We start from the raw sequence: 72,089 nt of genomic DNA, 5'->3' as shown, positions 1-72,089 counted from the left end.
TTTTTTGCAAGTACATTTCCTTTTCTTGCATTGTTATGCTCTGGCCTTTCATCTGATAGCCTACACTATTATATTGCCTGCATGTGTGTGCCCTCAAGTCCATTGTTGATTCATGGAGACCTCATCGCTTTTATATGCTTTTCTTATGTAAGGAGTACATAAGATACATGCTTTTCTAGTTCCTTCCTATGAAGTACATAACACCTGATGTTCAGGGTGATCTCCCATTCAAGTACTAACCAGGACTAACCCTCATTAGTTTACAAAATCAGATGGGCATTTAGTCCCTACTACTATATTATTGACCCTAAATCAATTATGTGTGTTCTATGTACAGATAATAATGGTAGAATTCATTGAACTTCTAGGTATATATTGCATTGTTTCACACTAAAAAGTATAGCACTATGATTCATCTTTAACTGTCATGGTTCTATCCTATAGAATATTGGCAGGTTTGGGAAAAGCTTCATCAAACTACAAACCCCAAGATTCCCAGTTAAAGTGGGATTATAGGCCTATAATTGTATATGCAGTATCACATCAATACCCATGGTGAATATTTTACAGACTTCCATAATAGTGAACAAGTGAATGTGACTTCAATATCAGAGGAAAAGGTTAAAAGAAATTATACAGAAGTTTGTCTGTAATTATATTGTCACGCCCGTGGCAACGGAGCACCAAGAACCGGACACGGAGGCCAATAACTATCCAATATCTTTATTAAGGAAATATGTAAGAATAATAAAAAACAAGTAGAGAATATAGTCCAACAACAGACCTTTCAGGAAAGGCCAAATTTAGTCCAGGAATGTAAAGTCCAATATATTATATTAGAGTTCAAAGTTGAATCCAAGGAACCGAAACACACACTATTGCCAAGCAATAGTGTGGGGAAACGTCCAGGGTCTTTCAAGGTCCAAGGTAAATCCACAACAAGGCTGGAAGCAAAACTTGATTCTAGGAACAAGGTCCGTGACTAGGAACAAGGCAAGGCAATTCTTGAATACTTGGATAGGCAAAGCGAGGAGACTGGGATTGCAGACTTTGCGAAGTCCACACAAGGCTAGAAACACGAAATCACTCCTCAAGCTGCTCTGTTGACTCCGCACGGAACCAACCGTGCCAGGCACATTTAACTGGGTCTCGTTTCCCTGCCAAGCAGGTGTCCAGCGTTCTCTTTCCCTAGAGAACAGGAAACGAAACCCAGCTTTCTCCAGATGTGAGACTCCCTAGATTTTCCCAGGGGAAACATGGCTAATCAGTATCTTGTTTAGCTGCAATTCTCAAACTCCTGCGAACCTGCTCCTTCACTCCCCTGTCCGCAGCATAGGACTGTCTCCTAGCGAAAGGAGGTGAGAGCTGCTCAAGGTCTGTTTTAATGGGTTCTTGGGCAAAAACATCAACATCAGGCATCTGGAGAGATTCTGGCTCTTACTGAGCCGGCGAAAACCCCATGTTTTCGTCTTCATCGGCCACGGTGGCACTGGGAGCAGGACTACAAGGTCCATGAGGCGTTACATATATTGATGATAATGCAGTGATCCGTAAGATCAGTAAGAACCAGATCAAACTCCAGAAGCGACTCAAGTTGCTCCTGACACGAAAAAAAAGTAAGAACCAGCATGAATTTTTCAAGAAACAATTCTGCCAAATATTACCGGAATATATATTTTCAATGAGGTCACTGGATTAATAGATGGTTGGAATGCTGTAGGTGTAATTTAACTGGACTTCAACAAAGCAGATGATCAGGTTCCTCATAATATTTTGAATAGCAAACTGATTAAATATAGAATAGACAGAAATATCATCAGGTAGACCTATAATTGTTTACAAAAAGATGCTCTAAGTATGTTTATCAATGACCGCACTCAGAATGGAAAGTGCTTTAAGGTTCTGTCCTAGAGCAAGTATTCTTTACTGTTGACATTAATAGCATGCATAGAAATCCTTATCAAGTTTGTAGAAGATACAAAACTTGGGGTGGGGGGGAGTGGAGTAGCTAACGCATTGGAAAGATCTAGGTAAACTATAAAATTGAGTATTAACAAAATGACATTCAACAATGATAAAATGCAAAAATTGACAATTAGGTCTCACAAGTGCACAGGTATAGGATATGGGAATACCTGGCTCAGTATTACTGATAATTGTTGTTGTTGTTTATTCATTCAGTCTCTTCCGACTCTTCATGACCTCATGGACCAGCCTACGCCAGAACTCCCTGTGAGTCGTAGCCACCCCCAGCTCCTTCAAGGTCAAGCCAGTCACTTCAAGGATACCATCCATCTATCTTGCCCTTGGTCAACCCCTCTTCCTTTTTCCTTCCATTTTCCCCCGCTGAAGTACTGATAATAACTTAAGATTATTGTTGATAATGATTTGAATATCAGTCAGCAGCTTGATGCTGCAAGAAAGAAGGCAAATGCTGTTATATATGAAGTTCAAGTTTTTATTGTAGAATCCACAGAAAATGCTTGATGGAAAAGGGAAGGGGCTAGGTTATTCAGAAATTCTTTGCCTAAGAACACAAAACACTTGGCACAGATAAAACGTGGAAGGCTTGCATGGGACATTATAAAGAACAGTGTCTTAATTTCACTGTGGGTTTTTTTTCCAGGATCAGATCATGTAAATCCCACATGACTCACTAAATAATTGATAATACTTGCTAGGGAGATGCTGAAAATATAGTTTTATTTGATAAACAACATATTTGCAAAATTGTGATTTATTATTTCATTACTGGTTTATTAGGAAGGATGATTAGTCAGAGAATCTACATGCCATTTCTTGAGATTATTTGATTAGATCCATTAACTGTGTTTAGTGCCATGTGCAATACCTTGCTATATGTGATTTCTCAGAACTCTCTGAGTAAGAGATGTGCCATAAGCTTCACGACTTGGAAAGAATGTATAGGACTGCAACTTTGGAATGAGTCTCACTGTTGATAAACTCATTACTTTGTACTCTGGTTTTTAATTATCCACATAGGCCAAGAAGTAAATTAAATCATTGCACAATATCAAATGGAATAGAGTGATGGTCTTGCCTGTTTGAAATACAGCAATGGGTTGGATGGATCATGCATTCCCACCTGCAACCACAACCTGCTTCAATAGCCTTGCCTGGTAATTTATGATATTTCCCTTCAGATAGCATTTGATAAATAGATGTATCACTATTTTGCATCTACTTTAAAAGCAAGTTACATAATCACAAGCAAATATATAACCATAGGTAATAACCACCATCAAATCAAATCTGTCTCTTTTGGTAAAACTTTGCACACAAATATTTAGCATATGTAGGTGCTGCAGAACTTACCAACTAAAAGGTTGGCGGTCTGAATCCACGGAGTGGGGTGAGCTCCCGTCATAAGCCCCAGCTTCTGCCAACCAAGCAGTTCGAAAACATGCAAATGTGAGTAGATCAATAGTGGGAAGGTAACGGTGCTCCATGCAGTCATGCTGGCCACATGACCTAGGAGGCATCTATGGACAACACCAGCTCTTCGGCTTAGAAATAGAGAAGAGCACCACCACCACCACCACCACCCCCCGGAGTTGAACTCGACTAATGTCAAGGATAAACCTTTTACCTATTTAGAATATATGAATGAAAATCCACATATTTTCCTGCTTACTCAAAAATGATTGTGGTTCAGAAGAAAAGAACAAGTATTTCCCTTCAAAACTTCCAGTAATGATAGCCTATAAAATTGGCCCTCCTGCTCTCCTACATTGCAAAACAATAGATTTTTATGATAAGCAACAATGCTAAACATTGCTCTGCTACCCCTTCTCAAACTAAGATGGAAGTTATGAACAGTCTTCAAATAGGCAGATGTCTGCATAGACTGAACCAAAGGAGAAAAAATGTCTACACTATGCTTGCTGGAAGTGGATGCCCTTTGGGATCCTTCCTGCTGTAAGCCTTGCCCATATCACACCTGCCATGTTTGAGTTGTGAGCAAATAAGGATTGATCCCTTCTCCTCTTTGAGGGGCCTCCAACAACCTCCAGCAGCACTTCTGCATTGATGAATGGTAATTCATTAACATGAATGACTTTATATATTCCTACATGAAAATAAATCCAATTGAGTTTGATGGGACTAAGTCCCAGGCAAAAGGGCAAGAGATTACAATCTTATTGTGAAATACATTTTCTTTTTACAGCAGGAAATATACTCAATGAAACATAGGGAGGATAGGACTGTAATTTTTTTCTGGATTGGGGCCAATAGGTTTACAAATTAGCTATTCCATTCTGTAAGACAGAGCTTTCCAAACTGTTTTGGCTGCAGTGTGTAGGTGTGTCATATGAGAAAACTGAGTCTATGAAATAAGATATAGATAGATAGATAGATAGATAGATAGATAGATAGATAGATAGATAGATAGAGAGAGAGAAGAGGGAGGGAGAGGTTTTCCTGAGGTATATTGTGTCCCCATATATTTCAATATTATGTATGTGTTTATATCTCTTATAAAAGGTTTGTTTAACCTCTGGTTTTGCTAATAAAATAGAGTTACTGTGTTGCAAAATGATGCAATTCTAAGAAGCGGGTCACCAACATGAAATGTTTGTAAAGCTCTGTTGCAGGATATTTCATTTTTGAAAGAAAAATCCTATTAATTATGAGGAAAGATCATGAGCAGAACTTTAAATGCCATGGCTCAAACTGAATGAGGAGATGGTTAAGTCTCAGAACAGATGTGCACACACACACACACACACATTTATTCATACATACACTTGGGATGGAGAGGTCATGGGCTGCAATTTTTTTAAAAAAGGACAGAGGCAAAAGTGTTCAGCAAGGGAGCCATATGCAATCCAACCAGTAGGCATGCAGGTGGACAGTAAAGATGTCACGAAAATGAGAAAGGCCTATAGATATATTTCAGATGCATGCCAGGAAGAAAAACACTTGCAACTGCTGTGGTTTTCTGATCCAAAATAATCTGATACAGTGTGTCAAGAGTCAGACGCCAATTAGCGAACAAAAATAGAGTTTATTCAGCAGATAAGCCAAAAAGTAATGTTAACACAGAAAAACCTTGAAACACTTCACTATCAGTGCTTCAAGAGCAGTTCAAACAAAAATATAATTCAGCAACACAAGCAGGTAAAAACAAAGCTAAACAAACTTAGTGCAAACTGCACTTTCTGAGTCCAAGCCCTGCCAGCCGGCTCTGTAGTTTTCAAAGAAACAGTTCCCAAAAGAAAACACCAAATTGATCAGGAAACAAACAAACAAACTAAGAATGCAGTAGACTGCTTCCACAATGTGGATAAAGCCGAAGGCTCCAAAAGGATGGTGAAAAGATGTCGTCCGGGATTCCAAGGTCAGGTCAGGAGATAACAGCGGTGTCCAAAGAGCAAGCCAGGAGTCAAAAGCCGATAGTAGTCATCAATCACAGGGCGAAGGCAGTAGCAAGGTCAAATTCCGATCCAAGGTCTGAAGAGGGTGCAGTCATCCAAAACAGGTCCACAATAAGACACAGCGAGAGCCAAGCTAGGTGATAACAGCAGATTCAAATCATAGTCCAAGTCCAGTCTTCATGGAAACACAGAGATCCCAATGGCGCCTCAGCAACACCTTGCCACACGCAAAGTGCAGTGGCAAAACATTCCCATTTTATTCCCCTTCCTCCTGGGTGACCAAACACTCACACCCAAACACCAGGTGTCCCAAATCTACTCAGAGTCTGAGCTCCACACAGCTAGAGCTCGTGGATCTGGAGTACCTAGCAATTCGTCAGAGTCCCAATCATCCTGCCCACACTTAGCCCCATGAACACTTAAAGAACCATCCTCCCTTCTCCAAGCATCCCAATTGGGATCAGCTCCTGCAGAAACCCCAGGTTCAGAAGTATCCATAGACCCCAAATCCCCAGACATCTCCAGTGGCTGTGCCCATTCAGTGCCCGCTTCCCCAGCCACCACCTGTTCCTCAGCATCCATCTCCCCATCTGAATCTTCCTCAGAAGATCCCCCATATAGCTCTCTAAGTCGCTTCCTACGCAACTCCTCCAGTGAACCTTCATCACGAGGGTTTTTTCTTCCTCTTCGAATTCCATCCCCATCAACCATAATCCCCGAAGGCGCAGTCACAACACAGTGAGCATGGCTTTTTGTACCAAAAGTGATGTCAGAGTGGGGTGACTATTTAAGTTCATCTTAAAATGGTTGAGAATAATGCTAATGAGGCCAAACCAGGACACGATACATGTACTAGGATGGGATATAGCCTTCCTGTGGATTCAGCTTCAATCTAGATTCATGCAAACATGATTCCATTTTACAGTCTCTACCCTATTATCATGCTGAGTGTGTCCTCTTCTGAAAATCAAACCCTGACCAAGATAATATGGGTATTAGCATTAACAATTTTCCACCTTAAGCTAAGAAATAAAAAGAGCTTATTCTTTATGAATTTCATATCCATTAAACTCCCATATATTTGTGCTATCAAACCTCTAATGAATAGACAGAATAGAAAGATTCCAAGCAATAATACCAGCTTTGTTAGTATCTATTCTAAAGAAATCAAATATTGTCCAGATACAATTGAAAATATCCCTCCTCTCCTCTTTACACCTAATGGATATTATTTCACTAATTAGCTGGAATTAAATTGTTCCTCTGGATAGCAGTTGGAAATGTATTCATTTGCAGAGCTACATTCCCTTACTACCTACATCAAAAACTGCAAGCATATGAGATTTTAATGTACAGAGCTAGTTTGGAATGGTTCTCATATCATCTATATATATAAAAGGGTAATGAAATTTCGGCCTAAGACAAAACAACAAAACTACACATCCCAGAAACAATAAACTTTGCAGCACAACCCCTCATCCATGCCTCTACGTTCATACAACAAACAGCTCCAGCTACTCCAGAAAACGGACAGGCTTTGAGACTGCAAGGCTATTCACTGCTATTCCACCTGGCCAACAAAGGATTCCCATAAGCCACAGCAACGCGTGGCCGGGCAAAGCTAGTATATTTTAAAAAGCAAGCAATGAATTCAAGAGAAGGAGCAGAAACTACTCAACCACAGGTTTATTCAAGGCCTATCACCTGGAACATGTGGATGTATCTCAAAAAGATGAGAGTGGCATCAAAATTTATCCTGACAGAGAATAAACTATGATTCTCCTGACCATTTTCCACAATAAACATGTACAAGAGAAAGAGACCATGAGTTAAAGAAGTCTGTGTTCCAGACTTCTTAGAATGAGCCCCAAAGAAGCATCCTCAATGTTTTCTTCCAGGTTAAAATGAAACACATGATTTGACATGAGGGAAAGAAGGGAATGATGCATACATGATGTTTGGAGAAACATTTTGGCACACTTAAAGTATCAAACAATAACCTAAAAAGAGGAATGTTCAATCTTTGAGCACCATATTTTACTAACATCAATGTGCCCCAAGTTACATTGATTATTTTTAAATGATTGAATTAAAGCATAACCACAAAAATTACATCTTGCTATAATCCCAGTTTGCCAGAAAGTGTACTCCTGAAAAATCTTTCAGTATATTCACGACAAACAAGATGGAATCATGGGAATACACTCATAAGCCATGTTTCTCCATGTCTATATAACCAGTGGTGGGCACACTTTCATTAGTAGTAAGACAAAAGTCTTAGTACACATTTCTTTCATCTAATCAGGAGTTATGACTGATGAAGATTCTCAATCAAATGGAGAAGCCTTCCATCAGGAATTGGCAATGAATGTCCTGTGGTTGCATGAGTCTCATAAAGATGATTTTGTGTCCCGCTCCAGGTTCCTGTGCTTATAGATTTGCCATTTTTAATAATGATGATGATGATAGTATTTATAAACCATCATGAGGAGGGGGCAGCTGATTATTTGGGGTCACTTCAATCCCCATGTTATTAGAAACTTTAAGAGCACTTCCAGACAGCACCAAAATCTGTACTAAAGCTTTGGCACAGATCCCCCCCCCCAAAAAAAAGCCTTTCCCTAGGGCACGTGTGTCTCTAGATGCCATCCCAGTAAACCCTGCTTTGTTCTGAATTAATTCAGTTTTACCAGAGGCATTGTTTTGATGCCTCTGGTAAAACCAAAACAGGTCTTGCTTTAAAGGCCTGTCTGGATGGGCCCTAAGTGATCAGTCAGTTCAATGAATAAATGCAACTCCAAAACCCTGGGTTGTCCTGTTGGCAAACATGAAGATGAAAACGGCTGTTTTATGGGAGTGTTTCATGGGGGAATTTTGTGTGGAGGCCATGAGTCCTGTTCCATTGCTTATATAGGGCAGAAAATGTGGGACAGTGCATTAGCATTTATGGGAACATCTGTTCATGTTTGCATTCTTGCAGAAGGGGGTGCCCCTGTAGCAACTATAAGGTGGTTGACCCACTGGAACAGAAAGCATGGCAGTTGTGGCCATTATATGGCACTTCAACTCAACTTATCAAAGAGGATGAACCTTTTAAAAATTTGTTTATTTTTATTCTATCATTCTTCCAATATAGACACTCAAGGGTGCTCTTTTTTGTTATTTTTTGAAGAATAAAGCAGACCCTCCTGGAAAGGTGAGACATGGTTTGTACCTTTAGAGAGAAAAACAATTCCCAAACACAAGAGGCAGAAACTTGAAAGAACAGGACATACCAAAGCTGAATTCTCATGTATGATACTGTGATTCTAGAGCTACCCTAACTTATTCAGAACTCAAACAGTGTTTACAAGGCATAAACAGAGAGGCAGCAGCCATAGCCCTCATGTTCCAATAGACACAAATGTTGCTATCCATTCTCTCTCCAGACCTTTCTGCAATTACTCTAGATCATTGATAGGTGTGTAAATGCATCATACAAAAAGCTATAAAAAGAATGTGATAATGCTAATTTGAGTCTTTATGGTACTTTACGTTGATTTGTTGTTGTTGTTGTTGATTCAAACCATGGGCTTCCTAATCAGTTCAGTGCCTTAGTTACCTCTTTGACTAACACATCATTGTAGCATTTGACTAATGATAAAAATGATTGTAAGACATATGTACTGTGAAACATTGCATTTTATCTTTGTAATAACAGACATAAAATATAATGTAAAACTGCCTGTTTGAACACTCAATCTGTAATATAAACCAGATAAAGAAAGAGAGAACTGGCATGGCAGGGGTGGGGGGAGTTAATGTGTATTGGAGAAATTCCCAGCTGTGGAATGAGGTTTCTGAGCCAAGAAAGATTGGCAGGCATTTCAGGTAGTTGGGAAATATTTGTCACCATTGAATGGTGAAGAAATTTCCCCTTCTGTTGAATTAAGCCCCCGTTCTGAGATATCAATAGAAAGTTTGCTAAGGAGATATGAAATATCTCTCTCCCTCCCCTTCCTCCCTTCCTCCCTCCCTCCCTCTTTCTTTCTTTCTTTCTTTCTTTCTTTCTTTCTTTCTTTCTTTCTTTCTTTCTTTCTTTCTTTCTTTCTTTTTCTTTCTTGTATACTTCAATCACCCAGCTCTCTCCTTTCTTTTTTGTAGTCACAGCTCAGAGAGTTTTGTTGCATGAGATTAACTGAAAGTATGTAGGGTATTCCCAAGGTTGCTACTAATAGGTAATCCATGGAATGGGTACTACTAACATTGTTCAGTGCAGATAAATACAAGTGCAGTTCTGGATGGTCTTTTAACTTCTGATGGTGGTGATGGTTGTTGGTGGTGGTGGTGATCAGATGAATTAAAGACATGAACACATCAGCTTCATATATTCATATTCTTATTAGCACAATGTTGTCCTGGCAAGGGAAAAAGTCCATATCCACCAGCAGTACTGAACCTCCTACTCCACCCCACCCTCTGATTGTGCTGGTACTTTGGCAAGCATCAGCACTAGTGACAAGTGCCCCGTAGTCAGTGCTATGATGAGATAGGACAGTGATGGTAAATGCCACACCCTGTTCCCGGGCCACTTGAACCCTGGGAAAGCAGGATGGCTGTGCAAACAGCCACAGCTGGTTCCGAGTTGGAACTGGATTGACTGTTTACATGTGGCCAAAATGGAAGGAAGCTCTGGAGCTTTGGGGAAACTCTGGGGCATTCCCAGACATTAGGACAAAATCATGTTAAGTGGACATGGCCAGCATATAGGGATAATTAGTTCCATGTGTCGTGTGGACACCATGAAGTCCATTCACCCCACTCTGCCACATTTGACCTGTGTAGATGGACCCTTAGAAAGCATCGGAACATGTTGTAAACATGCTTGGAAGCATCCCAAGTCCAATATCCCTGCTGCTTACTCAGGCTAAGAAACTATATATCTAGAATGAGGAAGGAAGGGGCTGGGGGGGGGGGGGAGGGGAGGAGAGAGAGAGAGAGAGAGAGAGGGGTAGAACATGCTTAACACCGCATTTGTCTTATTTTAGCTTGAGCTTTTGTGGATATCAACCCACTTCTTCAGATGCAGTACTGAGTTGAGGTCTGAAGTATAACAAATATTTATCCAGTTCTGCGAATGGGATAGAATGTAACAGGATGCAGAAGATGCAAATTGTTTCATTTGCCTATTCTAGGAAGATCAAATAAATGAAACAGTAATGTTGTGGCAGGTGTCATTGGCCCCTGGGATACTGAGTAGATATGGGGATAGAGGTGACATCTGGGTTTGTGGCAGGGTCTTCTTGAAAAGTTCCGTTTGATTCCCTCAGTTGTGCACATAACACTCAATTCATAATAAAGCAGAGCACTTTGAGTAAGAGAAGTGTATGCATTATGCCAAGTAAATGCTAATGAAAAGTGGCCCTTGGCACAAGATCATGTGGATGTTTTAAATTAAAAGAATAAGCTAATCTTTTAGTTTAATCTAGTTAATAGAAAAAATAATGTCTGGGAAAATAATATGGTATATTTCAATTCATTTATAGTATATTGTGCTTTGCTCCCCTGCAGGATCAAAAACTGTTTACAATTGAAGAGGAAAACAAAATACAGCTGGAATCAAGATTACAATATTAAATATCAATCACATTCCCCATAAGACAGAAACAACTTGAAGGCACACAACAACAGCAACAAGAAAAAAAGAAAAGAACAGAACAGAAAAGAAAATAATAGAACAGAACAAGCAGTAATGTGGGGGGGGGGGGAGGGCACAAAAGAAGACATGTATGAATGCCTTGTTTGGTAAATTACTGGTGTGATTCGCTGTTATTTCTGGATGTAGCTCATGGTCACTGGGATGAGACACATACCACTAGTGCGGACCTCGGGCTGCCTTGATTACAAACAAAATCAAAACCTGTAACATTGTTGCTTAAAATGTGCACTACTCTGACAATTGAGATCAGAGCCCTGAAAATTACATCTAAAAGAAAAAAAAAAGTCTCATGTAACTAAAAGCAATATAATTACTTTAGGTTACTTAAAAACACACCTGAATGTGAAAAGCTGCTGACTTGTGGTACTGATCATATTCTTGCTCTATCCACCCCCTTGTCAGCTCAACACCTACAACAGAATATATTTTAAGTATTTTAACTGTTGTAGTGATTTCAGTGGTTTTAACAAGTCTGAGTCATTTTTCTATTTTAATATTTGGTCAGACCACACCTGGAATACTGTGTCCAATTTTGGGCACCGCAGTTGAAGGGAGATGTTGACAAGCTAAAAAGTGTCCAGAGGAAGGCGAATAAAATGATTAAGGGTCTGGAGAACAAGCCCTATGAGGAGCAGCTTAAAGAGCTGGGCATGTTTAGCCTGCAAAAGAGAAGGCTGAGAGGAGACATGATAGCCATGAACAAATATGTGAGGGGAAGTCATAGGGAGGAGGGAGCAAGCTTGTTTTCTGCTGCCCTGCAGACTAGGACACGGAACAATGGCTTCAAACTACAGGAAAGGAGATTCCATCTAAACATCAGGAAGAACTTCCTCCCTGTGAGAGCTGTTTGACAGTGGAACTCTCTCCCCAGGACTGTGGTGGAGGCTCCTTCTTTGGAAGCTTTTAAGCAGAGGCTGAATGGCCATCTGTCGGGGTGCTTTGAATGCGATTTCCTGCTTCTTAGCGGGGGGTTGGACTGGATGGCCCATGAGGTCTTTTCCAACTCTACTATTCTATGATTCAATGATTTATATATTCTGGATATTTTAATTTGTATTTTTATTACTCAATCACAGAGTAAAAGCAGGATTAAAATAAAAAGAAAACAACAACAACCATGTTAGAGTTAAACCACAAATAAAATACTCCTTGCTAACAATTGTAATGCAGTTCAGTAACACATTAATTGTTGGGGGAATTAATTACAAGTTAATTTTAACATAATTCTTCATTTGTAAATAGTTACTATCAGACTGTGAATAAGGAGTGTGTCCAAGATGTACTTCTTTGGAATCTATAAACATCTTAGAAGTTCAGGATTGGTGTTGTACACATTTTCCCATTGTTCAGAAACATTTCCTCCTACACAAGGAGAAAAAAAGTCTACTTTCTGATTAGCTAACCACAATAATATACTTATCACCATGCATATTACATTTTTCTGTACATGGATACTTGACATGTGAAGCGAAGAACTAAAGAGACAGAATGTACCTAATGATGTTCTCTTCTATTTATGAGGCTACAATGGGAAAAGTGACTCAGGGTTCTTAAAGTACTTTGCACAGTTCATGCACTGCATTAGAATATTATAGTGTCTGAAATGTATGCCATGTAAAATTGTAAGCATAGTAACAACAGAAAACAAACAAACACCTGCCTTTTAATTTTGTATGCCTGTAGTGCACAGAAATCATTAAACTATCACACACACCATTCTCATTGTAATGGTGTCACACCTCTTTGTATTCCAATATATCTAATTTCCATAATGGGTCTAATGGGTAATTTCAGTGGATGTCATCTCTCATATTTAGAGTGCATACTGGCACAGCCATTTTCTCATTTACACAGCATTGCTTTGGTCATTGAGGAAAGACACCTACCTTATCCAGGGATACTCAGGATGTATAATGCAGTGCAAGCTGGGAGAGCAAGCAAACTGCTGTAAGAGATAGCCTTATGTGATATAAATATATGCACTTACAGAATTATACCATCATTCCCTAAATTCCACATTCACGATCTCAAAAGCATTCAAGCCATTTGAACAACACTTTAGTGGCATAGAAGCCACTGAAGGGAGCATCTTTCCCTCCATGAAAACTTTATACTTTGGAAGCGCAAGATCAAGTGGAAGGATCATTCTACAAACTTGTCTTTCCAGTGCCTGGAAATATTAATGCTGGGACTACAATTCCTCAGATTCCTACCCAGGCTCAGAGAGAAGGGGGCTGGAGCAATTAGTCATCCAAAAAAGTTTATATTGTGTTACCAGAAAGGTTTGGGAAAGACAAAGACTAGAGCTTCCATGCCATTCTAGTAGTGTCATGAACAGCCCTAAGAGTAACTCTGAGCTTTAATTATATGTGTAAATAAATACAGGAAGGGCAAAAGAATTGGGCTTCCTGTATTCATGTATATTATTAACTTCCAAAGTCAAAACTCTTCTTATACACCCTCCCCAGGGGGAAGAACATCTCCTCTAACAACTTGAGGACCATAAACATTTTGATGCTCAAACTTCCTGTATTTGCATTGATGTCTGAAAATTCTTAGAGATCCTAACCAGAGTACTGGGTTCACATTCCTTTATTTAGTCTCATATTTCAGGAGATACATCTGTTTCCTCAATAAATATTTGACTACTACCTCTTCCTGTCATTCAGCTGCTTACAATATCCTACGGGGGAGACAGACTGAGAATTCTGTAGGAGAGGTGGATGCAAATATAGAAAACTAACTAGCATCTAGATGAAGCCAGACAAAGCCAGAGGGATGTCTTCAAATAGGTAGGTCATGCCAGCCAACACATGCTCATAACATATCAGTTGCTGAACCAAATGCAGTAGAAACATCTACATGAAGGTTTCATGCTAATTAAACAGATACATTTGAGGAATATTCTTCTCCACCTCTCTTTGAGTCTTCCTTGTTTCCCCCAGAACTAATATAGATTTTCTATGGTCATTGCCCAATGGGCAATGCAACCTAATGGACCTCAAAACATGGTGAGATGTAGCTCCACCCAATATTAGTGTTAGCTGAGGGTGCTTCCAGACAGTACCAAAATCTGTGTTTTAAATGGTGGTGGGGGAGGGGGTGTAAAAAAAATCCCATACCTGACTGCAGGTCCCCACACAAACCTGTTAGTCCAGGGATTGGATCCTCCACTGTCCTCACAGACTTCTTCTGTATTGGAACAAGATGGAGGGCTGATGGGGGAACATCCAGCGGAAAGTGGTTTTTTAAAAAATCACTCAATTATGTGCTGAACTATATATGCGGACATGCAAATATCTTAATATAAATATTAGCAGATTTGTATATGCACATATGAGGTCCAGCACATAACAGAGGGATGTTTTTATTTTTAAAACTTCCACCAGTTCTTTCTCTTCCTCAATTGTTAATTCAAGCTCTGTTTGATATTATAAAATTTAAATAGAGTTCCAGAAAGTTCTAATTGCTCTCAGTTTGTACTGTCTTTAAACCAGTTGTGTGTCAATTTCACAACCCAATCAGCTGATCAGCTGTTTTGGGTTTTTTAAAAAGAACAAATGCACTGGAGCAATCTCCACAGGGGGGAGGGAAGGAATGCGTTTTTTTGCGAGTTCAAGGATATACAATGATGTGAATATGCACATTTTCTGGCTGGAATCAGGATATAAGTGGACCTTCTTAACATATGTTTTCTCTGTTGCAGAGAATCAGCACTGATTTACCACTAGTGTTAGTTAAGGTAAAGGTAAAGGTTTTCCCCTGACGTTAAGTCCAGTCGTGACCGACTCTGAGGATTGGTGCTCATCTCCATTTCTAAGCCGAAGAGCCGGCGTTGTCCGTAGATACCTCCAAGGTCATGTGGCCGGCATGACTGCATGGAGTGCTGTTACCTTCCCGCTGGAGCGGTACCTATTGATCTAATCACATTGGCATGTTTTCGAACTGCTAGGTTGGCAGGAGCTGGGGCTAGCAGCGGGCGCTCATTCCGCTCCCGGGATTTGAACCTGGGACCTTTCGGTCTGCAAGTTCAGCAGCTCAGCACTTTAACACACTGCGCCACCATCAGGGGTCTCTGTGTTAGTTAGCCATCACCAAACCTGGTAACTTCTGCATTTTAGGTGCTGTGTAGAAGAGCCCTGAGTTGAGCCCTTGCCCTGAAACAAATTGCCCCCCCTCCTATGTAGATGACCAGGATTATCAATCTGAATGGTTTTAAATGCATGATACTGAGATTGTTACCACCTTTAATTTTGATGCTGATGATAATGATAATTGCTTTAAAATGTAATGAATTGTTTTGTCATTGTTTTATAAAAACACACTTGGAAGAAATCAAAATTAATAATGACTGGCTTGCCAATATGGAGTCCTGCCACCTTAAAAATAATTCTTGATCACTTACAATAATTTATTAAAATATTGGTTTATCGCTTCTTGGCCCTCCAGAAACCCCAAGTCAATGCACAAGACAGATGAACTTATAAGAACATTCTGTAAAACAGGCACATAATTCAAATAGTCTCTTCAGCCAACTCTGATTATAAAGATGAAAGGTCATACAAACAGTGAAACCTTGTCTGCTTGCTGGAAACTTTAATGGAAGATAAGATTTAACTGTACATATAAATTCTGCTATCTCTATGCAGTTTTTATACTGCGATCCTTGACATACTTACTAGAGAGCAGATCCACTCAATTCAGAAGGACTTAGATATAAGCCTGCTTAAATGTGTACTGAGAAGCCTGGTTTGGCCTAAACCTATCAAGGATATCTGATAAAATGGGTTAGAGTTCATAAATTTATTTCCTTTGTTTCTAAGGTATTCAACATGCAAGGACTCTAGAAATACTTTTAAGGGAGGTTTTAACATTGGTAGGTAGACTTGCATTAATCAACATGCAAGGTATAGCTAATTATTTTTCCCACTTTTCAATATGAAGACTTACAACCATAATGTCCATAGAAAAGTGGTGCTTCGTTCCAAGTAAGCGTTTATAGGACAGATTGCAGCCCATTCCCTCATTTCTCCAGGCCTCCAAGACAATTTTATCTTAATATTAGCACTTGATCATTTAATACGGTGCTATTCACAGTGGTGGTCCCTTGAACAGTGCCAATCTTTGGGCCATTTCTTCTAATCCTCTCACATTTTCATGTTATATGAAGATCTCAGCTAAACTCCAAAGTTAGCTGTCTACAATGTAGTGTTGCAATTTGCCCCAAAAATGGTTTTTCCCTGTAGTGACTTGCTTGCATCTATCTCACCTTCCTTCTCCTGGATCAACCCATACATTGTGGCCTACAGCTCTCATGCCACATGAACATTGTGGCTTGGCTGACATTGCTGCACCAAGAAGTTAGATTCATATATACATAGATTCATAAATAATTCATATTTAAAACAAGGGTTGCTAGTAGTGCCCATAAACTTGTAGAACAGACTATGAATGACCTTGCTTATTAAACTCACAATGAATGCTCTCTAGTTCATCTTCTCTATTGGGCATTTCATTGTGGTTGTTTCTCTTCATTTCCAACTTATGTCATGGGTTTTCTTATCATTGGTTTTCTTGACAAGATTTGGTCTTCATCTCAGACTGAGAGAGTGTGATTTGCCCAAGGTCAACCAATGGATTTCCTGGCTGAGCATCCATTCAAGACCTGTTCACCTGAGTTACAGTCCCACATTCAAATGACCACACCATGCTGACTTTGCTACTATTGGGGGGGGGGGGGGCTGATCAGAAAGTTGAGTAAAACAGTTTAAAACAGTGGTTCCCAACCTTTTTGACCAGGGCCCACTTAAATAGGGACCACTTTAACCAGGGACCACTCTCCAACAATAGGACCAAAAGGGTTATGAATCACTTTTTGGTCAGCTTTAGATTCGGTTTGGATATTTTAGGTGCTGATTCAGCAAATTGCACTTGATAGACCACATCAGCTCTAGTTTCTGATACATAACATAGGCCATCCAGTAGTCGCCATCTGCTTGCCCACAGAAAACCATATTTAATAATTTAGAGCTGATGTGGTCTATCCAATGCAATGGTCAGATCTGTGGAAAGGAGAGGAAATAAAATAAATAAATAAAGAGGAAGGGGGTTTGCGGACCAGATTTTCATTCTCACAGCCCAGCAGGTTGAGAACCACTGGTTTAGAACAATGATATCCTTGCTCCCCACATACTTATTTTATTCGGGGTGTTTTCCTCCAAAATGAACACACTGGTAGCAGTTTTTTAATTCTGGAAAAAAGTCCCATTTATCCACCAAAATATCCGTATTTACTTGAGTCTAATGTGCCATCAAATCTAATGTGTGCTTCAATTTTCAAAAAATTTAAACTCCCCAGAGGTATTTGCTGTTGGATGTAATGTGCAATGGCAAAAACTGTGCTCTTTGTAATTTGGCCATAAAGGTGTGCATTACAGTTGTTGCCTGCTAAGAATTCCACTCTTAAAGACAAAACAAAGACCAAATCTTCCAGCAATTGAAAGAAAAACCTTGAGGTGCATCTATGTTTTTGAACAAATCCACTTCAATTGCCTTGGTTCAGTACTATGGGATCATGGGAGTTGTAGTTTTACAAGGTCCTGAGCCTTCTTTGCCAAAGAATGCTGATGCCTTACCAAACTACAAATCCCACAATTGCACAGCATTGAGCCACCATGGCAATTAAATGAGAGATGGTATCCCTCAAATATGAGATCCAGGTGCTCCTGAAGCAGCTTCCCTTTTTGTTTTTGCTCAGCACTAGGATCACTGCATTATGCAAATCTAATATGCACCCAAATTTTGATGAGGTAATTTTGCCAAAAAAAGGTAAACATTAGATTTGAGTAACTATAGTATATCAGTAGGCCTTAGATCTCCTTTGTGGGTTGGTTCCATGACCTCCACATGGATTTCAAAATCCATGGGCACTCAAGTTAAACGATGTACCTTTTATAAAATGGCAAAATCAAGATTTCTTTTTGTGAATATTTGCAAACATGGTTGAATCCATGGATACAGAAGGCCAACTGTACATCTTTATCAGGGTTAAAAATTCCAATTGGCAAAATTACAAGATCAACTTGAAAGGAAGGTCACAACTCTGTGCTTCCACAATGCTGTGTAGTGATACCAACTTAATCGCCTTATATAAATTTATAACTTTAGATATAATTTGGATCTTGGATTAAATAACACTGTGTAACAGGATTTTTGTTCCTTGGTTATAAATGTCATTTGCCAATTGGTTATATCATAAAAACATGGAAAAAGTTGCAATCCACAAGTATGTGGACAATTTCAACATAAAGGAGGAAACCATGAAAATGAACAAAATCTGGCTACCAGTATCAAAAAATCTCTAAAATCAGGACAGTAAATAAAGCACAACACTCAGAAAACAGGGGAAGGCTCCTTCTTTGGAGGCGTTTAAGCAGAGATTGGATGGCCATCTGTCGGGGGTGCATTGAATGTGATTCTCCTGCTTCTTGGCAGGGGGTTGGACTGGATGGCCTGTGAGTTCTCTTCCAACTCTATGAGTCTATGCTTCTATGAATTCCAGACAAAAAACTATCAGGGCCTGTTAACACTGCCCAACAAAGGATTTCCCCAGACAGGAAGCAGCCAGGCTTTGAAGCTGCAAGGCTATTCAATGCTAATTAGGCGGCCAATTGCAACATTCACACTTGCCTCAGGCAAATAAGAGTTCTTCCACTCTGAACATTTCACAGATATATAAACCCCACTTGCCTAGTTTCCAACAGACCTCACACACAACCTCTGAGGATGCCTGCCATAGAGGTGGGCGAAACTTGAGGAGAGAATGCTTCTGGAACGTTGGCATACAGCCCGGAAAACTCACAGCAACCCAGTGATTCCTGCCATAAAAGCCTTCGACAATGCAATAATATTGTTTTTGCAGGACATTCCTGGAGCACATTTTCCTAAAGTTTTTCAATGAATATCTCATAGAACACGCCTGTGGGCAAACTTGGGCCCTCCGGGTGTTTTGGACTCCAACTCCCACCATTCCTAACAGCCTATCGGCTGTTAGGAATGGTGGGAGTTGGAGTCCAAAACATCCGGAGGGCCCAAGTTTGCCCACAGGCCTAGAATCATAGAATCATATAATAGTAGAATTGGAAGAGACCTCATGGGCCATCCAGTCCAACCCCCTGCTAAGAAGCAGGAAATCGCATTCAAAACACCCCCGACATTTGTCCATCCAGCCTCTGCTTAAAAGCCTCCAATAGCCTGTCTCAACCAATTCAACATAGTTTGTGGCAGCCACAAAAACAAAGTTTCTGGAGTATAGCAACTACTGTACTTTCAAAGTCAGTTCAGCACAATTAAACAGGAAATAATTCTTTCAAGCCTGGAACAGAACACTTTTCAAGTTTTGTTACATAGTGTAATCGTTCTAGTATTTATTCTTCCATAGGAATGTGACTGCATAGCCTTCGAACCCCCCTCCCTCGTTTCCTAAAGGTTTCCTCCAAGGCTGGAACTGGGCAGGCCTCCAAAAAACCAGAGAGCAGCAGCAGCAGCAGCGAGGAGGCAGGAGTTCAAAGTTAGCAACGGGTTGCACAACTTCGACGCTGGGTGACTATTAACAGGCGGAAAGTGCGGCGGGCGGAGGAGCTGCCCCAGGGAGACGCGGGTGGATGCCGCCTGCCTCGCTTCGGGTCCGGCCATGGCTCCCTTCGGAAGGAACCTCTTAAAGACCCGCCACAAGAACAGGTAAAGGTGCGCCCGAGACGTGGGATGCCTGAGCTGGGGGAGAGACCTGCGGATATGTTTCATTTCCCCAAGATCCACTGAATGAACGCCGGTTCTCTGCAAGAGAAAAACAGGAGGCCGTCCCTCCCAGGTTCCACCTAGACGCCGAATATATTATTGATCAATAGTAGAGTTTCACATTGAGATGCCCAGGATCTGATCAAGAGCCGGGATGCCTCGTTTCCCTCTCTTGTTTCTCCCAGATTAGTTTCTCAAAGAGTGAACTTTCCTTCTCTTTCTTCAGGCTCTGCTCCTTCAGAAAAGGGTGCATCTAGACCAGGCATGGGCAAACTTTAGCCCTCCAGGTGGTTTGGACTTCAACCCCCACAATTCCTAACAGCCGATAGGCTGTTAGGAATTGTGGGGGTTGAAGTCCAAAACACCTGGAGAGCCAAAGTTTGCCCATGTCTGATCTACACTGTAGAACAGTTCAATGGTCTTGGTAGTATTTTATTGTTTTTACTAGGGGGGATCCTGTGAATTTATGTTGTTGTGTTGACTGTTTTTTGCCTATGTTTTGTTTTGCACTTGTTCTAGTTTGTGCCACCCCTTCTTGAGTCTTTTGTGAGCCGCCCTGAGTCCCTCTGGAAGATGGTGGCGGGATATAAATAAAGTTGTATTATTATTTATTATTAGTACAATTTAGCAGTAATGGTCTAAGTAAAACTACAACCAATACTGAACATTTTCAGCAACTTGGTCATTTAAAATGGTTCAGGTCTACGCTCGCTCTGTGCAATCATGTTTTGCCTGAGTGTCATGTTTAAATTTATTGTTTTTTTTCTAATTTGGATTTTTTATTATAATGAGTATGTTATTGTCATTATATACTTTTGATATTAGTGAAGTAGTTGTGAAATTGAATGTTTACCTTTATATGTATGGGGAGAGAGGGTGGTTTAGAAATAATAATAATAATAATTATTATTTCTAAACCACCCTAAACCTAACCCTAAAGGCCACCCTACTGGATCTGCGCGCATCATCTGAAAATACATCACACAGTCCTAGACACTTGGGAAGTGGTCGACTTGTGATTTTGTGAAACGAAATCCAGCATATCTATCTTGTTTGCTGTGTCATACAACAATAACAATTATTATTATTATTATTATTATTATTATTATTATTATTATTATTATTATTATTATTCCCTGTCAAAGAGTGCTACAGCCCCCAGGATTCCATAACATTAAGCCTTGTCAGTTCAAGTGGAGTAAAACTGTATTAATATGCACCAAGGGAGAAAACTTTCCTTCTTTTGTGTTGTCGAAGGCTTTTTCCTTCTTTTTCTTCTCCCTCCACTCCTTCAAATAATGCTAATGTTCTTTTCTTAAAGCCCTGGAGACTGGATTCAGCTGGGCGTTCATGGGAGCATCTACACTGTAGGATGAATGCAGTTTGACTCCACTTTAACTTGCATGGCCCATTGCTATGGAAATGTGGGAGTTGCAGTTTTACAAGCTCCTCTACCTTCTCTGCTAAGGAGTGCCTGGTGCCTCATCAGACTACATCTCTCATGATCCCAGAGAGCCATGGCAGTTAAAATGATGTCGAACTGTATTCATACAGTGTAGACATCCCATGACACAAGGGCTGTAGCCAAGGGGGGGGGGGGGGGGGGGTTGAACCTGAATTTTTCAGGTTTGAAAAAAAAAAAAACCTGGTTTACTCATGAATTTCAACTGATTGACCAAATCCCCATGAGTGTCCACTGAAGTTTATATGTCTTGAGTGTCCACTGAAGTTTATCGGTGGAGCCTGATTTCTACATTATTTTGCGTTATGGAACTACTCTTCAAGATTCGCTTAAAAAAGTTTCAACCCCTCCCAAAAATTTTTTCTGGCTATGGCCCTACATGACACTATCCCGAGTGGGAGACTCCTAACCAACCAGTGTCGCAGCGCCCCTCGTCCGAAAGGGAAAAAATACATGCAAACTTCCTGCGTGAGACGGTTGCCTCGTGGGTTGGAAGGGGTTGTTTTCAAGGGGAGCGGACTTCACTGGCAGGATCAGCCCCTTCCCGTCTCAACTTTCCCGAAGTTGGTCTGAAACTTGCCAGGGATCTAACTTCGCTTTTCCCCAGGCAACCTTTGGCTGTAAGTTTGCTAAACTCAGAGGGAAAGGCGCGTGGATGGATGTGTGTATGCATGCATGTGTGTGTATTTTAATGAGTTCATTTGCAAAAGTTGAAAGCTGCTTTACATTCTGGTCTGTTCTCGTGGAGGGAGAGAAGTCTTACGTTGTTTAGAATTCTGTCGCTAAGTTCCTATCAGACGTGACAACAGAAAAAGTGTAACTAACTTCCCTTTCGGATAATAGCGGATTGTAATGCAAGTTCTTTCTTTTCTTTCCCACTTATTTGCAGGGGGTCTTTTGCCCCCATCTCCCAGGCTTGCTCCTATACTTCCTTTGCCAACTATTCTTAAAGGGGGAAATGCATGCTTGGGATTTGTGATTATTTTCAACTGCTAGTGTGGCTTAATCTGAAATGGAAGTACAGTAGTTGAGATGTAACCTGATAGTTTAGAAGTTGCCTTGGAAATGGCAGTGACTTAACAGTGGGTGGGCAGGGCAGCTAAAGTTGGGGATACTTTGGATTGTGGTTTCTTTCCTCTTCTGTTGTAATTTTGACTAGAGGTGTGTTTGGTTTCTGTCCTTTTAAAATAATTTTTTAATTTTCGCAATCTGAATCTGTGTTTTTTTCCCATGGTTTTTCCCTGTTTCCTCTAAAACTTGGGTTTGAGAAATCTGCTTTGGGTTCTTTCAAAGCTATATTTACATATATAAGTAATAATCAGCTAACAAAACCCAAGGTGAATGGAAAACAATGGAACTGTTGGTTACTCTTATCAGTAGTAGAGGCACGCAGCAATAAGAATGTGAGTTCAGGAATGTGGCTGGAGACAAAATAATTATTCCAAATATGTTTATGTGGATATACAAAAGGCAGAAAGTGATCTGTGATAATCCTATGAACAGTGACCTGAGATGAAGACTCATGGGGCAGCATGACATTTATTTCTGGGTGAATATGCATAAACATCAGTTTTCAAAGGCTTGTGCCTATTTGTTTTTCTGGAACCAAATGCTGAGAAAAACAGGGAAGTAAAAAAGCAGAATGTTTTAAGAACTTTTGCTGGAGATATATATAGTTTTAAATATGCAAGATGGAAAAATGTACAACTTGTTTTTGTGAAAAAGGGGTATCAGTCCCCAACTCTCTTCTGGGTTTGTTTTGTTTTTGCTGTCTCATTGTGGTGAATAGTGGAAAGCAAGTACTGGCACAATAACAGAGGGCAGCAACACAGACAAAGACACCCTTCATTGCATTACAGTACTGGAACCAGAGGGGCAATTGTGTAAGTTTGTTCCTGGTGGAGATCTGTGTCTGATCATTCAAGGGCTGCCAATGGAGATGGCAAGAGGATATTGTGCATCTGAAATGATGCAATGAGATAGGGCTTATTGTCTTACATTTTCTGTCTTTGCCAGCCTAATTCAAATCTTGCCCTGAGCAGGGTCTGCCTGTCAAACTTTTAATTGGTACCTTCGAGCTATTGGATAGGAAGTAGACATTTCTGACTCCCTGTTCCCAATTTTGGACTTAAATATAAATACATAGTGCCTGCGAGTTGTTATGGCCAGGTGTGTACAAAATCTCATGCATGTTCATTTGTAATCAACAGCAATGTTGTGAGGCCTGTTGATTACTAGAGCAAGGAAGTTAAACTAAATTTGTAATACCAATACTCAACAACTATCCAGTAAACATTTAAAAAGAGAGACACACAAAGTGGAATTGAGCATATCACCTGTATTTTATCTCTTAGTTGCAGATCATCTTACTATATTATCATGGTAACATCTGAATTACTTCACAAGTTTTTTTTTATATTCAGTGAGACTTAGGCCTCATCTGCACTGCCAGGGTAGACTCATATAATGCAATTCAGTGCTGTTAAACTGCATTATTTGAGTTTCCACTGATCATGTAATGCAGCTTCTGACTGCATTATATGGTGGTGTTGATGGGGCCTCTGGTTCAAGTAACCTTGTTGGATTTTTAAAATAAAAAACAGTCATAACATAAACAGGTCCTTTCACATTATGCAGCTACACCACTGGATCCCACTCTAACTGCCATGGCTACATCTTGTGGAATTTTGGGTTTTGTATTTTAGGGAGGGTCTATTCTTCCTGAGAATTCAAAGTACCCCTTTCTAAACTTTAGATCCAAGCTTCCATAGGATGTTACCATGGAGTTAAAGTGGAATATTGGCACTATAACTATGCAAAATGGAAGGGACCTAGCTCCCAAAGTGCATTCAGCCAAGGATTCAGCTGGCAGCAATAAACAGTTGGATACTGTTGGTAATGGGTAGCATATAAGCAGGATATGAAAATCAGACCTTATCCTTTATTTGTGGTCACTTAGTATCTGGTGTTCAGCAAGATGCTGTTGGTATTCCTGAAAGCTCTGTGTATTTATCAAGAGTTGAATAGTTTACTGTTTGTGACCATGCATTGAGGTGGAATTTAGCGTCATTCTTAAGCTTAGCCATAATAACATTAGTTGTTTAGAATCTGAAGTACAATTCGTTGCATTTGTCACATACTGGCAACTCATTTTTTGTAAACAACCACATGCAAGTGATCCACATTATGCCACAGGGACCCTGGAAACACATGAAAGCAGGAATTGGAACTGAAGGAAGATTTTGGAAAGGTGCCTGAGATAGCGATGGTAGTTGATTGTATGTTAAAACAGGGGTGGATAACTGTAGTATCCCTGGGACATTTTGGAAGCCAGATGGACTACCGAAAACACATCTATCATCTGGAATTAGAAGCCTTTTGGTTTTGAAAAAGTGACCATGCAACCTAATTGAAAGGCGAATTGCTGTTCCTGGAGGCTTCATCAAAAGCAATTTATTCACTCAATTTTGGACTGGTGTGGGATGATCCAAGATGTCTGGAGGGGTCAAAACTTGTAAAAGCAGTCTTGTGGATCAGCAATTTGGCCACCTTGTCCTTTGAATTAAAATGATCATCTCGTTTTCATTTTGAGTATGGAATGCTAACTTAGAGTAATACAGTAGGTTTGTGGACTATAACTCTAGAAACCAGAATTAAAATTTCTGCTTAGCCATGAACCAGGTGACCTTGAGCACATCAACTACAGAGGAAGTCAAAAACACTCCCTAAGAACAAGTCTTACCAAGAAAATTGATTTACTGTAAGTCAGAAATGACAAAGATACACAAGAAGAGAGTGTGAGGGCATGGCAACATTCTTACTTGCTGTTACTTATATAAAATGACAAAATCAAACTATGCTTTTTGGATTTTTTTTCATATTTACAAACCATGGTTGGATAAATCCATGGGAGTAGCAACCATGGATACAGAGGGTCAACTGTATTGTATTTTCTAGAGAGTTATGTTTTCTCATGATAGGCCCAAAGTACGACCATCTCAGTTTAGTCATCTTGGCTTCTGGGTAGAATTGAAGTTGATTTGCTCATGGATCCACTTATTTGTCATTTTGGCTGTGCTTGACATTTCCATAACACTCCCAAATGCCACATTTCAAATCATTCCTCAGACTAGCATATTTTTTTGCATCTGTATACACACAGAAATGTGTCTCTGTGTTGTCTGAACACTGAGGCTGCATTCTATGCATCTAAAGTTGTGAGATGTTCTCTAGGATGGTTCTGTTGAAATAAATAGTTTAACATCAAAATTGCTACAAGACTCATCCTGCCACCCTGACTTATCCTACACTCTAAATGGGTTCCTGAGTCAACTCAAACACAAATGACCTCCTATATATACAATTGAAAATGAATCAGTTCAGTAAATAATATATCTGGCAAATTAATATACTGTTTAAATTCACAGTAATATCGAACACCATCAAATGGATTGTCCCATATACATAGAAATGCAGTCGGCGTTAAATTCACAGTAATAACAAGCAGCCTCAAATGGATAGTCCAATATACATTGAAGTGCAATCGGCGTTGTATATTCTATTGCCGAGAAGAGTAAGTTCGCCACGACCGGTTTCGGCCCTGCATCAGGCCTTCCTCTGGTGGTCTGAAAATAGTTACGTACACTAACATAAGTAACAAAATATATCCATAAAACATCATCCATTGCCTAATACTAACATGGTTCCAAACTTAACACTTGTTCTCTTTAGAGATACATGTCATTTACATTATGAAATGTATATCAAAGACACCAATAGTTACATACACAAAATATAAGTAACTACCTATCCATTGAGTAATAACTATAAACAACATTACAATATACTTACATAGTTCCAAATTTAACACTTGTTCTCCTTAGAGATACCTGTTTTTTACAGTGGAATCTAGGTCAAAGGAACAAGGAGTGGCCATAAGCATTAAAGAGTTACAAACATCCAAAAATTTGTTTTTAAACAAATTGTATATTTCTAAAACAGTATATACTCACGGGATACTCTGCTGTGTGTTAGGTTCTAATTGCGAGTATGAAAAGCATCAAGGGGTTGCCTCAATTTAAAGGGGAAGATGTTAAAGAAACAGAAAGGTTTATATGAAGATATAGAAGAAATACCACCAGATGGTGCTATGAGTACCCTTATTGTATTGGGTGTATTCAATTAGGGATTTATAGTATGCTAAGGTTCTATATATAACAACTGTATGAATTTTGTTCATTTAAGCCCTGTGGATGTTCTGTCCGTAATCTGAAAATCCAATATGTTTCCCTTTGCAAAAGTTTATTATTGAAGTCCATATGTTTGGATTGTGATACTACTTCTAGTATGTGGTATTTGAATGATTCAGGACTATGCTGTAGATCACAGAAATGTTTGTACAGTATGGATTCTCTGACATGATTTCGTATTTTGCTCCTGTGCTCTATAATTCTGCTCTTAACTTCTCGACGAGTCTGCCCCACATATGATAAATTACAATCACAAATTATCATGTAAATAACCCCTTTGGTTGTACAGGTGGCAAAATGGGGAAATTTAAATTCGAATGATAGATGTTGGTGTGTCAAGATTTTGGTCTCTATCAATTGGCTGCATACTGAACAATGATGGCAGCGATAGTTGCCCACCAGATTAGATTTTACAGTCCGGGGCCTATTGGTTATGTTTGAATGTACCAATATATCCCCAATATTCCTTGTTCTTTTATATGCTACCAGAGGGGGTCTATCACATCCAGGGATGTCTCTTATTAAGTTCCAGTACTTTTTAACAGTTTTGATGGCTAGATTGGACAAACTTGTAAGTGTGAGTGGCCATATCAATCTGTCTACTCCTGGTCTAATTTTGTCCTCTAGGAGTTTAGATCTAGGAATACTGGCAACCTTCGAGTAGGCTGATTGTATTATGGACTCTGGGTAACCTCGATTTCTGAACCTGCTTTTTGTCTCTTCCATTTCCTGATTGAAGTCCTGTAGGGTAGAGGAGTTGCGTTTAATCCTGAGCATCTGTGTAAAGGGTAAATTATTTTTTAATGCCCAATGATGGTAACTGTTGTAATGTAACAAGGAGTTTCTATCAGTGGTTTTTCGGTGGTTACTCACTTTCAATCGATCATTTTCCTTTGTAACCACGACATCTAGAAAAATCAAGGATGTAGAACTGATGTTTCCTGTAAATTTAATTTTGAGGTGAATTGTATTGATCCAGGATAATAACGTTACTGCCTCCTGATGTGAATTAACAATGATAAAGATATCATCAATAAATCTACAATATTTGATAATGCCGTCCGCTACAGGGTTCTTTGTGTGATTCAAGATAGTTTCATTCTCCAAATTATCCATGAATAAATTGGCTATCGCTGGCGCGACAGGACTGCCCATGGCTACACCTTGTATTTGGAAATAGTATTTTTCATCAAACTTGAAGTAATTTTTTTCAAGAATAATATCAAGAAGATCCAACAAAAAAAAGGTGGGAGGGTGGTGATTAGGCCTCCTGTTCAAGGTTGATTCACATATATATCGTGCCTCCTCTAACGGAATATTGGTATACAGTGATATTACATCTACAGACATCAGGACTGCATCTGTTGGGATCACCAAGGATTCAATAATGTTAATAAAATGTTTTGTATCTCTAACATAGGAAGAAGTCTGTTTCACAAAAGGTTGTAAATAGTGGTCCACAAATTTAGCTAGTGGTTCTAAGACTGAGCCCGATCCGGATACAATAGGACGGCCAGGTACCGGTCTGATGTTTTTATGTATTTTGGGTAGAGTATATAGTACAGGGATTCTGGGCCATGGTGTATGTAGAAATTTATATACATCCTCTGATATATATCCAAGTGCCAGCCCTTCCAATGTCACCGTTCTTATAATTGACTGGATATGGTGTGTAGGGTCCCGTTCTATATTGAGATAATGTTCTCTTACAGATAATTGTCTATGGATCTCATCCATATAATCCGTGCGGTTCATTAATACTATGGCTCCACCTTTATCAGCTGGCTTCCAAACCAGATCTTTGTCATTAGCTAAATTGTGAAGGATGTGCCATTCCTTACTGGAAAAATTTGTACTGTATGATCTTTTTTGCTTTATAATTGTACAACATAATTCTTCAGATACTGTCTTCTCAAAAACTCTGAGGCCAATATGGTCAGTCGTAGGAAAAAAATTACTCCGTGGTTTGAAAGTGGAGGTAATAGGGTTTATTTTGGTTCCAAAATGATGTCTTAATCTAATGGTGCGAAATAACCTACCTAATTCTATTCGCATCCTAAATGGATTATACTTAGGTTTAGGGACAAATGATAGACCTTTGTTGACAACCTCCCTCTCTTGAGGGGTTAGAACTCTTCTAGATAAATTCACGACTAGGTCTTCCGTTTGGCATTTGGAGCCTCTTGAAAAAAACGATTGGGTCTATTCCTAGTACGCCCCGTACGTCTGGGTACCCGAATGTTATCACTCCTAGTAGAGGCCATGCTACGTCCTGAACTGTCTGACATGGATTCTGTGTCTTCTTCAGAAGTATATTCACTAAACCTTACTTGTTTTTTAGAATATTGGCGTTTAGAGTATAGCCACTGGTAAACTCTGTTATTGTTGTAATCATTTTCATCCCGCTCAAACTTTTTAAGTTTGAAAGATCTAAGTTGTTGGGAAAATTCTTTAAGTTTACATGTGAGGGTGTCCAAATCAGTTTTAAACTGGTCCTCAGAGTTGAGTCTCTCCAATATAACCTGAGTTTGGGTTCTTACATTGGCTATTTCATCATTGGAGCGTGCAATAAGTAAGAGCATCAAATCCTGCGAGCACTTATTGAGAATTGCCACCCATTTTTGATTAAAGGATTCATCATCATGAAACATTCCTGGGGGTTTAAAAATCCGTAATCCCCTAGGAATTCTGTTAGCTCTGATATATTCTGCCAATGTTGAAGCATGTAAATCTAATCTAATCTCTCTGCGTTTCAGTTTTTCATACTCCCTTATGCCTGTTGCCGTGTTGGGGTTACCAGAAGTAGATTCCCCAGATTCAAACAATGATCTGTCTTTGATTAAGGATTCCTTAAATTTATCATCAAAACTTAATCCTTGTTGCCACTCAGCCATGACAAAGCAAAGCTTTGGAAAGAACACTCTAAATGGGTTCCTGAGTCAACTCAAACACAAATGACCTCCTATATATACAATTGAAAATGAATCAGTTCAGTAAATAATATATCTGGCAAATTAATATACTGTTTAAATTCACAGTAATATCGAACACCATCAAATGGATTGTCCCATATACATAGAAATGCAGTCGGCGTTAAATTCACAGTAATAACAAGCAGCCTCAAATGGATAGTCCAATATACATTGAAGTGCAATCGGCGTTGTATATTCTATTGCCGAGAAGAGTAAGTTCGCCACATCTCTAAGGAGAACAAGTGTTAAATTTGGAACTATGTAAGTATATTGTAATGTTGTTTATAGTTATTACTCAATGGATAGGTAGTTACTTATATTTTGTGTATGTAACTATTGGGGTCTTTGATATACATTTCATAATGTAAATGACATGTATCTCTAAAGAGAACAAGTGTTAAGTTTGGAACCATGTTAGTATTAGGCAATGGATGATGTTTTATGGATATATTTTGTTACTTATGTTAGTGTACGTAACTATTTTCAGACCACCAGAGGAAGGCCTGATGCAGGGCCGAAACCGGTCGTGGCGAACTTACTCTTCTCGGCAATAGAATATACAACGCCGATTGCACTTCAATGTATATTGGACTATCCATTTGAGGCTGCTTGTTATTACTGTGAATTTAACGCCGACTGCATTTCTATGTATATGGGACAATCCATTTGATGGTGTTCGATATTACTGTGAATTTAAACAGTATATTAATTTGCCAGATATATTATTTACTGAACTGATTCATTTTCAATTGTATATATAGGAGGTCATTTGTGTTTGAGTTGACTCAGGAACCCATTTAGAGTGTTCTTTCCAAAGCTTTGCTTTGTCATGGCTGAGTGGCAACAAGGATTAAGTTTTGATGATAAATTTAAGGAATCCTTAATCAAAGACAGATCATTGTTTGAATCTGGGGAATCTACTTCTGGTAACCCCAACACGGCAACAGGCATAAGGGAGTATGAAAAACTGAAACGCAGAGAGATTAGATTAGATTTACATGCTTCAACATTGGCAGAATATATCAGAGCTAACAGAATTCCTAGGGGATTACGGATTTTTAAACCCCCAGGAATGTTTCATGATGATGAATCCTTTAATCAAAAATGGGTGGCAATTCTCAATAAGTGCTCGCAGGATTTGATGCTCTTACTTATTGCACGCTCCAATGATGAAATAGCCAATGTAAGAACCCAAACTCAGGTTATATTGGAGAGACTCAACTCTGAGGACCAGTTTAAAACTGATTTGGACACCCTCACATGTAAACTTAAAGAATTTTCCCAACAACTTAGATCTTTCAAACTTAAAAAGTTTGAGCGGGATGAAAATGATTACAACAATAACAGAGTTTACCAGTGGCTATACTCTAAACGCCAATATTCTAAAAAACAAGTAAGGTTTAGTGAATATACTTCTGAAGAAGACACAGAATCCATGTCAGACAGTTCAGGACGTAGCATGGCCTCTACTAGGAGTGATAACATTCGGGTACCCAGACGTACAGGGCGTACTAGGAATAGACCCAATCGTTTTTTTCAAGAGGCTCCAAATGCCAAACGGAAGACCTAGTCGTGAATTTATCTAGAAGAGTTCTAACCCCTCAAGAGAGGGAGGTTGTCAACAAAGGTCTATCATTTGTCCCTAAACCTAAGTATAATCCATTTAGGATGCGAATAGAATTAGCTAGGTTATTTCGCACCATTAGATTAAGACATCATTTTGGAACCAAAATAAACCCTATTACCTCCACTTTCAAACCACGGAGTAATTTTTTTCCTACGACTGACCATATTGGCCTCAGAGTTTTTGAGAAGACAGTATCTGAAGAATTATGTTGTACAATTATAAAGCAAAAAAGATCATACAGTACAAATTTTTCCAGTAAGGAATGGCACATCCTTCACAATTTAGCTAATGACAAAGATCTGGTTTGGAAGCCAGCTGATAAAGGTGGAGCCATAGTATTAATGAACCGCACGGATTATATGGATGAGATCCATAGACAATTATCTGTAAGAGAACATTATCTCAATATAGAACGGGACCCTACACACCATATCCAGTCAATTATAAGAACGGTGACATTGGAAGGGCTGGCACTTGGATATATATCAGAGGATGTATATAAATTTCTACATACACCATGGCCCAGAATCCCTGTACTATATACTCTACCCAAAATACATAAAAACATCAGACCGGTACCTGGCCGTCCTATTGTATCCGGATCGGGCTCAGTCTTAGAACCACTAGCTAAATTTGTGGACCACTATTTACAACCTTTTGTGAAACAGACTTCTTCCTATGTTAGAGATACAAAACATTTTATTAACATTATTGAATCCTTGGTGATCCCAACAGATGCAGTCCTGATGTCTGTAGATGTAATATCACTGTATACCAATATTCCGTTAGAGGAGGCACGATATATATGTGAATCAACCTTGAACAGGAGGCCTAATCACCACCCTCCCACCTTTTTTTTGTTGGATCTTCTTGATATTATTCTTGAAAAAAATTACTTCAAGTTTGATGAAAAATACTATTTCCAAATACAAGGTGTAGCCATGGGCAGTCCTGTCGCGCCAGCGATAGCCAATTTATTCATGGATAATTTGGAGAATGAAACTATCTTGAATCACACAAAGAACCCTGTAGCGGACGGCATTATCAAATATTGTAGATTTATTGATGATATCTTTATCATTGTTAATTCACATCAGGAGGCAGTAACGTTATTATCCTGGATCAATACAATTCACCTCAAAATTAAATTTACAGGAAACATCAGTTCTACATCCTTGATTTTTCTAGATGTCGTGGTTACAAAGGAAAATGATCGATTGAAAGTGAGTAACCACCGAAAAACCACTGATAGAAACTCCTTGTTACATTACAACAGTTACCATCATTGGGCATTAAAAAATAATTTACCCTTTACACAGATGCTCAGGATTAAACGCAACTCCTCTACCCTACAGGACTTCAATCAGGAAATGGAAGAGACAAAAAGCAGGTTCAGAAATCGAGGTTACCCAGAGTCCATAATACAATCAGCCTACTCGAAGGTTGCCAGTATTCCTAGATCTAAACTCCTAGAGGACAAAATTAGACCAGGAGTAGACAGATTGATATGGCCACTCACACTTACAAGTTTGTCCAATCTAGCCATCAAAACTGTTAAAAAGTACTGGAACTTAATAAGAGACATCCCTGGATGTGATAGACCCCCTCTGGTAGCATATAAAAGAACAAGGAATATTGGGGATATATTGGTACATTCAAACATAACCAATAGGCCCCGGACTGTAAAATCTAATCTGGTGGGCAACTATCACTGCCATCATTGTTCAGTATGCAGCCAATTGATAGAGACCAAAATCTTGACACACCAACATCTATCATTCGAATTTAAATTTCCCCATTTTGCCACCTGTACAACCAAAGGGGTTATTTACATGATAATTTGTGATTGTAATTTATCATATGTGGGGCAGACTCGTCGAGAAGTTAAGAGCAGAATTATAGAGCACAGGAGCAAAATACGAAATCATGTCAGAGAATCCATACTGTACAAACATTTCTGTGATCTACAGCATAGTCCTGAATCATTCAAATACCACATACTAGAAGTAGTATCACAATCCAAACATATGGACTTCAATAATAAACTTTTGCAAAGGGAAACATATTGGATTTTCAGATTACGGACAGAACATCCACAGGGCTTAAATGAACAAAATTCATACAGTTGTTATATATAGAACCTTAGCATACTATAAATCCCTAATTGAATACACCCAATACAATAAGGGTACTCATAGCACCATCTGGTGGTATTTCTTCTATATCTTCATATAAACCTTTCTGTTTCTTTAACATCTTCCCCTTTAAATTGAGGCAACCCCTTGATGCTTTTCATACTCGCAATTAGAACCTAACACACAGCAGAGTATCCCGTGAGTATATACTGTTTTAGAAATATACAATTTGTTTAAAAACAAATTTTTGGATGTTTGTAACTCTTTAATGCTTATGGCCACTCCTTGTTCCTTTGACCTAGATTCCACTGTAAAAAACAGGTATCTCTAAGGAGAACAAGTGTTAAATTTGGAACTATGTAAGTATATTGTAATGTTGTTTATAGTTATTACTCAATGGATAGGTAGTTACTTATATTTTGTGTATGTAACTATTGGTGTCTTTGATATACATTTCATAATGTAAATGACATGTATCTCTAAAGAGAACAAGTGTTAAGTTTGGAACCATGTTAGTATTAGGCAATGGATGATGTTTTATGGATATATTTTGTTACTTATGTTAGTGTACGTAACTATTTTCAGACCACCAGAGGAAGGCCTGATGCAGGGCCGAAACCGGTCGTGGCGAACTTACTCTTCTCGGCAATAGAATATACAACGCCGATTGCACTTCAATGTATATTGGACTATCCATTTGAGGCTGCTTGTTATTACTGTGAATTTAACGCCGACTGCATTTCTATGTATATGGGACAATCCATTTGATGGTGTTCGATATTACTGTGAATTTAAACAGTATATTAATTTGCCAGATATATTATTTACTGAACTGATTCATTTTCAATTGTATATATAGGAGGTCATTTGTGTTTGACCCTGACTTATCCTGACATACATTCTCACCCTCTGTATCAGTGGTTCTCAACATGTCAGTCCCCAGATGTTTTGGCCTTCAACTCCCTGAAATCCTAACAGCTGGTAAATTGGCTGGGATTTCTGGAAGGTGTTGTCCAAAACACCTGGGGACCCACAAGTTGAGAACCACTGCTCTATATCTTTGGAGCTTTCACACAGCAAATTACAACCTGGATATTTGTAAGCTGCAGTCCCTTCTTACATGGGCTAATCTGTTAGGAATGTTTGGCAGTGAGGCGGATTCAGTATTCAAAGGGGTATTGCTAAAGAATTGTGTGTCTTTCCATCATACTATGTTAACATACTGTTCATGCAAACAGTCAAAGCTATGCAGGAGGTAAAATCCTTCCCAACATTAATGTTCTGGCTTTGTGTAGTATAGATAAATTGAGCTGCAAATTATGGTGGTCAAATGTGTAACTGGGATTTCAGTATGAAACTATGCATTTTTCCCTCTAATAGCAAACACAGATCATGAGTTTGAAGGAATACATATTTTAAAGGATGAGGAAACACTGAGAAACAAGTAGAAAGTGTTGACATTCTCAAGAACCCCCAAATGTTTCAAAAATTAAACACCTCCAGCCCCAAAAGCTTAGATCAGTGGTTCTCAACCTGTGGGTCCCCAGATAATTTTGTCCTACAACTTCCAGAAATCCCAGCCGGTTTACCAGCTATTAGGATTTCTGGGAGTTGAAGGCCAAAAATATGTTGAGATCCCAAGTTGAGAACCACTGGCTTAGATGATCCTAGCCATGGAATTACATATGCCTAATGTGAGGGATCTAGAGACAAGTAGCTATAATGAAGAGAGTTTTATAGACTGAAATTCTGTATCTTGGCCACTGCAATATTTTGTTACAGGCCCTGCCCATCCATTATAAAGTTTAAATTAACTATTCATCAGAAGAGGAGCTAGTATACTATTCTGCTAATGTTCTTGCATGCAAAGGAAATTGCCTCTTAAAATCTGCAAATAAAGGATCATGTGTCATATTACATGGTCTTGGTTACATGTTAACATGAAAGTGCATGTATTAGAGCTTGGATAAGAAAAAATAAGCCAGAACATCAATTTGCGGTATAACAGAGGAACACGCTTTTTCCATGCCCCTAATGACTTGCTGTATTACAAAAAGTACAGCTCACTTTTGAAGAGTGAGTGTAGCAGTCCAGAGTACTGCCACATATGTTTTGTATGATGTTCATGCTTCTGAATAAGCATGCACACGATCAAGGTGCACTTTGGCAAACATTTTCCAATAATCTCTGCATATTTGCAAAAGTAATCTTCAGGAAGACTAATCTCTGAGGCAAATCGCAAATATACAGGTTGAACATACGGAATTAGAAATCCAAAATGCTCCAAAATCATCCATGTGGGTGGCAGAGATACTGGAATTTATCCAAACAGAATTGAAGCAGAACAATCCTTATCGTATGATGCTGTGTGCACTTGTTGCTGATCTGCCTCCTTCCCATGATAAATCTAGTCCTGTTGTGGATGAGGCAACCCTCCAATAGCTCCAGATCATGTCACATTCACATCACGTACCTGATAGGATGAACCTATTTCACTTCTGTGTTGGATGCTGACACTCAAATGATGTCAAGGGAAGGATTCCCCTCTTGTCTCACTCTTGCCATATGCCCTTCACTATTTCCGAAGCAGTATTTCTGCTTTAGTTGTATTTTTTTTTTAAAAAATAACCTTACCTGGAAGTGTCAACTTACCTTTAAAAAAAAAGTGCAGGAGGGTGGACTTATGTAGTAAGTACAAACATAGAACCATGGGTTGGCAACTTGGCACAGTTGCAGAAATACAAACAGATGTGATAGTGAGGATGCACACTATCAGAGATCCCATGACTACTGTGGAATTGTGGCTTTATGAAATACAGTCCTAACAAGTTTGCTTTCTGATGGTTCAATGTACAAAATTATTAAAAGTACTGAATAAAATTACTTTTGGGCTATGTGTATAAGCAGAAATGAATTTTGTGTTTAGACTTGGGATTCATTATGCGTGCAAGTATAATTACTCCCACAATTTTTTAAAAAACACTTCTGGTCCCAAGCATTTTGGATAAGGGATACTCAACCTGTATCCATTTCTTTTAATGGTTAATTATTTACTCCTTTAGGAAGTTAGGCAACAATTTCATTCTAGCAGAGTAAATTACAGGATGAATGACTCACACACGATGCTACACAATCCAGAGAAAGAACAAGAGTTGGGTTACATGCAAGGTTACCATTTTCAATAGAGTTGAGAATATGCAAATTAGTCAGGGAAAGTTAGGAAATTTGTAGTAAAGCTGGAGTAAAGTATTGGCAGGATGCAATCCTAATATAATGATACATAAATATCCCATGTTTTGATTAAATTACAATTAATATGTTTTAATTGATGATAATAATAGCAATAATAAATTTACATCATTTATTATGGAAAGGTTGATTGGCAATTGGGCAATATGAAAATACAAACAAACTAGAAGCAGTTTCAATTGATCTGAAAAATGTGACTATTTTGGTTGAGATAAAAAATAAGAATAAGTAAGTATCTATCTTGATTCCTTTTAATCTAACAAGTCTTGTAAAGTCTAGTCCTGCTTCTGGGTCTAAGATAACCTTTGTCCTGGACTCGAGATAGCTGTCTCCTACACTAGAGGATTCAGGGAAGCATTTGAGAACTTTTTTAATTAGTAAAATAAAAATACGTAGGGGAGGGGTTATGGAACTGTGTTCTTCCAAGGTCCATTGAGGGGGATGTGTGGGTTTCCAGAGCTCAAGTACCTATACCTGGTTAAGAGATTTCATTGTTTTATCGCTCTATCTTACTTTTATTGAGGTAAAAACATTTCAAAATACATACATTTCTTTACTTAATCGTTGTGGTTCAAAGACACTCACATTGAAGCTCCTATCTGTGGGGATTCATACCAAATTCCAAGGGTGTATATGGATAATAGTGAACCCTATATTTTTACTATATCTAAGCTGGAAGCATACTATAGAATCACACTGGAGGACCTAGAGAGGTCCACAAAAACTTCTGGTGGTGGATATACTGTAATGACTGCTATTACTTCTTAAAAAAAACACACACACATCTATTTTCGAATAAGAGTCAGAGATTGTTAAAAGCTTGTCAGGGAAATGGAAAATGAAAGGTTTTGTGTTAAAAGCTAATGGAAAAGATAGAGATACTAATTGCAGAAATAGTCATCTCTTAAGAAGTGATTGTGCTTACCTGGGAGAACTGAAATTCAAAATTATATCCTATGGACTGATAACCAATAAATTTGATCAAATCCTTTAATGTATTTCTCTTTTGATTCTATTCCATAAATTTGGTTATCTATATTATATGTGTGTATCTTAGTGGCAAAGTGTGTTAAAGCGCTGAGCTGCTGAACTTGCAGACCAAAAGGGCCCAGGTTCAAACTCCGGGAGCGGCCGCTGCTAGCTCCAGCTCCTGCCAACCTAGCAGTTTGAAAACATGGCAATGTGAGTAGATCAATAGGTACCGCTCTGGCGGGAAGGTAACGGCACTCCATGCAGTCATGCCGGCCATATGACCTTGGAGGTGTCTATGGACAACGCCGGCTCTTCAGCTTAGAAATGGAGATGAGCACCAATCCCCAGAGTCAGACATGACTGAACGTCAGGCGAAACCTTTACCTATCTTAGTATATGTCTTAGTAATATCATGATTTGCTTGTTGTTTTGATATTCAATGCTATACTAACTTCAAAATCCAATGTAAAGATATTTTGCTGAAAGGCTCAAAACTGTTGCTGAGCAGGCCAAGAAAGGAAGCAGGACTCTTCAGGAGTCTGTCCTAGTCATCAAGCTAAGCAGCCCGCTATGAGAGCACAGTATGAAATAACTTCAGATGAATCAGGTTTTAAGCTGCTTCAGGAGCCAGGCTTAGCCCAGCAGGCTAAACCACTAGTTGCAGAAAATCCTGCCAATTGAAAGGTCAGCGGTTCGAGCCTAGGTCAGGGTGAGCACCCACCATTAGCCCCAGCTCCCTGCCCACCTAGCAGATTGAAAGTAGAAATGTGAGTAGATAAATAGGTACCACTTTTAGCGGGGAGGTAATAAAGGAACACTTAAGGACATCGATCAGGATAATGTCTAAGGATGACAAAGCTCCTTAGCATGAAAGATGAAGCAACAGCCCTCCCCACCCCCAAGGCAGGAGTCGAGCACAGCCTCCAAGATACCAGAAATAAGAAGGGAAATGCCTTTACCTTTGTTTGTGTATTGTTTGTCCTTGTTAAATGTATAACAGCATTGAATGCTTGCCGTATGTGTGTTCTGTAATCCACCCTGAGTCCCCTCAGCAAAATATAAGTAAAGTATATTATTATTATGAGAAACCCTCCCTTTTGTACACACCACCCAGTGCGTTAAAGGGACACCTTGCTGTTCTTCCATCTGTCTGTTGGCTTTGCTGCATGGAAGACTTCAGTCATGACCACCATGTGACCTCTTGAGCTGCAAATTTTGGGGATCTCTTTCCAGATGATGAAGACATCAGAATGAGAAAGAAGGAGAAGAAGAACCCCCTTTTTGCAGTGGTTCCCCTCATTCCTAGAGGAATGAAGTCAGAAAGCAGTTTTGGGAGATTGTGTTTGTCACCTTGGCTGTTGGCCTGTGAATCAGTTTTGTTCCCGTGCTGTTTAGCATGTACATGAAACTGTTGAGAGAGATCATTTGGAGTTCTGGAGTGATCAGATCCAATGGAGTACTTCATGCATGTCAATTGGCGATATGCAGAGAACAAGAGATTGCGAAAGTGCAGGAGGGGTAGATTGAGATATTTAGAAGGTTTATTTTTAAAAAATCAGACAGCTGTAAATTCTACTTGGCAGACTGCTTTGGATTTAAGGTGCAGAATATGCAGTATCGTTAATTGATTGTGGCCTGATAGGTATCCCACTCACTTTAGTGGTTTATGAAGCTTCCCCCAATAGAGCTGGGCTCCTGTTCACATCTATAATGAACTGTCAAGCTCTAGAAACCCCTGTATCCACATATGGGTAATTGCACAATACCTACATTTTCCAAAGCAGTTTGGTGAACAATGAAGGATGATTGAAGTAAGCATTTCTCTATTGCTGGGATGGAAATGATGTAGCCTTTTCAGATGTTGTTGGACTACACATCCCAGCAGTCTTAGCAGCATAGCTAATGGCAAGGATTCTGGGAAACTGCGGCCCAATAACTGTTGGGATGCCAAATGATTCCCATCTCTGATTTATGGTGGCAACCTTGCTGTACTGATATGTGTGGTAACTTTTTCTGAATGTGATCAGTAGTCTACCAGGCTTATTTCAGGGCTCTGGAATTTATGGATGAACCATTTAGTAGAAGCTGAATACTTAAGAGAGTACTTCTGTGGGTACTGACTAAATAATGTTCTAAACCAAAATTTAATTCCATTGAATGCAAACCCAATAAATCATTGGAACTTGTGTGTCTTAACTTGACCCAGTTACCATTGATTCAGTGAGTCTCCTCTAGAAGGTGCTTAACAGTTGGATTGTGGGTATATTTTAAGATTGACAGAAGACGACCAGTTCATGACACAGACATGGTTTGTGTCATTGTTACTTCAGAAAGGGGTTTCTTGGTGGTTACTTGGGAAAGTGTTGGCCTCCATGCTTCTTAGATTAGACTATTAATTTATCTATATGTCTAAGGAAACCTGACAAAATTCACCATAAATCGACAATCAGAAATCATGTCCAAAATATCTGAAAAGCACCAGGTATGGGAAAGCTGGGTTAAAAAGCAAACTGCAGAACATTCTGCTAAACCATGTTCTTTTAACACAAATCAAATAAAAGTAATGCATGTAACATTAGAGAGAAATCTGTCTAAAGATAAATATATCTTTAATTATTATTTACTTTGATGTTCCTGGATGGCAATATGGGTGTGGTCTTCACATCTGTGTTCCACTGTGTTTATTATAATTATGAGCTAAAATTTCCTACATGGATGGAATATAGTTTTATGGCTAAAAGGAAGCACAGCTTAACTTCCTTTTTTTAAACAGACAAAAGAGAAGAGAACAGTAAGAATTGGTAAAAGGCTTGCAGAACAAGATGCAACTTGAGTTTATTCCCAAGGTAGCATCCATATAAATGCAGACTACCTTAGTCTTCAGCAGAAGCCTTAGTAAAAGGTTGCCTGCAATGAATTACAAGCTACCTTGGGAATGAACCTTGTTGAGCTCAGTGAGATTTATTTTTATGTAAACCTCTAGTTTGAGAAAAAACTTCCTTGCGAAAGTACTGAAATACAGTTGGCCTTTGATATCTGCCAAGGTTAGGTTCCAAGACTCCCCTGCCCCCACTCACATGGAAAATCAAAATCTGTGGATGCTCAACTTCCATTGTATAGGGTGATGTAGTAAAATATGACCTTTATATAAAGTGACAAAATCAAAGTTTGCTTTTTGGAACTTGTTTTTCTAAAAAAAAATATTTTCAAGATGTGGATAGTTGAATCATGGCTACAGAGTCCATGAATATGGAAGGCCTATTGTATCCATAGGAAATCCAAAGTCAATTCACAGATCAGCAATCATAAGTCCCCCAAAAAGAAAAAAGGTACTAGGCTGTTGTAAACATAGGACAATATACAAAACAAAACCTGGACCAGTCAGGATGTCTGCTTAAAATAGAAACAGGAAAAATGTATGAACATTTTTGTCTAAAGTTTGATGCCAGGCTAATGAGCAGCACACTGTCTCTAAAGGGATGGAGCTTTTCCAGTAAGACACTTCCTGGTGATCAGGCAGAATTTGGGCGTCTGTCTGCCGTCAAGCAGGGTCTAGTCTGGCAGCCTCTGACTAATAATTAGTTAGGCCAAATTGTCAAGTGCTGCAATGAACAGATGGAAATAAGCTGTCTCTCTATGTTTAATGATACACTGCAAAAGAAATTACACATGATTTTGGGTAATGATTTGGTTTGCAAGATTCTAAGCTTAGGCTCCAATTAAAAAACCTGTTCATTATAAGGAGGTCTGTTTCACCTTTTTTGAAACATGTACCCTTTTCCCATGTGTTCAAATGCTTAAGAAAAACTTTCCTAAATGTTCTTATTGCATGAATGTATTGTGAAATTTCAGAAGATGTAACAGTGAACACTGTTATGCTCAAAGTTCATGTTTTATGTTGTTTCATTGTAGTTACATTCTTGCATTGTAGGAACTTTGCGCATAATTGCATTGTTAACCTAATTGTCACTGTGTTTTAAATTACTTCTGTTTACCTCACTTAATGTCAGCAAAATGTGAACTTCTGACCACTGAAACTATACCCTCCTACTGCCCCTATTTGACAGGGACAATACCAATTAACTTTTTGTGGTTCTACTTTTTCATCTGATTTTAAAACATCCCAGTTTCTCTTGCCTTGTCCCACATCCCACTTTTGTCCTAAGCCTACTCTAGTTGCTGGAAATGAAGTTAAAAGGTATAAAAGTGATTTGCACCCAGCTAGAGAAAAAGATGGAAGAATCTTATCCTTTTCTGTAGACTCAGTCAAATATAAACTGCTGTATGTTCTTCCAGCCTGTGTATTTTTATTAATATCTTTTGCAATTTTGACCATACAGTGATGTTGCTTGGAAACGTGTGTGATGCATTTCCTCTACAAGATATCAAACAGTGTTTGAAAATCTAATTTTAATTTATTGTGATAGCTCTTTCAAAATTCATTTCCATTAATTGCTGGCACATACTTCCAGAACAGGTGAAATCACTCTTCACCAGACATCTAGAGCATGGCTTCGTAAACATTTCCATTTGGGACTCCTTTTGGACCAATAATTTTTTACATAACCCGGGCTATATAGTTATATAAAGTAGGTACAAAAACCAAACATTAACTGATAACAAATCAGCATTTGCACAGCTTGCTAAATAGGCCGATTTTCCATTTTTATGAAGCACCTCTGAAGAATTTTCTGCAGAGTCCACTGTAAACACTGCACAATAAATTCATGCAAATTAACCAGTAGGTGACATTAAAAAAACTTAAAGTGTTGCCAGTTTTTAGAGGACCCCAACATTGAGCTAAGGGGGCATCATTTGGGGTCAAGGCCCATGGTTAAAGTGCCCTTCTACATATGCTGTAAAACCCAGAAGTAACCTGTTTGAAAGGAGTGTGTGGCTAAATGATGTTTAGCCAAAGTGTGGTAGGGATTGGGTTAAGAGCTTAAAAGCATGTGTTTAAAAGGTGCGCTTAAAACCTGGTTCCACCTGAAAAAAGCACACTTTTCATGACTATAACTGTGCAGTCATGCAAACACATGTTTTCCTTCCCTTCCCCATGTGTGGACTACTCCAGTGCATGTACGTTTTTAAAAAGCCCAAAACAGCTGATCAGCTGATTGGGCTGTCAAATGGACACACAGGTGATTCAAAGGAAGCACAAATGGAGAGCAATTAGAAATGTCTGAAACTTTATTTTACACTTTACGATCTTAAACAGAAGTTGAATTAAGAATTGGAAGAAGAGAAAAATCTTACAGAAGTTTTTAAGAATTCGTTCCATCATGCATTGGACCTCATTTGAACACATGCAAATCTGCTTGTGTTTATATTAAGATATTCAGATGTGCACATATATGGTCCAGAGCATAACGGAGGGAATTTTTTTTTAAACTTCCTCCAGATGTCCCCCCCCCCCCGGTCTGCCCTCCATCTGCTACAGAGGAAGGCTGTGAGGACAGCTGGGGGCCATATTCTAGGACTGACAGATCTGTGTGTGGGACTTGCTGTCAGGTCCTGGGAATTTTTTGTCTTAGATTTAAAACATGGATTTTGACGTTTTCTGGAACGTGCCCTAAAAAACAATGATATATAGTAAAGGTAAAGGTTTCCCCCTGACGTTAAGTCCAGTCATGTCTGACTCTGGGAATTGGTGCTCATCTCCATTTCTAAGCCGAAGAGCCGGCATTGTCCGTAGACACCTCCAAGGTCATGTGGCCGGCATGACTGCATGGAGCACCGTTACCTTCCCGCCAGAGCGGTACCTGTTGATCTACTCACATTGGCATGTTTTCGAACTGCTAGTTTGGCAGAAGCTGGAGCTAACAGCGGCCGTTCACGCCGCTCCCGGGGTTTGAACCTGGGACCTTTCGGTCTGCAAGTTCAGCAGCTCAGTGCTTTAACACACTTCGCCACCGGGCAATAATTGGGCAATAAAGGATGAAAATATGTAGTCCTCAGATCATTGCCGTTTGACTAAGGTAATTGACTAAAATACTTACTCAGATATTTGTTTAATGTATTAAATAAACATGTGAGGAGATTAGTTCTGTTGCCATCAAACTCCTCATTCGATAGAGATTTTAAAACTCTCATTGTTACTGTTTCGCTCTGATACTCCTGTTCCCCTGCTCCAAGGTTATATCTTCACATTTTATTCATTTGGATTTAGAGGCTTTTCTAAGTTGACCAGAGTTTTTCTTCTTAAATGTGTACTTTTGTGTGTTGTTCCTCAATAACTTTTATTCTTTTGTTTTTTATCTGACCACCAACTTTTGTTTCTAGTTGTCTTATGTGATATCTTGAAGAGTACAATCTCGGCAGTTTTCCATGTGTCATTGATTAATCTGCTCCTTTGGTTCATCTGCTCCTTTGCTCTTCACACAGAAGATGACTTTTTTATTTTAACCTTTTAGGCACTGGTCTTTCTGCAGGATTGTCATGATTTGAAATCTACAAGTTTGGAATTCTGGAAAAATGAAGCCCTGGTTGTATGGAGAGTTTCTACAGCGGCTTTTAAAATATACCAGTTGCTTTTTACACACAAAAAGTTATGAGAAAATATTACTGTTCAGTAAACTGAAAAATAGCCAATATATCTGAGAATCAATTTTATTTCACCCTGCTATTCAAGTTAATGTTTCTCTCCTATTGCTAACACCACAAGCATCAGACTTCCACACTTTGAAAAATCTGTGTGTTTCTTTGCTCAGATGTTTCAATTTGTTTTACTGAATATTCTCCAGCTACAATATACAATGCTGTTCAGCATAAAGATGAGAACTTCATTGCTTTAAGTGTGGAATTTTCCATTCACCAGTTACTTGGAAGGTAATACTAGAATGTGCATATTGACCAAACAAAGCTTTTATAATGTTTATAAAAGGAAGGACTCTGCTTTCCTGTTGCTATGTTAATAGTCTAACATTCAGAGCTATTAGTATTATTGCTGAATATGCAGTAAGTGGAGCCTCCAGTGTGTTAAAGCGTTGAGCTGCTGAACTTGCAGACCGAAAGGTCCCAGGTTCAAATCTGGGGAGCGGAGTGAACACCTGCTGTTAGCTCCAGTTTCTGCCAACCTAGCAGTTCGAAAACATGCAAATGTAAGTAGATCGATAGGTACCACTCCGGCGGGAAGGTAATGGCGTTCCATGCAGTCATGCCGGCCACATGACCTTGGAGGTGTCTATGAACAACGCCGGCTCTTCGGCTTAAAAATGGAGATGAGCACCAACCCCCAGAGTCGGTCATGACTGGACTTAACGTCAGGGGAAATCTTTACCTTTTTTTATGCCACAAGTAAAATGTGAAATTTTCATGCTGAGGGTGGCCTGTAAATGAATGTATACAGTGATGTAGACTCCTGTTCCAATAATTGCTTCAAATCAACTTTATTCTTCTGTGAACAAAGTTCATGAAGTATTGAATGTTTGCCATTGTATGTTGGAATCCACCCTGAGTTCCCTTGGGGAGATAGGGCAAATACAAGTAAAGTTTTATTATAGTTTTATTAACTATAAATAGCTGTGGCGCAGCTGGTTATTAACAGCTGTGGCGCAGCTGGTTAGTAACCAGCTGCAATAAATCACTACTGACTGAGAGATCATGAGTTCAAAGCCAGCCTGCATCAGATTGAGCGCCCGACCATTAAAATAGCCCAGCTTGTTGTTGACCTAAGCAACCTGAAAGATGGTTGCATCTATCAAGTAGGAAATTTAGGTACCAGTTATGTGGGGAGGCTAATTTAACTAATTTACAACACCATAAAAATCATCCAGCAGCGTGCGGAAAGGAATGAGGAAGTAATCCATCAAGGACTCGGTGTCACAGTGGATGATGAAGCAGCAGCTCCCCCTGTGGCCAGAATCGAGCATACCCTCATGAAGCAGGAAGCTGAAAAATGTTAAATTTTCTCTGTGTCTCTGTTTATAAGTCATGTGCCATTGAATGTTTGCCATGTATATGTACATTGTGATCCTCCCTGAGTACCCATTGGGTGAGAAGGGTGGAATATAAATACTGTAAATAAATAAATAAAAATAAAAAGTAAGTTCTGGGACTCTTGGTTGATCCCTATCCCCCCCCAAAGCAGCTTAACACACGGTATTACAGTAAAACCCCGCTCATTCGATCCCCGCTCGTCTGAGCCTCCGTGCAATCCGAGCAGGTGAATGGGGAGGGCCGCAAAGGCGTGCGTGTTGCTAGGTAGATAGCAAGAACCTAGCAACATGCATGGGGCGCTCGCCCCTTGGGAGGTGGCCCCTGCGTGTTGCTAGGTAGATAGCAAGCTACCTAGCAACACGCAGGGGGCACCTCCCAAGGGGCGAGCGCCCCGTGTGTGTTGCTAGGTAGCTTGCTATCTACCTAGCAACACACACGTCCGACTCCTTCACCACGCTGGGCGCCAGTGTTGCCGGCCCCGGCGTGACAAAGGAGCCGAGGCACTGGGTGAACGAGGAGGGCTTTTGCGACCTTCCCCGTTCACCCACCCGCGGAACGAAGGGGCTCTCCCTCCCTTTGGCGGAGGCTTGGAGCCAGGGAAGCGGGAGTCGCTTCCCTGGCTCCAGGTCTCCGCCAAAGGGAGGGAGAGCCCCTTTGTTCCACGGGTGCTTCCTTCAAGCACCCGCGGAACGAAGGAGCTTTCTTCCTTTGGCAAAGGCTTGGAGCCAGGGAAGTGGAAGTTGCTTCCCTGGCTCCAGGCCTCCGCCAGAGGGAGGGAGAGCCCCTTCGTTCTGTGGATGCACCCAACCACGGAGAGGCCTCCCCCGCGGTTGGGACGAGGGCTGGATCGGGAGGTGCTTGCAGCGCCTCCCGATCCAGCCTTCGTCCCCACGGAGAGGTCTCCCCGCGGTTGGGACGAGGGCTGGATCGGGAGGTGCTTGCAGCGCCTCCCAATCCAGCCTGCGTCCCAACGGAGAGGAAGCCTGGTAATCCGAGTTATCCGGTTGACCGAGTTGAGGTCCGCCCTACTGGGACTACCGGGGTTCTACTGTATTTGTAAAGCTGCAACAGGTCTGATGTGATCCAAAGGCTTGATTATAGTTTACTCTCACATGCAGAAAACTTTTCTCTTTTTGATGATATCATCCAGTTGGAAGGAAAGCTAATTGATTCATATGTGTTTTGTTCAAAATTTGCACTTTTATCATTCTGACTGGTGAAATGTCAGTTTTCATGTCTTATACTTAACTGGTACATGCTGAAGTTATGGGAACATTTTAAAAGTTGAACGGGAATTAAGTAATGAACACCAATTTTGGGAAAGGCGTCTCTTTATCATTCTCTCTGTTATTCAAGAGAAGACAAAGCAGATGGATTTACAAAATGGTGGTGATGATGTTGGTGATGAAAATGTTGATAGGAATATGAGTGCTTCTTTGGGCACATCTACATTGACACTATAATGTAGTTTGGAACCAGTTTGGGAGGAACTGGTTTCACTGCATGGGTTATTAGTGTAACGGATCTGGAATGGTTTGATATCAGGAAGGGTTACATTAACCATGAAACTTGTCCTCAGAGCACTCTGTAGTCCCTTTCCCCTTTATTTCTGGGAAAGATGCATACCAGTACTTCAAAGGCATGGGAGGGGAGAAAAGGGGAAAGTGTCAATTAGCAACTGAGGCAATCAATTACCCTTCCAAATGGGTCAGTTAGCCCCTTGCTAGCCAGCCATGGTTTAAGGGCCTTTTTGGCAGCTCCCTTGCCCCTTTGGTGTATTAAAGTACTTAATTTGGACTTTCCTGCATTTTTCTTTGATGAGCTGTATACCCTTTATTTCTTACTGCATCATGCATTGGCAGTATGAATTTTGTGTCTGCCATAGTTTTGAATCAATTTGGAGGTGCAAATGGCCAGTGTAGATGAGCCCTTTGTTCCAGACAGTATCTGCTGACAATATATTATTTTCTATTTATCCTTTAGCCTGTTTTCCCTTAATCTCCCCAACAGTCCAGCTTCCTATGTATGCTCTGTTTCCTTAACAGTTTCCCTCCTTACCGTAAAATGTTGGTACTTCTAAAAGCTTGTTTTTTCTTCTCTCAATCCTTCTGATACCTCTATCTCTTGCATACTTGGTTCTCTTTTGGCTGAATTTCATAAACAGAGGAAATGTAAGGGAAGGTATTTGGACAAAGGTCACAAAGTATGACCTGTCCATGGTAAACCAGGGTCAATTATAATATGTGTCTCATTGCAACATATTCAGAAGTATGAAGCTGCCCGCAAAGGAAGGGTTTGTAAAAACAAGAAACCAGTGACAGGATGAACAACATAATTTTTCCGTGTCTTCTACTCTGAACCTTGATATATCATATACCAATAAGTCACAAAATTGTCAAGTAGACTTCCTTTTTTTCCTACAAACTAATTTAGTTGGAAATACCGGTTCAGTTAGTTTACACAGTAGCAGTTTAAAAGACCATTGGGTCAATTTCAAGCTAAATTATGCACAAGCCTATCCATTTTCTTTCTTCACTTTTGATACAAGACATTCCTACACAATCTAATTGATTAAAGGGTGACTGGAGGGCAGCCAAATTTTACTAGGATGGATATGAGGCTGGAGCTCATACAGGTGCATTTATGCATACTGCTTTCTTTGTTACCTTGTTTGCTACACTGGGGGGAAATGAGAATAATTCAATTACTTAAAAAATAGGGAAAGAAAAATCATATTGTAATAAAGGACTTGTTTAGAAAGGAGCGAAACACTTTCAGAACTTTCAATTTCTTTAGCACATTATGCATCTGAACATTATCTTGAAATATCCTAAGTTTCCATTCTCCCTCCTCCCTTTGTACTCTTCTCCTGCCCCTCCCTCAGATCAGTTGCTATCTAGACGGAGGCAATGGTTCGGAGATGGATTTTCAACAATTTTCATATAACCCCATTTATCATATTTCAGAACCATAGTCAAAGTGCTAAAATACTTTAGCAATATGAAACTAATTAAGCTTTTAAAATAATTTTGCTTTAGTACCGACATTCTCTTTCTTTGTTTGATATCTTTTGAATCTGTGTTATGGAAATAAAGCTATGCTTTGGCAGTGACAGCCATCCTAGCTATTTTATAATAATGCAAATAGACTGCCCAGGTGATATGTTTCATTTTGGAAAATTCAAGATTAATTTAAATTTGTATGAAAGGTAGAGATTTGTTTATTTATTTATTTCCGGTATTTATATACTGCCCGCTTCAACCCCAAAGGGGACTCAGGGTGGTTCACAGTTTTGGCAACAATTCACTGCCCTCGATAAAAACAGTATAAAACATCAAAATTGACCCTCTCCTGATAAAACATTAAACATTATTAAACACATCACATAAAATAAAAAATCGGTCCTGGGTCATTGTACTTTCAACTTTCACTTTCACTTTAAATATTCCTATGATGGGCCAAACGTCCATCATAGATGAAGAGTCTTGGATAATGGTGGGAATTCCCAGGAAATTCTTCAGTAGGAAAGAAAGATAAGCCACTAATATTCAAAATAAATTCAGCTTGTACAGGAACAAAAACTGGGACTTTCAGATTTTTCTCATTTGGAAGGGCTCAGAAGCATAATTTCTGTTCTCCCAAATGAGGTTATACCAAATGATGTAATTGTATAGAGTTTTGGAGATGCAGCTGAATGTGCAGCCAGTAGTAGCTCTCATGTTTCTTTTATTGTACTAATTGACTCTGCCCTCCATTACCTGTGCTACTGTTTCATGTTTCTTTGTCTACATTCAAATCTTAACCTTTCACTTTGATTCTGCTTTCCTCTTGCTGATGCTAACTTTCCCCTTTCTTAGTCATTACAGACAGTCTCCAAATTACGAACAAGATATGTTCTGTAAGTTTGTTCTTAAGTTGAATTTGTAAGTTGAAACAGGTGCATTTTTAAAATGTAACAAGACACCATACACACACACACACACACACATGCACACACACATACATATATAAGCAAGCTTTGGATAGCATACGGAAGGGTTAACACCCCTGTGGTGTTTGTTTTTCTATCTGTGCCCCTGTTCAGAAGATTTCACCTCACTTTCTCTTTCTGTAATAATTGGATTTTGAGAAAAAATAGGCTTGTTTTGTAAAAACAAGTGAAAATAAAGCTTAAGTGGAGACATCTTTTCCCCATGATAACTTTCAGGGGTGAATTTCTTTCCAAGAGGTAGATTTCTTTCACTTCCTGTTTTTTCACCCCTGTCTCAACTATGAGCCATTTATAAGTCAGATGTTTGTAACTTGGGGACTGCCTGCATTTCCTGAATGTTCAGGAAGTTACTTTAAAGAAATACTTATTTACCGTTATAGTTCCAAGGCCTCAAGCAGTAGAAAGGTAGAACAGATTGAAGGCCCTTCCACACTATACTTGCATTATTTTAATGCAAGCAGAAATGTATTAAAATAACCTGCTTCTGCTCATGTTCTAGTCCCTACTCACAACCCAAATCTGAGCTTTTCTTGCAGGGGTGACTACATGCTATCTCAATTGAAATTGGGATAGCACGAAGCCACCATGAAGCCTTGAGTTTTCCCTCTAAAACGTACTGAAAAGGGTCCCTGGCAGCCACGGAGTCTCTCCTTGCATTGTCCTGATGGAGGAAATGATGCCTGAGGAGACAGGAGAAGTGAGAAGGAAAATCCCCCCCCCCCCCCCGCCGGTGATCTCATCCCACATCATTTCTACATCAGGAGGATGTGAGGAGATGCTCCATGTCTGCCTTTTCTGTAAATTTTGAGTGGGAAAATTTGGGGCTTGGGGGGAAGTGGTGGCCCCCCTCTTGCACCTTTGGCTATGTTGATTGACCCCCGAGAAACGTGTAACATGTCCCTAGAATCAATCTACACAGGCCCAATACCTCATTAGAACTGAATCTTTCATTAAGATCAGGATCTGTTGAGGTATTTAATTAATGCAGAGTAAACCAGGGAAACCCGTTTACTCAGCATTAGTTCGCTTTTACCAGAAGCATTGTTTGGCTGCCTCCTGTAAAAGTGAGACAGGTCTCGAATTAAAGGCATGTCTCGATCGAACCTGAGTCTCCCTTATCCAATAATTTGAAATACTCCGAAGTTCAAACCTTTTTGTGACCGGTCACACACTTTAAGGAAAGGGGACCAGTCACACGTTCAGTGGTCACTGAGTTTTTCCTCAAAAAGGATTGACAAGGAAAGGAAAAGGGGGATTCTGTTTATACAATACCCCTATAAAAAGCAAGAATTAGGTTGCACCCAGGCTGTCTATTTCCATGAAGATAAATGCAGGGAACTCCCACCCAAATCCCAAGACTCCATAAATGAGAGAAGCCTGCCCCCCCCCCCCTCTCATTTTCTAGCATAGGCTTCTTCTCCACCCTTGGCTCCCTGGACCTAAAGAGGAAGTTCCAGAGACCCACCCCTCACCAAATGGGTGCCAAAGGGTACAACAAGCTCATATATTCTCCCTGCCCACTCCCCCTACCCATCTGCCAGTTACAGCCTGTTTACAAGCACCACCCTTAGACAATTGTCAAACTCCCACTTCTGAAAGGGAACGCTGTATGGAGTAATCTTTTGATCTCTGTTTGGGAAAGGACACATAACAATTAATTTGATTTGCCATTGTTGTTGGACAACATTCCAATGCCTCCATTTGAGTTACTCTATTTGTTTCACAGCTTATATGGTAAAGATTGCTTTTCAGGAATAAAAGGGTTAAACTACTGTTTCTTAGTTTCATCTTTCTTTTTTCCTTGGAGTTTTTAGATATCTATTGTTCTTCTGTTGTGAACTGTCTGTATATAGATGTGTGCAGCTAGACCTTCCTTTTCTGATTCAAATTATTGCTGACTTAAGGATCTAGCGACCATATATTTGTTGCCCTCTGACTTTTGGGCATTATTGTAGTATCTCTCCCCGGGCAAAGTAGGTTATCTCCTATCTCCAGAAATATTCATAGAAAATAGTTATATTTAACAGTAGTATTCTCGATGGTTATATTTGACCTATACTCTTTTTTTCTCATTATTTTAAGAATATTCTAAAATCTAATTTTAGAAATCTATTTTTTAAAAATTTCTTTCATTTTTATTAACTCTATTAGCTACCTTTTGACTATTGTTTTTAAATCTGGTATACAGCAGAAATCTAAAGCATGGGGTTATTATTCATAATCCTTGAAACACATGTTTTAAAATGTCCAGACTGATAAAGAAAATAAAATGTAAGGGCGTCTTCATCTACTGTCTGAATCTTAGGAATATCTAATATCCCTCGTTGTGCAATCCCTCAAGAACTACTTCATGAACCACCGCTTTTTTCTTTCACTACTGTCTTAGAGGAAAGACAATGTGCATTTTGCTTGGCTGGATATTCCTAGACAGAAGCATACATTTGTTTTCCTTAGCAAAAGCTAGAGCCCTTATCCACTTGCAAGCCCTAACTAGAATACAGCCACAGTCACTTCCTGAGGACTTCATCAACACTTTACATAATGACTCTAGTCTAGCTGGGACTAGTTTTTGGATTTAGGCCTTCCTATTTACTCTCTTATTACAATACTCAAGCTATGAATTGGTATGAAATAGGTCTTAACTATATTTAGATTAAACAGGTTCTCTTTTTGGTTATAATACCCACACTATGCTGAATTTTTCTCTTGGGAATTTTGTTCCAGAAGAAAATATTTGAAGACTGCCACTTAGCTGGATTTAGTTTAACAAATTGATATTTTTCTGTTTTTAGCTATGGTCTTTATCTAGGCTATAAGCAAAATATTACACCATATGTCAGTTTGTTGCAAAAATAAGAAAATTCCACATTAATTGCATTTTCAAGCTTCTTGACTACACTCTGATGTTGCTTAGCCACATATGTCCTAGTTTTCCTCTGTGAAATGTTGGAGGATTGGAATTACAATGGCAAGATATGTGGTAATGCTAACCCACATGTATTTTATGACTTCGCGTTTCCTAACGCCCTACTTATGATTAAATATGTGATTTCTTAGCAAGTGCTTATTTGCATCCTATTTGTCAAGAAGATTCATTGAGAGCAAACTGTTTCAGTCATGTTCATTTGTTTGAAACATTACCATCCATGCCTAGACACACATTTGGAAGTGTGTTCAAAATGGTAAGATTTGTTTCTGCAATGCTGAATCAGGATGAAAGAATACACATCATCCCTTTACTACTAATTGTTGTGCTTGTGTGATGTCTTCAGAATGGGTTTTGTTGAGCTACTGCATTTTGCTGTGCAAGACATATTGAAATTTCAATGAGCAAACATGCCAGATTCCTGCAGTGGCTGCCCAGGTAGCAAACCTAAAGTGGAACATATTTCATCAGAGGTCAGTGCTTTGTTCCAACTTGTTCTTTTTATGTGGGCTATTTATTCAAGCTTTAATCCAAATCTTACCGTAAAGCATTTGGAAACTGTATCTTGTGTACTCAAGTGATGGAAGCTTAATTCAGTTATGTGTTACCGTATTCTTTTTTTCGTTGCGTTTTCTATATAATGTTTCAGCAGACCACAGCAAAGGCTATTTCCTGTCAGACAATAACTTATCATACATTTAATTATTTTTGAGTGTAAGCTGAAGATAAATGAATGTTCACACAATTTGAGACCAATTTAAATATTGTGGCTTTATGCATTCTGAGTGCTGAACTTCATGTCTGATTTGAAATTCTTTACAGGTTAGTCAAACCATACAAAGGGCTGGGTGTGTTACTTGGTTGTACATTTTAGGTAGCAGGAGAAGATGTTCAGGACATGAAAACCCTGCATCTTTACCATAAGGCATCCAGAGGGTCTGGCAAGTTTGCCATGTCCTCCTCTGCCATGCAGGAGAATGAAAGCAGAAAGTAAGTGGATGTACAGTAAATATGAATTTGCTTTTCTCCCATTAAATTTCTTAGGTTGCCTGTTTTACTTCCCGCATAAAACTGGGTTTAAAGATAGAACAATTACTAGCATGCTTAGGTTTAACCATTCTGCAAGCATGGAGCTTGATGAGTTTTGTGTTTCAAAGGAAACAGAGTCACAGCTTGAACTGTTCTGCCTTAGGTTCTTTAATAAATCCATATTTATTTTACTCTTTGAAGTGTACAAAAAAGGGGGAAATTCCAAAAAGCAAAGCAGACTTGATTATGCCTTTGATTTGTGTAGGCAACAAGAGTGAAATCATGTTAGAAACTTTGCTTTAACCTGTAGTTAGTGCATTGTCAGGAAAAAGATTCCTGAATCCCATCTGAAAGTTGTATCTTCTGCTCTTATGGTTATATCCTTTAATTCTATATCTGTTCGGTTTGCATGAGGTTACTCAGCAATTATGGAACAAGAATGATTATGTTTAATCCTGCTCCCCTCTCTTATGATTTCACATGTTCCAGAACTGAGGATATTCAAATGTACACTCGGATACAGAATAATTTCTCTTTCTGTAGCAATATAGTGTGGTTGTCTGCTCAAGTATAATCTAGGCAAGAACACTTTACCAAGATATGGATGTGCACTTTATTCTGGCAACCTCAAAGTTGGATTTCTACAATGTGCTGCACACTGAACTACCTATACTAAGTTCAGAAATTCCATCTAGTTCAAAATATGGCAGCCAGATTGGTTGCAGGTATATCTAAGTGAGCATGTTACACCTCTAGTAGAATCACTCCACTGGTTGCCAATTACTATCTGGGCAAAGTGTTTGTATGACCTTTAAAACTCTACATGGCTTGGGTGCAGATTACCTATGGAATCACCTTCTCCTGTACAATCCGCTCCAGACACCAAGGTCCTCTGGCGGACATATACTCTAACCAGGCAGAACATGAGTGACAAATGTCACGCAGAGTATCTTCATTGGCTGCCCCAAGTCTGTGAAATGATCTGCTAAATTTCCTTGAATTTGAACCACTGACCTTTCGGTCAGCTAGTTCAGCAGCTCAGCTGTTTAACACGCTGCACCACCAGGGCTTCCCCCCCCACAACGCTCTCTCTCTCTCTCTCTCTCTCTCTCTCTCTCTCTCTCTCTCTCTCTCTCTCTCTCTCTATATATATATATATATATATATATATATATATATATATATATATATGCACACACACACACATACATACATACATATATACAGCTGAAGGTACACTTAAAATGTAACTGTTCTGGCTCACAAACAAATTCAACTAAGAACAAATTTACAGAACCTATCTTCTTCGTAACTTGGGGACTGCCTGTATATTCTTTATTCAATTTAGTAAGTTATTCAATTTATATTCTGTCTTCTCCCTGCCAGCAGGACAGAAGGTAGCTAAAAATATAATACATGAAAAAATGCAATATCTATCTTTCTATGACTTGTGAGTTGCCAAACCCTATCTGAACAAAAGTCTCCTTGCCATCCATAGAAATCATCAAGCAAACCAACTTGGCCTCTTTCAGGGGAAATACCAGAGCTGAAAGCAGCAACTCAGAAACGTCTTCTGCCATCCCCATTGGATAAAATTCAAAAAGTTAAAGAAAGACCTCCCAGGATGATTTCAGTGCCTTGACAGGCTTGTACAGGAGAATATGGTTGTGTATATTAAGCTTGGATATAAGTAGATCACAATCTGTCCTCTAATCATAATGGGAAGCAACCTATTTCTTAATGTATGTTTTAATATATATCACCAAGCAACTCCTTGATCTTCGTCATCATTATTATATAAACTTGATTATTTGGCGAATGGAACAAAAATGTTGATGTATTTAAATTGTTACTGACAAGCAGAAGCCAAGCTCAGAGCATCTTTGTTGCATATTGTGGGGATTAGCTATAATTAAAGAATTATGATGTAATTTGCCTGAAAGGACCATATGATATTAGACCTTATTGACTTAATCTTCTGAACTGTGAGATGACAAAGAACAGATGCTTTAGATTTTACATTTGCATGGAACTTCTTGATAATTTTGGAATTAATATCTTGCATTAGTAAAGTAAAGCAAGCCAAATGGCATCCTGACTGTTGTTGGTTGGATCTAATAGGAACACTACTAAATCTTGTTGTGCTGTTTCACCATGCAGAAGCTCTTCAGTCCTTGTTTATATAGACCAGGGATCTCTTCACAAGGGACATTTCTGCCCCATTTTGCCACTTTTATGTGCCACTTGGACAGGTCATGTTGTTCACCAGCACACAACACATGGCAGGCCCCTGCCCACATTCCTTCCAAAATGGGTGGATGGAGTTACCTTCACTTTCCTCCCCCTTTTGCTGTGTGATAGTAGAAAGGGTGGTGGGGCAGTGTGTGTTGCCGTCCTTTCTGCCATCTGATGGTGGGAGTGAAAGAGTGCCAATTCACCCTGTCCCATCACCACCGTGTGATGAAGGGAGGAGGGAGGGCATGGGCACTCCAAGCCACCCTACATGGCTTCCCTTTAGTGGTGCAATGGCATGACCCATGTGAAGAGGTACTAAATCTATGTGAGAATGGGAAGGAGGGTTGTTCTCTGGGAGATTCTGCCCACCCTCCACCATGCATCTGTTCTGTTTCGCCATGTCTTGGCAAACCTTATTGCAAAATATGGAAGGGTAGGCATTTTTAAACTGTTCAGTGTTTTATTTTACGCTTGAAAAAAACTGACACGGCACATGGAAAGTTCAATCCTTATTTGAAAGGAGAATCATACTTCTAGAATTTCAGAGCCACACTTTTCCTTTAAAACAAGGTACAGTAGAGTCTCATTTATCCAACACTCGCTTATCCAACATTCTGGATTATCCAATGCATTTTTGTAGTCAATGTTTTCAATACATCGTGATATTTTGGTGCTAAATTTGTAAATACAGTAATTACTACATAGCATTACTGCGTATTGAACTACTTTTCTGTCAAATTTGTTGTATAACATGATGTTTTGGTGCTTAGTTTGTAAAATCATAACCTAATTTGATGTTTAATAGGCTTTTCCTTAATCCCTCCTTATTATCCAACATATTCGCTTATCCAACATTCTGCCGGCCCGTTTATATTGGATAAGTGAGGCTCTACTGTACATGCCTTCTTTCAGGTAAAAAAGATAAGTAGTTCAAAGTAATTCTACAATAGATATTTTGATGTGTTTTGCATGGGCAGAAGTGATGCAGAATGGATTCTGAAAGCAAAATTGAAGCTGCCAGCCTATGTTCTATGACGTTGTACATATTTTATGCTTTATTGACTCTTTTCCCATACAAAATAACAACAGCTGTTGTTTGTATTAGGCCCTCCAACCTTTAGATATTAGTCTTTGCCTATTCAAGGATACATTTGAATCTCCTGGTTGTAGGAAACCAATATACATCTCTCTTGATCTATTGCTTTTTGCTTGTTTCCCACTAAAGTATCAGCTAGCTTTTGGCGTTGGATCCTGTGAAAATTCTCTTGAAACCCTATTTTCTGTGTTCTTGATTAATGCTGATGAAATACAGAATCACATTTATATGGTGGTGGATATTGACGTTAATGTAGTGGTCTCATAGCATAGCAGGGTTGTAAAATTTTCAGGTTGTTGTTCTTCTATTCCTTCAAGTTGTTTCCAATTTAGGATAACTCTTTGTTGAAATTATCCCAGAGTTTTCTTGGCAAGATTTAGTTAGACGTGGTTGACTTTGAATCCCGAAATTGGGAATTTCAACCATGTTCTCCAGTCATAATCCAATGCTCAAAACCATTACATCTTGTAAAATAAACTGGGAAATTATGTGGACATGATTAGCCATCTAGTTTTATATTAGAATTGGAGCCAAGTGAGTGAATTGCCTTCTTCTTTCCAAATTTTCATTTTAAAATTAATTATTGTTAAGAACCTTTAGGGCATGGGATGAAACCCATTCTGGAAAACAGTTCAAGAAATGGAAAACTGCCAAGTTTTAAAAGTACAAGGTGTCTTCCTTCCCCTTCTCAGTTGCTGTTCATGGATTTCTAACTTGCCTACTGGCTTCAGTTTAAATGTACTTCATTATATTACACATTTGTAGACTTTATATCTTTTCCTTATCCTGACCAATCCTTCCATTTTTTCTTGTTTTCTCATTAATTTCTGAAAATATCCATCCTCAAATCCAAATTTAACTACATGTCTGAATAATGTTTTAGATGTATTTTATTTATAAATGCATAATGGGTTTGCACCAAGCATGTGTATTGGAAATATATGAAAAGTGTGAAATGTGGGTAATTAGCACATAGAGTAGATCAGACCAATTTATTTCAAATAGACAAGATCTTACCATTCAGTTAGCCCTTGCAGTGCTTTATATGTTCCTGTACTGTTTTCTGTTCTTACATTGGTTTATCTCTAAGATGATTAGCTGTTGCTTTCAGTACTTTTTTGTACCTTTGCATATGATTGTTTTGTAGTGAAAATTGCATTTTATTTGCAGGAAACATAATTGAAAACCATACTTCTGCAGACACATATACACACAAACACATCTGTTTCCTTCATATAAAATGTTGTTTTCTTCATTTAAAATGTCACATTTGTTTTGCAAAGAATATCTTCCAAACTGAACATTTTCATTATTCTAGGATTCTTTCTGTTAGGATTTCTCATCACCTGAGAAACATATTTTCAATTTTTTTAGGGTTGTTACATCCTAAACTTTGTGTTCAGTGATTCATTATTATAGCTCTATAGAATTCATATACTAGTCTTGTGGATTTCAGGATATTATCTTTTTTATAAAATAATATAAGGGTCATATACAAATGTATTGCCTCATATAAGAAACAGCCTTAATGTAAGTTTCTATTGGAAAAACAAACACTTTCTATTGTTGAGTTCAGCATGACTATGAAGTTTTCCAGTAGATGTTTTTAAGATTTTCTCATTTGATGCCGTTATCCTTCAACAGTGTTGTTTCTGAACAGTTCCTTGCAGTTTGCTTCTCTGTTGTTTTTTCATTTGTGGTTTGTGAAGCCATCACTAATCCCTATTGTGATGAAGTTCACAGTTGTCAGTGGTCATAAAAAACAGGGTTTTTTTGGGGGTTTTTTTGCATTTTCACCAAGAACTGTTGACGTACCTTCAGCTGCTCCATTCTCTTGCAACATAGGTTCTATTCTTTAATGCTGCGATTTAAAGCAAATACACTTTTCAGAATTTGTTTACATTTATTACAGTCCTCTGTGGCAATCCTCTATTTATATATGGGTTTAATTTTTAGCTCTCAATCTTTCCACGAGGGATAAAATTTCTATGGCATCTTTCACTTTGTAAACATATCAAAAGAGGCCAAATATTTATTTTGTATCCCGTGACGTAGTCAGAAGAAATGTGGTTTGACCTGATGTTGCTGCTACTGGCTCCTTTTTCCATGTTATAAATCTTGAACTTATATTCTATATTTAAAATCTTATATAGACCTATACTCTTTCAGGATGAGGGTTAGCATCATGATTGATTCAGAAATCAAACCATTATTGTTTGTAGTCTTTAGACTATACTGTGTAGAAACCATGTGAATGAATTGTGTATACTTATATGTTAACAGTTGGCAGCAAACTTCTGGTAAAGCTTGGAAAATGCAATCGTGTTCATACATACGCAACTAAAAAAGAAGTGAAATTGTTCCTTCTTAAGCTGATTTTGCACTCAGAATGAATTAAATTGACTCATCGATCCATTTAAAATACCGTATTTGAGACTAGATAATGTTATAAATATGGCGGGGTGGTTGGAAGAAAAAAAAGGTTCAAAATATGCATTAATTATGGTGGTGGTGGTGGCATCTGCAAACTGGCACGAGGCATGATAGAGTGAACCTACACATTAGAGAATAAATTCAGCAAAGGCTTGAAATAGATTAATACATCCCTAAACCAACAATATGTAATGGTCAAAAGCATTCCTCTTACTGACAAATCCTAGAATCATAGAAACATATGAGTTGGGGGAGCTCCCAAGGTTGATCCAGTCCAATTTACTTCATGAAGAAATACACAATCAGAACTCTCCTGATAGATGGCTATCCAGCCTCTTTTAAAAAAAAACCCAAACAAACGAAAAAACGAGACTCTGAAACAGCGTATTCCACCGCTGTACACCTCTAATACTCAGAAAGTTAAAGCTAGACTACAACTTACATAACTATGTCTAAAACAATTATCCTAACTTATGCAAACCTCAACACATACTAAACATATAACAAGAACTAATCTATGAGCCTGAGTCATTGCCTATTGATTTTTTGCTTCTTCTTTTCTACTAATATAAACTATCACTATATATCCACCCTTCTACTTTTAATAACACCCTTCTATAGCAGAAAAACAATAGTTTTAGAAATCCTGATATCTAACATCGTGACAGGAATGTTGAATTTTTTTGGGTAAAACGTCCAAAATATATATGGAAATATATGGGAAACTTTCCTCTATGGAATGCAGACTTCTTTTTATCACTTTACATGCCATTCATAACTTATATAGATATTCTTTAGATCTGGTCCTAACAAACAGTGATGACCTAGTTAATAAGTGAAAGTGACAGACTATTTAGGTGGAAGTGAACAGGTTCTCCTGGTTTGTTATACATCAGAAAGGGAAGCCAAATGTAGTCAGACACACATTCAGTACCAGGCATCCTCAAACTGTAGTTCTTCAGCTGTTTGGGTCTCCAACTCCCATACGCCGTAATCAGCTTGTTCAATGGTCACGAATTCTAGGAGTTGGAGGCAGTTTGAAGATGCTGATTTCAGTTGATATAGAGAAAAACAGTGTGGTCCCATGATCAGGAATATTAAAATAGATTCTACAAGGAACAGGTTAGAAAGCCGAGTATGTTTGAAAAAGTTAAGTGGTGACATGATAGCTATTTTAAATATTTGAAAGAATGTCATATTAAGGAGGGAGCAGGCTTGTTTTCTGCTGCTGTATTGTCTATGACAGAGAAATAGATTTAAATTGTAGGGAAAGAGTTTTCACCTAAATATTATGTAAATCTTCCTGATGGTAAGCACTGTTTGACAATGAAATTTGTTGCCTCAGGATATAGCGGAGTCTCCTTCTCTGGAGGTTTTTAAACAGGCTGGACGGCCATTTGATGGGAATGCTTTGATTGTGTTTTCTCACATGGCAGAGGATGGACTATGGTCTTTGTGGTCTCTTCCAATTCTATTATTTTCTTCTGCAAATATTTCTGGCTGTTTTTCCTCCTGGGTTTTCAAATCTGAATTTTAAAAAGATGTTTGAAAAGGTGCAATCATAACACATCCTCCCCAGTCCCCAAAGGTTTCCTCTCTAATGAAAACCTTTGTTACAAATAATACAGAGCAATCAGGACAGACTCGAACAATTGAGATTTTGAGAGAACTTTGCAGTATTGATATTGAAGTGCAAATGGAATGGAGTGAAATGGAATAGGAGGAGTTTACCCTAGGTAGCACAGAATAACATGACATTTGTGACTGTGCAGAATAGGTAGGAGGAGAGTTGCAAGTATATATTGAAGTATGTTTGAGTTCCCATTATTTGAATTCCCATTGCGATGGCTGAGTGGATAGTACAAAGAAAATTTCAGTAGCCCTTTTAATTTCTAAACTTTTGTGTCAAGATGACATTTTATAGTCTAACAACTGTGTGTAGTTGGAGAGGGAGATGAAGGGAAGGAAATTAATTTCCACCAAAAGTTTTGCAGCCTTTCATAGAGACTTAGATGGAAACCATGAGGTACTATGTCGCAATTTTTGAGGTATTTTGATTGAGGTTCAAATATTAGCATGTAAAATTGGAAAGAAAATATTGTGGTGTGAAATGTTCCAATACAAAGGACCACTAACCATGTCATCTCCCTGGATATTCCATTGCATTTGTCCTGCTCATTTATTTTGTCTATTGTCCTTTTTGGACCCTTTGAGCACCTTTGCAGAACATTTCTGCTGTATGTTGATTGTGCTCTTCTGGCTATATGAGGATCTGCAGTTCATGAATAGTTTAAAGTAAGAGATAACAACAAAGTAGCATACAACAAAATAAGTATTTCCAGGTGTCTTGTACTTTCATAAACACATGAGTCAGCTGAACTCTTGGTTTAACCAAGGGCAGTTCCAAATTTTATGGAGGAACCGAGTTTACTGTGAGAAAAATAGTCACCACCATACCAGGAAACATGGAAAGTGTGAACACAAAGAATACTCAGTGTGAACACCTATATATATATATATATATATATATATATATATATATATATATATATATTTGAGGGCTATTACATAGCCCTCTCTCCTAAGCATGCACGCACGCACAGAGAAATGTAAAGACATGGCACACATGGCATGAATATTATGAAAACTGTAGCAAGAATATATATTTAACTCATGTTTTATATGTAGGAAATACGAGTACCAACACAGCCCTTAACTATCAGAGAAACAGTATTGTGTTCAATGTCAGTATTGTGTTCAATTATTGTGTGTAATATTTGTTTCCCTTTAATTGCAGGTCACCTGAAAAAGTGATGGGCTCCAGCGAGCGAGAAATAGTAGTTTGGGTTTGCCAGGATGAGAAAATTGTCAGTGGGCTGACCAAGCGCACAACTTGCCTTCAAGTAATTGAAGCTTTGCTTGAAGAACATCAAGCTACCTTTGCAGAAAAGAAGTTTCTCTTTGGTCAGCCCAAGGATTACTGTATTGTAGAAAAATGGAGAGGGTCCGAACGGGTCCTTCCGCCTCTCACCAAAATGCTGAGACTTTGGAAAGCCTGGGGGGAAGAGCAGCCGAATTTGCAATTTGTCTTCGTCAAGGCCGATGCTTTCTCCCCATTCCCATTGTGGAAGACAGCTGAAGCTAAGATAGTACCAAACCTAGAAAGACAATTGGACCTCAGCCCAGCCAATTACATGAAGATGTTGCCAGTGGACAAGCAAAAGAGAATTGTTAGGAAAACCTTTCGAAAGCTGGCTAAACTGAAACAGGAAGGAGTTCTGCAAGAGAGGGACAACATAGAAACCCTGATTCATTTGATTCTCTCTCAAGATCATACCATTCACCAACAAATCAGCCGCATGAAGGAACTCGATTTAGAAATTGAACAGTGTGAAGCCAAGTGTCACCTAAATCGGCTTGAAAGCGATGGGGAAAATTATGTTCAGGACTCTTACCTAATGGCCACTCCTAGTGATGTAGAACATCAAAGGAACATGTCCTGCACCCATCCACAGATGCAGGAAAGCCCATGCAAAGGTGAGGGTATTTTACAAGTGGAGGAAGGGCTAAAACACCACAAGCTGTTGATTGAAAAGCTTTCTGCAGAAATTGAGAAAGAGGTTAAAGAATTTGAAAAAATTGGAAACACGTGGACAGAGGAGGCCTGTAATAATGACATGGAGAATCATGATGCTGGCAGTGTCAAGAATGAACTGGAAAAAAGTATGAAAGACGCTTTAAGGATCCATTCACAAATGAATTACATCCAGCAGGAACTAAAGTACAGGGACTTGATGTTTCAAAAGAAGGAAAGAGAGTATGAACAACTTGTGGACGAACTTAATGTTTTCCATGTTAAAGATAAAACTGAATGCAGGTACTCACCCAGTGAGGAACAAGCAAAGGACAATGAAATGGCCACCAAGAGTTTTACAGGAACAGACCTTCTTCACAAAGTGACTAATTTAGACATAAATGATACAGACTCTGACACTGGGATCAGTTCTACTCATAGTCAGGATTCAGAAACGGCAATCGGAGACATGTTGTTGCTGTCCACATAGCTATAGACTTTCTTTTCCTGAAAACATATCAATTCCCTGGAGAGATATGGTTATGTATGTAGATAAAGTGATATCTCTTTGTGGGCCATATTGTCAGAGTATGAGCTTCCAAGATAGAAAACATGTATACTAGAACTCTGAAACAGAGGTGATGCAATAATATACCCGTATTTACTAGAGTCTAATGTGCCTTCTAATCTAATGCTCAGCTAAATTTTCAAAACCCTGAAACCCAAAAAAGTATTTATTGTATTAAGCAAATCTAATACATACCCTAATTTGGGGAAGATAATTTAGTCAAAAAGTAGAGCATTAGATTCAAGTAAATACTGTAGTTATGTTGGTATATTAATAGCTTATTTAGATCAGAGGTGGGTATTGTGCAGGCCTTCAACTGTTGTTCACATGAAACTCACAATTCCTCACTACTGACTATGACAGATAGGGCTACTATTATAGTTTAAGTTGAACAATTTCTGGAGGGTCGCTGCATGACCATTCCTGGTGTAGATGTAGAGCATTTGAAATGCATTTGATAAACAAAACACTAGCCAGACCATGGTGGTCATGAAATAGAAATTCCCTATATAAAATCATCTCCCAAAGTATTTTGTAGTAGTACCAGTTCTCTCAGCAGTATTGCTCCTCCTCCTTTTATAAACTATTCCATTGCCAGTGCAGTGGATGTTAATAGATAAGGGCATGACAACCTTTCTTACTCCATAATCTGAAAGTTCAGTGTGGAGAACAAAAAGTAGCAATGTGGATAACAAAAAATTGAGGACATTTTGTTACACATTTTATAACCAGTTCATTGTGAATATTTATGATGCATATTTAACTATCACATTAGTGCAAAACAGTGATTGTGACTAGGACTAGCAGTAGGAGCAGGATGGAAGAATCTTTCCCCTTTTAAAACAATCAGCGACTTCCTATGTAACTCGGAGATACAAAACAATTCTGAAACATTGCAACACTTCTGAGAAACAGTGCCACTTTCTGAACTCTTTTTGCCAGAACTCTAATTGAATTATTTGCTTCTATAAAATTGAATTTTATTTCTCTGTAATGGCCCTTCCAAACAGACCCAAAACGTAGGACCTGTCTTGCTTTTACCTGAGGAGTCCAAACGACGCCTCAGGTAAAACTGAACGAATGCAGGGAAAACTGTGGTCTCCCAGTTTGCTCCACATTAATTAAACACCTGGAAAGATTCGGAACTTAACCTAAGGTCCGAATCTTTCGAAGTGTGGGCCCTGTGGGGATTGACTCCCGGAACCTCATTCTGTGATCCCAGGGATCAATCTCCACAGCCTTGTTCTGTGATCCCAGGGGTCAATCTCCACAGCCATCTAGAAGGAGTGGGAGGGCAGCCACCCACTCCCCAGCCCCCCATTCCGCCCCCCAAAAACTTATCCCACGGTCTGCAGGCAATGCAGGCCCCTCTATACAGTCCTCCTGACACTTGAAAATGAGGGATTTCCATCCTCTCCAATTCCTGATGTGTCATTTTCAAGCATCAGGAGTATTCTCGTGAGGGGCTTGCATTGCTGCCAGGTCCCCTTGGGTAAGTGTGTGTGTGGGGGGGGGAGAGAATGGGGGGCTGTGGGATGGCATTTAACCACCCCTGAGGGAAACACCAGAGTTGTGAGAGGGGGTGGGGAGTGAAACCCAGGAGGTTCTTCCTGGGGTTTAGGTAAGTGTAGAAGGGCCATAAGTGTGATACACATTTTGCAGAAGAGCAACATTTTCTCAGTTTTTGAGTGCATGGAAAATTGGACTTTATTTTACAGTGCCATGAGAATGGATGACAATCTGATGGTGTCACTTTTTGTAAAGTTTCTATGTATACATAATAATAACTAAACAAGAACAGTTGAATTAACTCCTGAATGTTTCTGATTGGCCTGTCAGATTGGAAGACACAGCCCATCAAGCCATAGGCATGTGGTTATGAAACATGGTTGCCCTATTTGGATAACACAGAGAGGCTGCTTTTAGAAAACAAATAAATGGCAGCATTTAAGACTTCATAAAGAGAAGTATAGTTTTTGCTTTTGAGATTTCTTCTTCCTTACCATATGATTTGGTATTTTTTTCTCTCCCGTGTTAAATTGACTGCCATGTTTTTTAAACAAAAAACTTTAAATATGACATGGAAATACTTTTTCCTGAATTTTTAAAGCTACTTTTATAATAAAATAATAATAATAAAACTTTATTTATATTCTGCCCTGTCTCCCCAGAGGGACTCAGGGCGGATTATATGTTATAAAGAGATTTTTCCATACAGATGTTTCTATCGACTGCTGCATTTAAAAAAATGTGGCTGCATCATTTGACATATTGAATGCTTTTCTAATTACTGAGCTCTCTAACCTACTGGTTCCTAGTGGAAACCTGAATGAATAGCGGACAAGCTATCATAGATGTGTAATAATTTATTAATACTTTTGAACATATTTTTATACTTTGTCTGATATGTGGTATAATTGTCAAATCTCTCATGTTAAAAAATAGGCTATCATTATTTAGTTGTTTGAAGTATCCCCATGGTTCACATATTATTTTAAAAGATCATTTTCAGGTGTTCAGTACTATACAAATTGCAAATTGGTAGTACCTCTGAAGTATCATTGAGATGTGAATGAGAATTAAATTAGAGAATAAATTTGTGGATTTCTTAGGTTGAATAAATTTCAGGTGCACATTAGGCCTGATTTCTCCCTCTGCAATTGTTACGGTTAATGCTTTCTTAATCACAATGATGTAGAATGCAAGCTGTGGGGCATTTCTCCAGTTTGTGCCCTATTGAAACAAATCAGCCCTATTGAAACAAAGTGCTCATCCATTGTTCTCATTCATTTTAATAAGAAAGTGAGTTCTACTGAATTTAAAACCCTTCTTCGGTTTTCAGACTTGGCATGTAACTTGATCATGCTGAATTGCATTAGTCTTAGTAGTAGCTAACACACAGTATTGTACTCTTAATATAAGACATTAAGTGAAAGTAAATTCTATCGAAATCTGACCACATAATCTTCTTTGCCAACAAGTCAAGCATATGTCGCATGATCCATATGCACATGGAAGTTTCAAAGTTTTGAGTTAAGAAAATAACTTTTATGAATGAGATGAAGGAAAGGTTTGAGAGTTCATTATTTTCACATGTGTGGTACTGCTCACAGAGTAGAGAAATACTTTCAGCTATTATGATTTGGCAAGTTTGCAGAAGTAAGTAGAGACATGGTTACCATTCCACCTAAGGCTAGTTGCTTAAGACCCATTGAAATCTCAGATCTAGCTGTGACTAACTTGCCCAGTTTTATTTCATTAGTAATTAAGTACAAGTAATATAAATTGGTTTGGGGCCAAAGGCTGCAACTTGTTCATTAATATTAATTGTGGTTGTCTGTGTTCTGTTGTAACATGTACACAATCATTCATTAACTTTATCACGATGTATCCCCATACTAAGATGTTTAAATTAGACAGTTTATGATCATTGACGTATCATCCAATAACGCTTTATTACCTGGACTACTGCCTCAAAATTGAATTCATTTTAAGTTGCATCAAAATGTACATGATCAGTAACTCAAGTTGTGCTGTACACAATTTTCAAAATAAAGTGAATTTGCACAAATAAGGTTATGGTTTGGTTACTTTATGATATTAAGTCAATATGCCACAAAATGATGCAGAACCACATATTCCTGCCCAATAGTACCAGCCAGTCAATCTGTTCCTCTGTTTGGGAAACCACATTTCATTTCCCATTCCCCAGTTTTCCAGAAACAGACAATTCATGACTCTTGGACATGTTCTGTCTTCCTTGTTTCTACTGACCAACATCTTGCTTTAGTAAAGCATAGCTCTGTATTAAAGTACCAAATAATCTAGAACCAGTTGCTCTATACTTTCCATTTGTCTTAATTGGTGCAGATGAGATGGAGGACTTGCTTGCAAGTTAATATCTACATGACAATAAAGGAAGTGATATTCAGAAAACTAAGTAATTTAGAGGATTTTCTGCAAAATCCACAAAATATAAATCTCCCTTGCCTTTCCCAGATCCTCAGGAGGAAGCATCAGAGAACCTGTACTGTCTATAATACAGATTCTATATAACAAAATGTAACTAAAACATTTAAAACAGCACCATCATTAATATGAATGGGCTATTGATGGCCTAAGATGTGTAAAAGACTTTAACTGCTCTTATGACAAATGCATAAACCTGAGGAGGTTTGGTAAATTCAATAAATTATAAATATATGTCTGTTGATTTTAGTTAGGAATGCTAAGAATGTGAACATCTTTACTATCAAAATAAACAGATCAGCCAAAAATTAATCATGTCCATGTGCATTTTTAATGTCTAACCTTTTGAGAAACAGTAGCATGGGCTTTTCTTGATTTTTTTTTCCAGGGATGAACTTTGCCATTTTATTCATATTGCCTTTTTTTCAAATCCTGTTTACTTACCATCCATTAGTGCCCAGAGATTTCTTAACAGAATTATCAACAGTGAAAATAGCATGTGATTTCATTTCTTTCCCCATAATTAACTTCCTTTTGTTGAAGCACAAGACAAACTGGTTATTTAACTTCAATTGTAAATACTGTTTTATTAGCAAGAATTTGACTAAGGAAGAGCACTGAGTCACCAAAAGGTATAAAAGAGAATCTGATCAACACACCTGCATAATAAATGGGGCACAGGCGGGGGAAAAGGATGAACTTTAAATCAGAAAAGAGTAAACCTTTCCACTGTAACTACTTTTCAAATATATGGAATATGATGGGACAGGGGAAGCTTAACATTATGAAACTTTAAAAGAAATGCACAAGTAGGGAGAGAATGTAGGAATTGTTTAGAATACCTGATTTCTATTACAAGAACTAACATTTTAAAAGTTGTTCCAAGTTCTGTCTCCTCAAATGTCCTTCCATGCTGTATTTTAATGTGCCTTGAAAAGGAGAGGATATCTGATACTTTGAAGCATGTCTTAAGTGTCTTCTGTTTAAGTTACACGCACACTACTGGGCACACCCATAAGTTTGGGTTCATATATATATAAGAGAAAGTGAAAGGCCTTCGTTTTTAGATTTCTTGCATTTCTGGTAAATGATAAAGTAACTTATCAAGGGCAAATAAATCAACATCTGCAACCAGCCAGTTATTACTGTTTGTTTCCCAAAAACAGAGGAAGAAAGAGAGAGAATGGGGGCCCATCCAGACAGGTCCAAAACATGGGACCTGCCTGGGTTTTTACTGGGGGTGTCCAAATGGCATTCAGAAATTCAGAAAATTAAAGCACAATACAGCGAAAGCCATTTGTAAAGTATGATAACTTCGAATGGGGTCATTTCCATTAAACATTATTTCAGAAACTTGGTTGGATTCCTCAAGCATATAAATAGAATTCCCCTTAATATTCAGGATTTCATTTACAAAGTAAGTCTCCAGTCTTTTGTTTGCAATGATATGAAGAAAATCAAGCCACATGAGAAATTATAGAAATAATAACTTTAACCTTTTACAGAGAACTGTATTTATGTCATTCTCGAGCATTCCTTGAGGCTGCATTTTGGTTATGTGTCTGACTTTGAGGTGGTGTGGATATAAGCATATGGCAGTAGTCCTCCAAATATTGTACTGCAACTCTCCTGCTTGATTGTTCTGTGTAGGATCCTATATATGTAAGGGCATGTAGAAAATATTGTATCTAATCCTGACCTTAAAGGAAGTCATGTTTGAACTCTCCCAGGAAGCCAAGTTGACTAAGGTGAGACTGTCATACCATGTACATAACCTGAGGAGACATGGCTCACTAGAAGGAAAAAAATAATCCTAGTTATGGTTGAAGGCATTAAGAAAAGAAGTAGTTGACATTACAGGTGAACATAATCAAGGGAAGCCACAATCATGAACTTGCAAACTCTGAGCTGGGCTGTTGATAACAAGGTGACTTGGAGGTCTCTTTTTCATATAGTCGCCATAAAGCAATTACAAGCAACAGCAACCATTCTTAAAAGAATGTGACCACTCTCCTTGAATCTCAATCTGTTTTTATTAAAATTCAGCTTCCCTAACCACTGTGCAATAGGATTGCATTATGACCTAAATCCAACTGTTAATCACATGTAAAGTAGACTATTGAATCTGTGGCAACTTGGTGAGTCAACACTTAATGCAAGTTCCATTGATTCAATGGATCTACACTAGCTAGGAGTATTGATTAGATGAGGGTTTTCAATACAGTTAACACTGAGGGGCACAAAATAAAACAACATTTTGTGACTATGCCCCGATACATCACAAATGTGACTACCAGCATGCCACCAAGATTCTGTTAATGGTTTTTTCCAGCTATATGATGAATCTTTTCCTTTTCCAGGCACTGCATACTAATATCTAATTCAACTGGTTCTAGCTATGGAGGGTGAAGAAGAGTTACTTTGCCAAAACCTATAGAACCACATGCAGTGATAAGATTTCCTCCAAGAAAATAGCATCTCTAACTTTGTCCATTTCCTTTTAAGAAAGCACATTATGAACGTCAGCAATTATTCAAAAGAAGCATTGGAGGGAATTTTTGTGATTTTCAAGAGAAAAGTTCATATAAGTGTACTTAGAACAAATGTCAAAAGCATCAGAACAAGATGCCATGGGGGTTTTGTATTGATACAGACCCTTTTAGCTCTTAGGTTATTGATTGTTTAGCTAGGGTTCCTGCTAAGAAAGAAATCGAGTTTCAGCAGGGACATAGACTATTCATTCTTTTAATGAAAAATGTGTTCCTAAAAAACCACATGTACACCTCTTTCTGCAAACATGCCCTTCCAGTGAGCTATAAGCAATAAAAGTTTGCAGTATATTTTATTGTTGTTTTGACTTGTCTTCAAATTGAAACACATCCCAGAACTGATGCCAAGCTGATAAGTGTCATGAATCAAAACTCATCTTTAACTATGAAGAAGAAAATTGGAAAATTCTATGGGGCAATTCTTTGGAGCAAATAAAACTTTTTTTTCAGATATGCTTCCCTGTCCTATAGATATGGAGCCATAATTATGTTGCACATAATTCAGTAATATTTACTCCATATTTTAAATAGATATTTTCTATTTGATTCTTTCCCTGTCTATTCTTTTTAGCTCTTTCCCCTCTAAAGCTATTTTTAAGGTATAAGGGGAGAAGGAATCTTGTATCTTTTCTTCTACCAGAAAAAGTATTATATCAGAGATAACTTCAAGCACATATAGCTGCCTGAGAAATATTAAGATGGAATGGGGGATCCCAGACCATGGAGTTCAGTTCAGGCCCCCATTGGCCTTCTGTAAATCTATAAGGCAAAATGCCTCTTTTAAGGGTTATTTGCTTGCAGTAAGCTTTAAGTTAAAATCTGCTGCTATTTTTGAACCCATCTTATTTATTTGGCCTTAATTAATACCCTTCCTGGAAAATACTTTAAATTTGAATTCAGTCTCTGGACAGAAAGAGGTTCACCGTTCATGGCCTACAAATGCTTCCTAAATGCTGGCATTCATCAACAAAAAATAATTATGAATTAAAGGGGTAGGAATCATCCAGCCTTCCAGTGTCATTGGACTGCAGTTCCCAATAGACCTGTTTAGAGTTTTCAATGTTGATGCATCCTTAGAGTTGCCATTCAAGTAATATCTGGAGGGCTGAACATTTCTCACTCCTGATTAAACACAAAAATTATACACAGAACTAAATACACATAGGAAGTTTGGTATAGTTTAAATGAAGCTCTACTGTTCTGCATATTTTCCCTGTATAATATTTTGCTATAGATTATTTAGGTCACTTTAAACAAATATACAGAAAGACACCATGATTAAATCATGATTTAAGAGTTGAATTCTTCATATTATAAATGTGCCTGTTCCTCTATATTCATAAAACTGTTGGTTTTAAGCAGAGCTTTCTTGAATGCATAGACTAGCTCAACAGGCAAAAGAAAGTTCTTTGAAGTAACTTTGTTTAATGTCAGGTCTGTAGGTAGTTATTATCAGAGGCTACTGTCAAAGGGTGATATTCTTTTCCAAAAAGTTATCTAGCCATCTATATCTTCAATCAGCAATTCCTACCACTACAAAAGAAATTGAGCACTTGTAAGATGCCTCATGTGGACACTTTGCAATTTGAAAAGATGCTTTGATTGAAGATTGAAGCTGTGGAATATTCAGAAGCCATGGACATATCTTCTTAGGCTGCTTATATGTGGTATTAAAATCAGACCTGTCATTTCATTCAGGGTATTTCTGGCAGCATAATTTTCATTATTTTATTCCAGACTGATCTGACATTCAGAAACAGCAGTAACAAGCACAAGGATCAGAAGAGTCTACCAGAACAATTGGGAATGTTTCTCTTGAGAGAAATAGTGAAGAGGTATGCACCCATCTTCTCATCTGTCTCCTGCCACTCTCTTATGTACAAACAGAGCCATTCCACACAACAGAATTATTGAAGTATGATTCATTTTAACTGCCATTGCATCACTCTATAGAATACCAGGCTTTGTTTTCTGGTGAGACACTGAAATTGTCTGACTGAATACTCAAGACAACCCTCCATAAGCTACAGCTCTCAGAATTCCACTGGATGTTGCTATGGCAGTTAACTTGGGTTCATAGCACAATAGTATGAATTTGCACCCAAGACCACAAACCCATAGGTGTTTCAGGCAAGGGGATACTTTTTTGACTCTCTGGATACAGACCAGAGTAACCTACTTGGCATATACAAGAGCCAAAATCGGGTTAGACCAGAGATCCT

General features: G+C 38.7%; 2 protein-coding genes across 4 annotated transcripts; both read left to right on the top strand.

The window, feature by feature from the left end:
* The first annotated feature begins 19,618 nt into the window (after positions 1 to 19,618).
* rassf9 (Ras association domain family member 9) lies at positions 19,619 to 66,923 on the top strand. 3 transcript variants are annotated; one of them, XM_008110899.3, is made up of 2 exons: positions 19,619 to 19,836; positions 62,005 to 66,923. In XM_008110899.3, the coding sequence occupies exons 1-2, from the start codon at positions 19,790 to 19,792 to the stop codon at positions 63,269 to 63,271; spliced, it is 1,314 nt and encodes a 437-aa protein (XP_008109106.1). In that variant the 5' UTR covers positions 19,619 to 19,789; the 3' UTR covers positions 63,272 to 66,923. The 3 variants fall into 3 exon arrangements, with proteins under 3 accessions (XP_008109106.1, XP_062838827.1, XP_008109107.1); XM_062982757.1 differs by having other exon boundaries at positions 19,620 to 19,842; XM_008110900.3 differs by lacking the exon at positions 19,619 to 19,836 and adding an exon at positions 21,778 to 21,975.
* LOC134299575 (uncharacterized) lies at positions 31,087 to 34,156 on the top strand. The gene is made up of 2 exons (XM_062982756.1): positions 31,087 to 33,697; positions 33,924 to 34,156. The coding sequence occupies exon 1, from the start codon at positions 31,245 to 31,247 to the stop codon at positions 33,339 to 33,341; it is 2,097 nt and encodes a 698-aa protein (XP_062838826.1). The 5' UTR covers positions 31,087 to 31,244; the 3' UTR covers positions 33,342 to 33,697; positions 33,924 to 34,156.
* Positions 66,924 to 72,089: the final 5,166 nt, after the last annotated feature.

This window comes from Anolis carolinensis, chromosome 5 (genome assembly GCF_035594765.1).
Source record: "Anolis carolinensis isolate JA03-04 chromosome 5, rAnoCar3.1.pri, whole genome shotgun sequence".
NCBI lineage: Eukaryota > Metazoa > Chordata > Lepidosauria > Squamata > Dactyloidae > Anolis > Anolis carolinensis.
This window is presented reverse-complemented; position numbering and strand designations above follow the sequence as displayed.

Bases quoted from the DNA above. Each gene is read 5' to 3' on its own strand.
- rassf9 (XM_008110899.3), top strand. From the start codon at position 19,790: ATGGCTCCCTTCGGAAGGAACCTCTTAAAGACCCGCCACAAGAACAG. The intron at 19,837-62,004 runs GTAAAGGTGCGC...CTTTAATTGCAG, and splicing joins AAGACCCGCCACAAGAACAG to GTCACCTGAAAAAGTGATGG.
- LOC134299575 (XM_062982756.1), top strand. From the start codon at position 31,245: ATGCGAATAGAATTAGCTAGGTTATTTCGCACCATTAGATTAAGACAT.